General features: G+C 41.7%; 1 protein-coding gene and 1 long non-coding RNA gene across 9 annotated transcripts; one reads left to right on the top strand and one right to left on the bottom strand.

The window, feature by feature from the left end:
- Positions 1-17,721: 17,721 nt before the first annotated feature.
- Positions 17,722-57,339, bottom strand: RNF157 (ring finger protein 157). Of its 7 annotated transcripts, XM_075177781.1 has the most exons (21): positions 56,975-57,078; positions 56,139-56,292; positions 52,168-52,286; positions 40,148-40,236; positions 38,976-39,122; positions 38,466-38,583; positions 38,250-38,316; positions 35,593-35,636; positions 34,244-34,291; positions 34,093-34,164; positions 33,824-33,983; positions 33,450-33,562; positions 32,585-32,817; positions 32,349-32,454; positions 31,673-31,784; positions 30,318-30,511; positions 30,186-30,239; positions 28,567-28,612; positions 28,109-28,207; positions 22,080-22,120; positions 21,157-21,286 (listed from the first exon to the last, which is right to left on the bottom strand). In XM_075177781.1, exons 2-20 carry the CDS (start codon positions 56,224-56,226, stop codon positions 22,080-22,082), a joined length of 1,950 nt encoding a protein of 649 aa, XP_075033882.1. In that variant the 5' UTR covers positions 56,227-56,292; positions 56,975-57,078; the 3' UTR covers positions 21,157-21,286. The 7 variants fall into 7 exon arrangements, with proteins under 7 accessions (XP_075033880.1, XP_075033878.1, XP_075033879.1 ...); XM_075177779.1 differs by lacking the exons at positions 22,080-22,120; positions 56,975-57,078 and adding an exon at positions 57,147-57,339 and having other exon boundaries at positions 17,722-21,286; XM_075177777.1 differs by lacking the exon at positions 22,080-22,120 and having other exon boundaries at positions 17,722-21,286.
- An 8,822-nt stretch (positions 57,340-66,161) lies between these two features.
- Positions 66,162-68,951, top strand: LOC142160538 (uncharacterized). Of its 2 annotated transcripts, XR_012693269.1 has the most exons (4): positions 66,162-66,590; positions 68,540-68,662; positions 68,751-68,831; positions 68,921-68,951. It is a non-coding gene; the product is annotated as an uncharacterized LOC142160538 (long non-coding RNA). The 2 variants fall into 2 exon arrangements; XR_012693268.1 differs by lacking the exon at positions 66,162-66,590 and having other exon boundaries at positions 68,255-68,662.
- Positions 68,952-72,089: the final 3,138 nt, after the last annotated feature.

Here is a 72,089-nt window from a genome sequence, read left to right as displayed (position 1 = left end):
CCAGTTCTCAGCTCCCTTCAGCAACAGTATTTAGCATTAGTGAATGGATTCCGACACTTAGGCAGAACACATATGATGCTGGTCATGTGACAACCAACATAAGAGGACAAATACCACTGTATGTTAATAGACAGGTCTGGCTTCCAGGCCCACAGCCCAGGTTCACAGCTTGGGACTTCCAGAAAGCAAACCGTACAGGACATGATTGGTCAGTGAGGATTAACCCTTGCATGGTACATGCTGGTCTGAGAACTGTGACCTAAGTGCACAGATTATTTTTAACTTTAAAACACAGTATGGTATATTAGTTACTGCACTTGACTTACATGCAAATACAATGCACTTAAACAGCTTTCACCTTCCTTGTTAAAGTATTTACGTTTCAGAAAGTAAATTATATGGGTCATGTTCATTGTGTGCAGAACATATACTTTGTTACATGCCGGACACTAATTGTATGCGTGTGACACGCTCCACACTTAGCCTGGTGTAGTCCCTGCTGGACTTCCTGCTCCATTTATAGTCCATTTGTCAATCAGCCTGTGTAAAAGACTGGATAGGCAGGTCACGCTATAAATGCGGGACTCACATGTGTCCTGATTCATTAAGGAATGCATACGGAGCGCAATGTGCGTTAGCTTTAAAACGCACGTAAATCAGGTATTTGTACTCCCGAATTCAACAAGGAGCAGATGTAAAAATACGGGTGGTGATGAATACGGGTCTAGGTAAGCTCTGCTCTAACAGACCAGACACTGTAGGATACATCCAATACATATGTGGAATATAAAGTCACAAAAGAACACACAGAAAAAAAACAATTAATGATAAAACATAAAAAAATAAAAAAGTGTTTTTTTTATTTCCCCCCCCCATAAAATACATTTATTAGGCTGCTATGTCTACCGTACATAAAATACATTTTTACAGTTGCTCCTGATTGTAAACACATGTAATAGCTTGTATACACAGCCGTCATCACTAGTAATCAGCGCCTAGACTGGACCTGTAGCTGGAGCAAGAGATACGGCTGAAAGACAAGTACCTGAGAGATGCCCAGAGCTGGAATCGAACGCTGCTGGGTGCGCTGGACTCTGGCACGCCCTTACTGACAGGGCAAACGCCCCTTCCTTGCCCTGTGCCCTTTTCAGTAAGGTCCCTTGTGTACAGATGAATTCTATGTGGCTGCGTTCTGCAGCCTATGGTCTGAACAGTGCGGATTATACACACAAGATCGACGTTTACGTCCCTTAATGAATCGTTGTAGGGCTCAGGGCCGGATTAACCATAGGGCTAACTGGGCTACAGCCCAGGGGCTTATGGCATCCAGGGGGCCCTTGAAAGTGCTCAGCAGCAGTATTGATCGGTCGGGGGTGGGTGGGCGCGATCAGTGCTGCTGAGCACTTTCACTGCGATCTTTCTCCGGCGCGCTGTAGTCTCCTTACTGAGGAGATCTCGTGAGTCTCACTCTCACGAGATCTCCTCAGTAAAGAGCGTACAGCGCGCCGGAGAAGGAGGTAAGTGACGGGGGGGGGTTGGGCAGCTCGGATCACGGGGGGGGGGGGGGCCCTCACGGGGGAATGGAACCCGCAGGAAAACTCTCAGCTTGATACATTTACCCCCTGGTATCTTCTTGGATGGATTAGGATGAAACATTTGCAGCAGGATTCACAAAGGCAGATGCACACGCTTGCAATCTGAGAGCTTACTATTCAGAGATGCAAAGACCACAATACACTAAAACCATCCATAATGCATAGTGGATAAAATTATATTGATTGTAGATATTCAAAAGACACAATAAAAGTGTTAAGCTACTGTATATAGCTTTCATGGGTTTAGCTACTATACAGTTATGGGATCTCTTACCCACAAACCAGTTATATAGTAAGTTCTGAATATCAGAACTTTAAAATAATAATTAACTGGAGCGTGCTTGGTGATCATGTAATAAATGCAGACTTAATCATTGAGGGTTTTTTTAAGCATTCAGATCTCACCGGGGCAGCGCCAGTGTAAAGTGTCTGTTCTGGCAAGTTCTGTGAGTACTCAGTATCCCTTTTCTTACAGGGTAGATGGGTACAATAAAGTAGGGGAACGGGGCTAAGATTGGGTTAGCGCCGGCACTCAGGGGAGGGGAAGAAAAAGACAATAAAAATGATAATTTTAAAAAATTAAACAAAAGTCTATAATAAATAAAATCTTAAAAATATTGCAAAACTTAAAGGGTTAAACTATCAATCTACTATAAACAATATGTTCTGTGCCATTGTTGATCTGCATTTAGACATGAATGAAAATGAGGAGCTAGGACCCTGTAGAGGAGGAACTTGGAAGAGGTAAGCAACGTCTTCACCGATTCTCCAGGACCTATCTGTCCTCTATCACAGTTTAAGTTTTGCTTTTTCCCGCTTCATAAATAAAGCATTTTTGCCGTATGGTGATGGCTATACACAGTGAAAACGGGGTTTCGCCAATAAGGCTTCCACCCTTCAGTATGCAGACCTATAAGTACATCTTTATATACTTAATGTGAGGAGCACTATTAAACTATTTAGGGACTGATTTATTAATGGTAAAAGGCCCTGTTGGTGGTGAAAATAAAAGATTTTGCCAACCATAGACTTTTTTTTCATTTCGCCCTCTACAACAAAGGGTGGGCCACAGTATTGGTGGTTAGATGGGCATATGGTAATGTGCAGTAATGCTCACACTTGCCATGGACACTGGCCAGTTCTAGATACGTGGACTCCTTCTGGACCTCTGGACTGCACCTTGGAATCCACCTGGACCTCTTGCAGCTTGTACATGATCTCTGGTAGTTTATTCTATGACCCTTCTGGGACTGGCAGCTCCCTCTGATTGTGGCAGCTTCTCTTATAGTTTGGCAGCTCTCTGTCAAACAGGCAGCCTTCTCTGTAAGACTTGATGCTCAGTCTAACGGATTCACAACCCTTCTCCTTGCCTCTCATCTCTCTATAATAGTGTTGCCTCTCCTCACAGCATTTTTCCCCACAGAAATCACTGTTCCAATGGCTTCTCCTTTCTCTAGTAGGCTCAGTGGACTCGTGCTTCTCCTCCTTCATTCTACTTTTTGGTAGAAGTCTCTTTGCGTTTCCACATTTGGCGGGTCCTGAACTCACTTCCTCCTGTCTAGCTCTTTGGGCATGCTCAGAGATATAGTCATCAATGCCAAAAGTGACGTTGGATGGCTTCTCCTCTGCGTCACTCAACTCCTAGGATCCATTCTCCCTATGAAGGTCAGGGCTTAGTCCAGAGGTTACAAATAAAGATAAAAACATGAATAAATGAGTACATTCCCAAAGCATAGTGAAATACCGACAATTAGTTTCTATTACAATTTCAATTCAAATGTAAACTTTATTGCAAATTCTTCCAATATTTATACGTTCTTGTGACAGAATCTAGTGTCCTGATAAATTGCGTTGGAAGCATAGCAATAGGACATTTTTCATTAATGTTCGTTCTGATTGGTACTTATAATTTAACTTTACTACTTTTTAAGATAACTGTTATGTCATACCACGAACAGAACTCTCTTAGATCCAGAAAGAAAAGGATTCTGGGAGCAGAAAGGACAATTCTCATATCGTAGACTTTAAACCCGTTGTGTGTCAGTTAGCAACAAATCAGGTCTAGGGCTTGGTTACCCTTAGAGAAGAGCCTCTATTAAATAGCTATTAAATAGCTGTACCAAGATCCCACATCCCAAATCCTGTAAGCCTCAGAAATAAGGGATTACTATTAGTCTAGTAATTACACCGTTTAAATGGGAAATTACCAATAAAACATTAACAGACAAATGTGGCCTAGATTTTTATAACTAGTAAATAAATATAATGGATTTTAATATAAAAAAACAAATATATAATATTCAGAAATTTGGCTTAGGACTGCGTGCTCAGGAATTGTGGTAGTTGTTTATTTCTTTATAGGTAATATACACAGGACAGACTCACAACAGTGGGGATTCATACAGTAAATAAATGTATTGGACATATCTATATATGGCATATTGCACTCCCACTGTTTTTACACAGGTCCAACTAACGAACATTGAAATGATCAGACCGTAGCAATTATACGTGAAGACATGAGAACTTGCTGTGTATACCGATATTATTTACAGAAGTTTATACATATATTAACATAATTGATGTATTATAAGGTTATTGTGAGGAATTATTATTGTCATTATAGTCTGCCAACAAAAAACAAACAAACAAAAAGCACACACATGCAAGAACAACATTAAAAAAAAAAGATTCAAACAAAAAATAAGAACAAAATAGTTACTGAAATGGACAAACGGTTCTTTCCTGCCCTGATATTTCATGCCTATGTTGTCAAATAATGTTTATTAAAAAGTAGTAACACCTGTATGTTGCTGATGGTCCAGAGATAGTAACTCTTTATGGACAGACTTTCCCTCTAGTGACAGAGAAACTGTCACTTCCTCTTTAGAATGGGGCTGTCATATGAGTATCAAATACACAGTGGAGGTGTAAATGGGATGTTTACACATATGTATGTAAAACATTCTAGAATGTCCTAGAAAACCTAATATTAATCATCATCACCATTTATTTATATAGCGCCACTAATTCAGCAGCCCCTGCCCCATTGGAGCTTACAGTCGAAATTCCTTAACATACACACACACACACAGACACAGAGAGAGAGAGAGAGAGAGACTAGGGTCAATTTAATAGCAGCCAATTAACCTACTAGTATGTTTTTGGAGTGTGGGAGGAAACCGGAGCACCCGGAGGAAACCCACGCAAACACGGGGAGAACATACAAACTCCTCACAGATAAGGCCATGGTCGGGAATTGAACTCTAATAATGTCATACTTACCAACTTTTTACTCTTTCCCTATGGGAGACCTGGGAGGGGAGGTGACAGGGTCGGACTGGCCCGCCGGGGGACCGGTCTATCCCCCGGTAGGCCCCGACCCTGATCGCTCCCCTCTTCGTTGGTGGGGGAGCGAGTAACTGAAGACAAAAAAAAACAAAAAAAACCTTGCGTGTCTGCGGCGCTGGCTCCGTGCGCACTGAATGCCGGGCGTGACGTCATCACGCCCGACATTCAGTGAGGAGCGCCGCAGACAGAAGACAGAAGACAGAAGAGAATAAAGAATCAGATAGAAAAGGTAAGTGAGGGAATGGAAGAAAGAAGAGAGCATGAAGGGGGAGCATGAAGGGGGAGCATGAAGGGGGAGCATGATGGCAGAGCATGAAGGGGGAGCATGAAGGCAGAGTGGAGGGGGAGCATGATGGCAGAGTATGAAGGCAGAATGAAGGGGGAGCATGAAGACAGAGTGGAGGGGTAGCATGAAGGGGGAGCATGAAGGCAGAGTATGATGGCAGAGTGGAGGGGGAGCATGAAGGCAGAGCATGAAGGCAGAGTGGAGGGGGAGCATGATGGCAGAGCATGAAGGGGGAGCATGATGGGAGAGCATGATGGCAGAGTGAAGGGGGAGCATGATGGCAGAGTGGAGGGGGAGCATGATGGCAGAGCATGAAGGGGGAGCATGATGGGAGAGCATGAAGGCAGAGTGAAGGGGGAGCATGATGGCAGAGTGGAGGGGGAGCGTGAAGGGGGAGCATGAAGGGGGAGCATGATGGCAGAGTGGAGGGGGAGCATGATGGCAGAGTGGAGGGGGAGCATGATGGCAGAGTGGAGGGGGAGCATGATGGCAGCGTGGAGGGGGAGCATGAAGGCAGAGTGGAGGGGGAGCATGAAGGCAGAGTGGAGGGGGAGCATGAAGGCAGAGTGGAGGGGGAGCATGAAGGCAGAGTGGAGGGGGAGCATGAAGGCAGAGTGAAGGGGGAGCATGATGGCAGAGTTAAGGGGGGCCAGGAGAAGGGGGAAACAAAAGCAGCATGACACAGGGTGATGAAGGGGGGGCAAAAACAGCATGGAGGGCGCAGTCTGATCATAAGGAGGCCCAGCATGGTGATTAAGGGGCACAGTAATGTGTGTGTGATGGCACAGCGGGCTTGTGGCAATGTAATGTGTGTGTGGTAGGTGGTAGCTAAATAATGGGTGCTATTTTCTTTGTAGGGTGAAGGTGGGACAATTTAATTTAAGATGGGGTGGTTTGGGGGCTTTTAATTAAATGTGAATATGAATTATTTAATGGCAGTGACGGTTGCGGGAAATAGGTATATTTATTATACGTATTATACATAAATGCGATTTATTGCAGGGGCTGTCTGGGGGGAGGGAAATAGGTTTATTAAATGGGAATACTATAACTTTAATGTTGTGGCTGGAGGAAGGCCTAAGTATTAATTGTTGGTCCTATTGATTTAATGCCAGGGCTGGTTGGAATCTTCTAAATGTACCCATTATTTTTTCCAAATAGGGCCCTCAACATTCCAAGATCCAGACAAGCAGCAACTAAAGAAACCAGCAGCTGCAGGTGGTAAAAGTGACAACAACAGGTAGGACAGTCTGTCAAAAATTCTGAGTCTAGTGCAGGCTTGGCTAACCTGTGGCACTCCAGGTGTTGTGAAACTACAAGTCTCAGCACACCCTTCCAGCAATAAGCTGCTATATATTGGCAAAGCATGCTGGGGCTTGTAGTTTCACAACACCTGGAGTGCCACAGGTTAGCCAAGCCTGGTCTAGTGGGACAATACCGATTTATGGTGACTGTTCTGCCCAATCTAAGGGGCAGGTCAGACTGTGTACTCTTTATACACACACTGCATTCTTTATATACTACACTATGGTGCTAGCTGTCCTTCGTGGGCTGACCACTCCCCCTCTAGCGTCTAGTCTCGCCTCTATGATGACTGGCCACACCCCCTCTGGTGGGCCCCTAGCATTGCAGTTCCCCGGTGGGCCCTTCATGCCCCAGTCCGACACTGGGAGGTGAAGTGTGAGGATGGAGGAGGTGGGGCAAGGCGAAACGCGTCATTTTGGCCCCACGACGCAATGACACTAAAGCAAATTGCGTCATGGCGGCTCCCATCCTGAAAACTTCACTAGGAAGTGAACAGGATGCTGCAGAATGGCCTATTTTTTTCCCTCTTCTAGAAATTCTAGGATCTGAGGGCATGATCAAAGTGTTAGAAGAATTTCTTGAAAATTTCGTCACCCACATTTTCATTATATTAAGATTTGTGTATTATAAGTCAGAGAGGAATATACCCATACTTGACAACTCTCCCGGAATGTCCGGGAGACTCCCGCATTTCGCGAGAGTCTCCCGGACTCCCGGGAGAGTATGGCAATCTACCTGTTCTGCCCAGAATTCGGTTCAAACGCCGCGATTCACCGGGAATCGCGGCGTTTGGCTAAAATGACGCGTTTACCAAAGCCCCGCCCCCTACACGCCCATCTCCACCATGCAGCTCCCAGATGAAAATTATTGAATGTCGGCAAATATGACTATACCTATGTAGGGAATTTCCCTATAAACGGTCAGCTTGTCAAGAGATCTGTTGCTATATGGCAGTATTTCAAATTGGAGACTTTGCATTTATACTCACAACAGTGCAATTTGCTATGCTACGTAAATACAAAATAATAAACTGTTATTTCAATAAATATTGACATATATAGGATAATAGGACCACATACCGAGAATTACAGCCAGCTCACACAAGAAAAGATCTTGCCTGTACCAGTAATGAGATAAATCTTTGAAACCTGGAAACATTTTTTCAGAAACCACCTAGTGTGGACATCAGAACAAAAAGGCAGACTTAAACTAATGTAGTTTCACTACATAAAGAAGCAGCAGCAGTAGTACGCCATCTAGTGGAAAACACCATACACAACAGATAAGCTTTGTATGAAGTTGAGACAAGAAACATTTGCCGGCTATGTTGTTACCATGTTTAAAATGTATTCACTTTAAAATGTGTTGTCATTTAATTTAATATCAACCATTTATGGATAGAAAAGTCCATCCAGAAAACATTATATGATATATGTGTGTAGCAAATATTTTAAAATAATACAAGATATCTGTCTATGGAAATGTGCTGCAAGAAGGGTTGACTGTACTTTTATATACAGTACATACCAGCCAACAACTGAAGTTGGGGACTTAGGACAGTGATGACGCGTGATAAAGGGGTGTGGATGGAGACCGACAAAAGGGGAGGAGAATAAAAACTTACTTGACGCACCACGTGGGTAACTGATTGTCTTCGGGAGCACCTCCACTCCACTCCAATGGAACAGGGGAGGGAGACCCTTGTCTTGTAAGCCGGGCATTCGTTTTGCTGGGGGGGAATACACTGAGGACAGTTCAGCAGGGGGTGAGCGCACCACTGTAAACAGAGTACAGTTTCCTTACCTAAGTTATCCCTACCCTAACTGCAGTGACGCTCCAATAAGCGAGTGCGCACCAAGGGCTAGATTTACTAAGCTGCGGGTTTGAAAAAGTGGGGATGTTGCCTATAGCAACCAATCAGATTCTAACTATCATTTTGTAGAATGTACTAAATAAATGAAAGCTAGAATCTGATTGGTTGCTATAGGCAACATCCCCACTTTTTCAAACCCGCAGCTTAGTAAATCTAGCCCCAAGCCTGTGTGGGGGGGAGACACGTAAATTATATTTTTTTATATTTGTCTTTTTTTACATGTATTGTTGTTTTTTTGTTCACATCTATTTATTTATTTATGCTGACATTTTGAATGTCGACATTACAACCCTGTGGACATTTTGACTTTGTAGACATTATGACTATGGACATTAGAACATTGTAGACATTTCATATACAACCAGTACCACCGACCTAAAGATTGTTGCAGACCACGTACACCCCTTCATGGCAATGGTATTCCCTGATGGCAGTGGCCTCTTTCAGTGCCCTGCCACACTGCAAAAATTGTTCAGGAATGGCTTGAGGAACATTACAGAGTTCAAGGTGTTGACTTGGCTCCAAATTCCTGAGATCTCAATCCGATCGAGCACCGGTGGGATGGCCTGGAAAAACAAGACCGAGCCATGGAGGCACCACACCGCAACTTACAGGACTTAAAGGATCTACTGCTAACGTCTTGGTACCAGATACCACAGGACACCTTCAGATGTTTTGTGGAGTCCATGTCTCGATGGGTCAGAGCTGTTTTGGTGGCACAAGGGGGACCTAAACAATATTATGCAGGTGGTTTTAATGCTGTGGGTGATTGGTGTGCCTTTACTGACAAAATTATTGACACCCTTGACTTAATATTTGGAAGTACAGCCTTTGGTCTAAACAACTGCAATTAACTGCTTCCTATAGCCCTGGATGAGCTTCATGCACCTCTCTACAGACAGTTTAGTCCTCACTTCTTGTGCAAACTGCTCCAGGTCTCCCAGAATGGAAGGTTCCTTCTCCCGACTGCTGTTTTTAGATCTCTCTACAGGTGATCTATGGGATTTAGATCTGGTCTCATTGCTGCCCACTTCAGAACAGTCCAGTGTCTAGTTCTGAATCATTCCTGGGTGCTTTGGGGTCATTATCCTGCTGGAAGATCCATGACCTTTGTCGGAGATTCAGCTTTCTGACACTGGGTTCAAAATTGCGCCACAAAATGGCCTGGTAATCTTCAGACGTGCAGCACAGCAACCCAAGAACATAATTGAATGTCCCATACGGTTGACTGTAGGAAAAATGTTCTTTTCTTTGAAAGCTTCATTTTGCTTTCAATAAACATAGGGATGATGTGCTTTACCAAAAAGCTATACTTTCCACAGGACATTCTCCCAGAATGTGGCTTGTTTAGGTTTGTTTTCACAATCTCCAGTCGGGCTTTGTTATGTCTATCTCTCAGCAGTTGGGCCCTCTTGGTCCTCCTACTAAATAACCCCGTCATTGAGTTGGTGACGGACAGTGCCAGTTGAAGTCATACCTTGGAAGGGCAGCTTGAATCTGTTTGGCATTTGATCAAAGGTGCTTTCTTCACCCTTTGAACAATACTGCATTGCACGTGTCGATCACATTGACTCTTGCAGCCATCTGAATGAATGTATATTGCAGGCACCAGCAACCATTGGGGAAGTTCAGATCCAAAAATGATGGATAATCACCAGCTTGAAATCTTATTACGTGTAAAAGTTGCCAATAATTTTGTCTGGCCCATTTAAAGGATTTCTGTGTGGCATAAGTTAAGACTTCGTAAAGGTTTCAACTTTTTGTGTTGTACTCGACTGCAAACCAAAGAAATACATACGTGGATACCAAAATGTTTTTAATTTCAACAATTTTCGGAAAGAAATGGAAAGGTGCATTATTAGAAAAAAGTGCAAGAGCAGCAATATTATAATACAAGTTAACCCGTGCATGATACTCATGCATTCTAGTCAAATCAAGCTACTTAAGGTCTTAAAAAGGTTCTTGTCATGCATTTGGGCCTAGCCCAGGCCTCCTCAGGGGAAGAGCGTTACTTCCCGACGCAAGCGCCCTTTTTAATGTGTGTTCATGAGGTAAAATTACCTCACGAAAATGAGTTTGACCCCTCAACTTGTAAATTTAGCCTTTACTACCCCTCCCACGGGGGGAAGGGGGGATGATGGAAGTTAACTGACTTCACTATTCTAATTTTTTTGTCAAATAATGTCAGTATACCAAATTTCAGGTCAATTGGATGAGCCCTTGCTGAGAAAATAGTTTTTTCCCCACACACACACACACACTAACACACGCCGCTAGGCTTTTACTTTTATATATTAGATAATGCTAAAAATTTAGTAGGTCAGTATATAACTTCGCCCAGCAGGTCGCGCTGCAGCTTGTTTTTTTTTTTTTTCACACACAAACTAACACACTCCGCTAAGCTTTTATATTATAGATTATTCAAATGAGTAATCGGTGCTTTTTCTCTGAAGCTACATAGTACAGACACCTTTTTGTGGTATCATTTTTAATTTGCACAAGCAAAGCCAGATAAAGGGAGCGGGGCACGTGCCTCTAGTTCCCCCCTTTCGAGAGGCCCCCTAGATTCAGGATCGGACATGTTTGTGATCTAGGGTTGCCTGGTGGGTGATTAGCTACACTTACATCCACGTTAGACAGCTCAATGGTACAGAAGGTGGCAGCACCACAGCGCATCTATCACATTATTGAGCGAGGACCAATTTTAGGCGAGGACCGGTACTTGTTTTCATAGTTGGTAATACAGTCTTTTATTTATGTTGATGTCAAATAGTGGCTTTACTTGCTCTTCAAAACGTAGGAGTGACTAAGGTTTCCACCCTAAACATTAATAATGTACATACAATGTCATGCCTTTCATTTAGGAAGTATAGTCCAGATTTAAGGGAACTATCCTGCCATCCCCTGCTCCAGTACTTTTGTCCCAATTCCAAAACATTTGGGAGATGTGTGCCACTAGCAGGTGCCCATTCAAAACTGTGCGTACCAGCGGCAAGTGTGCACGGCCATAAAGGGGTGTTTGGCACACTCCAATGTGACTCGGCCACTCTCTGAATATGGAGAACTCCCCCCTTCTTGTGCATGCACAAACACTCTCCAAACTAGTAAAATGTCAAAGCTGGGGCGTCTGCAATGTTTGGTAACGTTATGCAGATATCTAATAAAGCTATTGTGATGTTTGACATTACAGCATGATGTCTCTGTATATCATAGTAATGTCAGTGGGATTCTAGTGTTGCCTCTTGCTTCATGGCCATGAACTGCACATAGTGCTTACAGTGAATTATAGAATAAATACAAAAATGCACCTGATCAGCTGAAAAAGCGCAATCTTCACACCTGATCCTCAATGCAAAGGTGAGAACTGCACCACATCGCTCATTGAGGGACAACGCAGAAAAATACTGTGCACAAATCTATGCCATGTTCATGCCAGACCGCTTCTACAACTTTATTGGCACTTGCGTCTAAGCAACAAAAAAAACAAAAGATGATCCCTTGAGCTATATTTGTATTGTACAAATCAGTGACTTTTGATAGTTGAAGGGCGGAATGACTTGACTGAGGAGAGATTCCCGTAAGACTCCTGGATTCATGTGTCACCTGAAGAGCTTGCAGAACAAGTCAGACCGTGCTGGGCTGGCGGGAGAGAACGGTGTCCAGTGTTCAGTGGAGAACCACTATAGTACAGCTGAAAAGTCAGCTGCTTGTGTTAGTCATACTTACCCATTGCAGGTATTGTATAATAATTCACAGCTAATGTTCCTCCAAGATCTACTCCTGATTACTTCTTTTACCCATTGCAGAAGGCACAGAATTTGCAAATACACTTTTGTATGAGGCCACAAATACAGCAAAGCACTGCATAAACTGCCCTCATTACTGACATATAGCGACTCAGTGGAGCCATATGTAATATAGAGCTAAAAAAAAAATAAAAAAAATCAGCAGAGGCAACAAAGGATTTCAGCACAGGAGAGGGAGGACAAACACAATCACTTCAGTCTGCTATAAGGTGTTGTTGGGAGACAGGAAACACTTAAAGCCAAACTCCACCATCAATGTGTGGGAAATTTCAGGGCCTAGGGTAGATTTGCCTTCTAAAAAGGAAAAGTGAAGGTGCTGCCCATAGCAACCAATTGCAGCCATCATTTTTTAGCACATACTAGAATCTGATTGGTTGCTATGGGCCACCTTTCCTGTTTAGAAAGTTTTATAAATCTACCCTCACATGTGTAATGAGGCACACATTTTGCGAATTTTTTTTTGGAGCCTTCACCTGTGGCCCCGGGCAGCTGTTGTAAAGCAAAAGAAAATGGAACTTGCTTCTGCGGCTTTCTCAATTCGGAATGGTACCAAACAGGGATGCCCCCTCTCTCCCCTCCTCTTTGCTCTAATGATGGAACCTCTGGCCTCCAGGATTCGCCTCAACCCTAATATATCTGGTATTTCCACAGGTTTAAGATCGGCGAAACTAGCCCTGTACGCAGACGACGTCCTTCTAACCCTCATGTCTCTGTCTCGTCTGTTTTTACTGAAATTAACGAGTACGGTCTCCTTTCAAACTTTAAAATCAACTCCGATAAGACTGAAGCCCAAGCCCTTAATCTCCATCCGAACACCCAATCTCACCTACAAGACACCTTCAAATTTCACTGGCAACCCCATCACATTAAATACCTAGGTGTCAATCTCACCAAAACATATGATCATCTATTTTTGGCCAACTTTCCCCCACTAGTAGCTGCCCTGAAGCCCGATCTTAAGTCCTGGTCCCCAAGGTATATTTCTTGGATTGGTAGAGTGGCTTCCGTTAAGATGAATATTCTACCAAGGATTCTTTACCTTTTCCAGACTCTCCCTGTACGCGTCCCATCACTCTTTCTGAAAGATCTCCAGGCAAGCATCTCACAATTTATATGGTCTGGTCGTCGTCCTAGAGTTCGTCTCAAAGTTCTCTTTCGTCATGCCCGGAATGGTGGTTTGGGGCTACCGTGCCTCCATAAATACTACCTGGCGTCACACCTCACCCAAGCCGTTCTTTCTCATTCTCCCCCCCAAACTAGGCTTTGGGTCGACACAGAGGCTGACCTCCTCCAGATGCTATCTCCCAGTATTTTGTTCTGGCTAGACCCTAAGGACCTTCCTCCCCTGCTCTCCCTCCCCCCTACAGTTCGTTTCTCTATTGAAATATGGAGATATAGCACACGCACTTTTAAACTCTTGTCCAACCCCAAGCGGATGTTCCCTCTATGGCATAACCCCTCTTTCCCTCCAGGGGTCAACCCGAAATCTTTCTCCCAATGGACAAAACAGAATATTTTGTTTCTTTCCGATATTGTCCCAATGGGTTTTTTTCCAACCTTTGCTGATCTTCGTAAGCGTTTCCATCTCTCGTCCTCCGTGTTTTACCAATATCTTCAAATTCGTCACATTTTCTCCTCCTTAATAGACCCTCATGCTCCTCACAATCGCTCCCCCCTAGAAACCTTCTGTAAAAACAAAACGTCTTCTAAAGGCTTGATATCTACTTTCTATTCTCTACTATTGAATCATAATCTGCCTGACAAGGAGACTCATGAGCTCCGCTGGGAGGAGATGGCCGAGTCTCTGGATCCTGAGGAATGGACTGAGATACGCGAGGCAGTCGCCAAATCCTCCATCTGTACAAATATAAAAGAAAACTCCTACAAACTATTGTTCCAGTGATATTTAGTCCCATCCAGACTGAAAACAATCTACCCGGCATCTTCGGACCTCTGCTGGCGCTTCTGTGGCCAGCGTGGCTCCCTGTCCCACATCTGGTGGAGCTGCCCGAAAATCATCCCCTTCTGGAAAGAGGTAGCTGACCTTATTTATAAAGTGTCTAATCTAAGATCTCCATTCCATCTTTCATACTTTCTCCTCCCTCGACTACCCCCTGACACCCATAAAATTATGTGGTTACTTCCAGGCCATATCCTAACCGCAGCCAGATGCTTAATAGCCAAGAAATGGAAACAATCAGAGAGCCCTTCCGTTTCGGAACTAATTCAAAGTGTTTGGCAAATACACAACCTAGAGCACATGACTAGTGTAGTTAATGATCGCCCTTACAAATTTCTCTCCACATGGCACAGGTGGCAAGATTACTTCTCTGCTACACATTCCCCTTCTTAAAGAATGAAAACAATGTACCTTAGTAATTGTTGGCGCTAAGTCTTGCTAGGTTCTGCTTCCCCTTCCTCCTTCTTCTTTGCTCTTCCCCTTACTAACATTCCCTCCTCCCCCCCCCCAAACTGCCTCCCCTCTATTTTCCATTTCCACTATTTCCTCTCCCTTTCCCCCTCTCCTGTTTCCCCTCATGGTACCCAGGATATTTCATAACCATATCTCTTTTGACTCTCGTTTACCTGCACATTACTAATCCTACGGACCACTACGTTTGTGGTGGCTCCGAGTTCTATGCCTCACCTGTGTTGCAAACTCTTGTTGTTAATATCGTTATGAATTGTTTGACCATAACAAATGCTGTACCGTTTATTTTTGACAAAAATCTGAATAAACTATATTTCAAAAAAAAATAAAATAAATGGAACTTTTGCATCATGTGACTTCCTCTGAACAACACCAGGTCACACAGCACATCAGAGGAGAGTGCAGTGACCTCTCTCTTCTTCCTCTGTAAAAGTGTGGGACATGTGGCAGGCATGTAGGGGCAGTCCAATGTGCATGTCGGGAGGTCTGAGTAGCATGGGGATTGTTTGTGGAATCTGAGGTCTTGTTGGGTTCTGAGTGCATGTGAGGATTTTTTTTATCTCTATTCTTCAAATTAAGGGCAATGTGCAGCCCTTTTAAAGATTGATGGACCACACATGCAGCTCTCGAAGTATATTGGTTTGACCATCACGAACACCATGTAACATAATCATTGTGTAATGTGCATGATAAAGCATTGCAATTTTCAGTAGGGGATCCATCAGCAAGATGGATACACCAACTCAGAATTTTGCAGTAGGAATATTAGGATTTATTAATATTGATTACCTACATTCTGCTGCTCTGAAAACCTGATCCATGACCACTGCAGTCAGGACGGCTGCTGCACCCAAGATGCTGGGTCATGGACTGGTTAACATGCAGGAAGACAATCCAGCCTTTACTGCCGCCTACAGGCCCAACCTTAGGCAGTGGTAACAGATTATATGGACAGTAAACAATAGTTTCTTTTTGTTAACTTCCGTAATTAAGCAAAGATTTGCCTACCAATTTTTTCTCTATTATATTGTCTTTGAAACCAATTTTTTATTTTTTTTTACCCAATTCTAGCTCAATACATCAAACTGCAGTCACGTTTGTTTTGCCTATATACAAAACGAAAGCCATACTTCACTGTTTCATTCACACATAACAAGACCATTGCTTTAGTCTAAATTTTATTTACACCATTATGTGAACAAAGTACATCTAGAGTTTGCCTCTGTACCAGACTGCCCCCTGGTGTTCCGGTAACATTATGCAATGTTTTAAGAGACCACACACATTAATGTGGGAGGAGCTTCAAGGTTTATTCATCTGTGTAATCAATCATGCAGTGTTGTAAATAGACTTACATATTGCATTGATACAAAAAGTTAGGAGGGGGTCACATTGGAATTATTTCAATCTTCTCTTTTAGATGTCAGGTAAAATGTCAGCGAGGTGATCTCTGTAGTATGTTGATCTTATTATAACATATGCATAGAAAGGTAGGACATAAGACCGGCTCTTAATAGTGCACAAATGTGCAATGTCCTGCATGTTACATACATGGATTATGATTGTATTGCTCTGTTTCACATATTTATGTACAGCTTTAGAATGGTCACGGTGTTCACATATATGGGTATAAACAATGTGTGATTAGCATTTTTATCTCCATGTAGGCGCTACACAATGTTATATTAAAAGCCATCATTTGTATATGTATAGAGTGATATACACAAAGGCATGTCTTACATGTTTTCAATGCTGTATGCTTAGAACACACTGTACATACATTTACCAAGACAGCTGGTAACAGAGAAAGTACAGTATTTACACATTACCTTAGAAGTGTGTGTGTGTATAATATATATATATATATATATATATATATATATATATATATATATATATATATATATATTATATTATTTCACAGGCTGCAAACAATTGCTAACATATGTCCTAAAATATGTATACTTGTTTGTAGTGTGTTAACTAAGGTTAGCAGATAATATTTTCTGTCAGAATATAGAGATTCATACATATGTATAGGAGAGGATTTATTTTTTTCCCCCAAGTTGCTTTCCCAATGGAATGAGACACAAGATAACATCTTAAAAAAATACTGCAGGTACGGAGATCATAGAACTCAAGCCCTGGTGTTCACACCTAAAACAGAAAATAGGTCAGATAATTGTGTAGCGCAATGAATGATCCCTGTGCTTGCAGTATTTTCTGAGTACTCACCTGACTGAGCCCTAACTAAAGGTATTTATGAATCTTCCCTGTTGCCAATGGCTTGTTGTTTTGTTTTTGTAACTTAAACTGCCAGAGTACAGATTCAACGGAGAATGTTCTAAATAGGAAATATATATCAATAACCCAAGGTTTGTGCAAGAAGTGAAGCGCGCAACATTTTCTAAGATTAATTAGGGAAGGATGTTCCCTTTCACAGCAGTTTACCTGGATAAAGTGTCACCATGATTGCACACTGCTGAACGCTAGCTACACTTTGCAGGCTGCAAAAATGCCTGTGTGACACCAACCTAAGAGTGTATTATGCCATGACAGAAACTTTGAGTCCTTAATAGTTATCTGTATTCCTTCATTACTTTGACTAAAATGTGATCTGGTCTTTATTTAATTCCTCATAATAGATAAAAAAGGAATCTATAAACCTGCTTTATCAACCACCCAATTAATATTATTATTATTTTTGTAAATGAGTTGCTCATGAGCTGCTCCATGCAGCAGCTTGTGATTGGTCCCCCACAGCTATTTAAAGATGGTTAGCTTAATTAATTACAGAACCGGCAGAGGCCTAGGAATAACAGCGGGGTGTAGAAGCGCCCATGGCCCCAGGTAGGGTGAGGGGCACGTTAGTAAAATAATTTACCAGGGTGATAGTACTGCTTTAAAAAAACAAACAAAAAAAGTATTTATGGAGCACATTGATGCAGTATTCACTTAGAAAAGTATGTAAACCTTTAGAATAATCAGCTCTTTCACAAGGTAACTTAAATGTTCCAATCAATAAGATGAAAGATACGAGTTTAAGAGGTCCTTCCAATATTTTTTTTTTTAAAAAAAATAAATATATTGTTTCAAGCCAAAAGGTCTTGGATGGGGTCACACATTTTACAATGTTAAATGAATCAACCAAAAACTTTGCTCGTCATTGTGTCAGTGAGGTGGGATGTGCAAGCAGATTCTCCAGGGGAACATTGGGGGGGCATCTGTTCAGACGGAACGAATCTACAACAGAAAGGCTGTAGAAAGTTTGCATTTTGATATGAGCAAGTTAAAGTCCTGACCTGAAATGTTGTATTACCCATAAACAAGCAGAAGGAAAGGCTAGAAGAGTTTTTTAAAGAACAGGCCCTCCAAAATGAGGAGTGGGAAATGCTTGTTTGATGTAACTATTGCTAAAGTGTCACAAGTACTTAAGTCTACACAGCGTGGATGGTGGATCAATTTGCTCAATAAAGACATGACAAAAAGAGGATGCAAGAGAGAGATATTTACATGCTAGCAATGTAAACATTGCCTCTTTATGTATTATTCATAGAGCTTTTTGGAGTTTGGGAAGTGATTAAGATATATGCAGGCACAGCAGCCAATTCTAGTACACCCACATCATGTAGGTAGGTGTACAATGATCCAAACTGATGGAAGAATCTTGTTGCTGATTTATAGTTAAAGCCATAACACAAAAAATGTCTATATTAAAATAAATATTCAATGGGGCATTTAAAAGCAGCAATTGGAATATTTCTGGTACCAAGCTGAATTTAAGTATTATTGCATGCTGAATGGGGGCAGCCATAGATGGATAGATCATAAAGGGGACATAATTGTTTACATTTTCTAATGTGAAGTGCTTGTAAGCTGCAAGAGCATGACCCGATTAGACTGTGCTGGTACAACAGTCACAAAGGCTTAGTGGTTAGCAGTTCTGCCTTACAGCACTGGGGTCATGAGCTCAATTCCTGACCATGGCCTTATCTGTGTGGAGTTTGTATGTTCTCCCCATGTTTACATGGGTTTCCTCCGGGTGCTCCGGTTTCCTCCCATATTCCAAAAACATACTAGTAGGTTAATTGGCTGCTACTAAATTGCTGTGTGTGTGTGTACTGTAAGCTCCAATGGGGCAGGGACTGATGTGAGCGAGTTCTCCGTACAGTGCTGTGGAATTAGTGGCGCTATATAAACAGATGATGATGATGATAAAATACGCAGTCCTCTGTAGCTATACAACTGCATGAATATGCACAATACGGATTTCTATGCACAGTTTTAGCATATAAGATTGCCAATTGGGAGGGGAATTTCATCACTGAGTTTTAGTGAAAATGTTAATGATCTGATGATCAGTATAGGAAGTACAACTCACTATATTACTACTTAACATTATGCAGAAATTTAAGCATTGCCATACTTCAGTAGGACATTTAACTTTGGGTTCTGCTCTAAAGCTAACAAACATAGGTCTTAATAAAATCTTCAGTAGGTCATATGTTCAGCTTAATGTTACATAGAGTTAATTTGAATTATTTCCTTTATCCAAGAGAAGCGATACACTTCAGTGGCCACGTGGGTGGCCCTTTAACCTTCAAAAAGGGCCGCACAATACTCTAAATGCATTGTTCTATCTGTACCAACATATCCGCTGACATTTTTAAACAAGTTTTACAAACAAATCTAAAAAAAAAACAGGAAGGAGCCAGTGGCAGCAGGTGAAGACTCAGTGAGCCACCTTTGCCCATCGCTGCCTAGAGCCTGTGTTTATTTTGCATTGCTGAGGTTCACCTTCACCATGTGAGGATTGACTGTACCAAAAAAAGGTAAGCCCAATACAAATATATGTACAAGTACCAAAACTAGCAATTCACCGCCATGCCCTGTTGGATACAATACCCCTATTTCTCCACAAATGAAGCCAATTGTAAAGAGAGTGAGAGGTGAATAGGATTTTCTGGCCAACATGGCAGGGCCTCCAAACCTAGAGATTTGTTCCGACAGGAGAATCTGGGCAAATGGAGTATGTTCATTGCAGAATTGTGCAAGGAACTCTCTTAATCACCAACATGCACAAGTTAGTTGGATTAGGTTACATAAAATTGAGATTCATGGTAAAGAAGGCACATTGGGGACGAAGGTGGGCATTCCCTACATCTCTAAAATAGAAATGTTTTGCGTATCCACATATATTTGATAACGGTGCCCCAAATGGAACATGAATAAAACCTTCTCTGGTGCCTGCACTGTACTGCTGTTCATATCAGCCCCATTACCAGAAACGGGGACTTCGATGGTCATTAGAACAGCCATGTGCCGACACCATCAACAAGCACCAATAGTGTTGAATACTGGTTAAGTCCACATCAACTTATGTTTAAGCTTAGCTGTCAGGGGAACCAGGATATAGGCCGAACACCAGAATAATGAAGGAAGGAAGCTGTGACCCACATTTAACCCTTCAGCTAACAAACCAGCTTACAACTCTGGGGTCACAGAATGGTCCGTAGTTAGATCTGTGTGAATGTGGTAGTTAGACAGGAATGCGAAAAATGAAAATAGATGTGACCAAAACTAGAAGTACTTCTGTCAAGATCAATGCTGAAAAAAAATATATATTTGATCCTAATCACATTCAGCCAAATGGCTAGTAAAATGGGTGGGTTGTGGGGTGTACATGTTTGTCAATAGGCATAATAATTAGCTCTGTCAATGTCGGAAAAAGTGCAGCTTTCTGGTTTGTATGTTAAACTAGTAGGAAGAGCCTCTGAGGACTGTGGTGCAGAAGACAACCCTAAACAAAAATGAAGTTCCGTCACACACTGGAAGTACTATGACAAGTAGGCCTCCTTACTGGCACTACTTGACCATCACCGGGTATTACCACTCACAGTGCCTGCCTACCTAGCATGAAGCAGCAGGGTTGTGTGATCTCTCCCCTATTACAATACATATTAAAAGTACCCCATCTCTCTTTATCCAGCAGAGCAGAACACACAGTACTAATCCCCCTCCTGTTCACTAGCAAGAAATAGAAAATCCTGCTTTTAGCACTACAAAATTAGTAGTAGAGGGGGATAGCACCGGGCCTCCTCAACAGCATTCAAACAAGATGGCTACTGATCGGTCATTACTTATACAGCAGATGGCTCCAAAAATCAAATCCAAAACCACATTAGTATTGCTGTAGCAGATACACAGAAGAGATATATGGTGGTATCACAAATGAAGACAGCTTAGTGCATGTTTCAGTGCGGCCTGTGTTAGAAACCTGCCCAGGATTTATACAGAGAATATATACAACATGGGTAGATATACAACGAAAGTACCAGAACCCCCTCCTTGCAGAGGCAGTGAGCGAGTGAACACTTCAGCCTGCTTGCAGGTGGAGTGTGAATACTGTGATTGAGGGGGGTGGGGGTGTCCTGAGTGACTTTATGGAGGTGGGAACCTCTCTCAGTGACTGGTAAGAAGTGTCCATGGAGTAAGCAGCAAATCCGTGTAGGAGTCATCACACGTCCTGAGCGCCCAGTCGTCCTGGTCTGTCTCCCACCTCCTGCAAAGAGATGCAAGTGTCTGAGGTGTGGTATGGGTGTCTTCTCTTCTGTCCAGGAGCATCAGGATAACAGGCATCTGAAAACCATAGAGGCAAAGGGAGAGATGAGTTGCAGAAGGAATGAAGGGAGGAGGGGGAATCTGCTTATTGAAGAGGTAGCAGCACATTGTGGGAGAGGGCAGTACATATTAGAAGGCTATATAAGAGCTCTCATAACACAAGCCTATAGAGTGAACACAACTGGAGTCTAGGGCAGTGTTGGCTAAGCTGTGACACTCCAGGTGTTGTGAAACTACAAGTCCCAGCATGCTTTGCCAATATATAGCAGCTTATTGCTGGAAGGTTATGCTGAGACTTGTAGTTTCACAACACCTGGAGTGTCACAGGTTAGCCAACACTGGTCTAGGGGGCAACATTTACTAAACTGCGGATTTGAATAAGTGGAGATGTTGCCTATAGCAACCAGACTGTAGCTGTCATTATGTAGAATGTACTAAATAAATGATAACTAGAATCTGATTGGTTGCTATAGGCAACAACTCCACTTTTTAAAACCTGCAGTTTAGTAAATATGAGGGTTAGGTCCTGGCGGTATAAGAGCAGAATAAAAGGAATTTAAGCAATTAGGACTGAGGCAGAAAGGGCTCATTTATAAATAGCAGCTAAGTTTGAAAAACAAAATGTTTATATTTTCTTCTAGAACTGGGCAAATATAAAGAAAACTGACCATATGGTGGTATAGGGAAAACAAAAAAAGGCAATACAAAAAGGAAGACAAAAGATGAGTATAGTGCATGTGTGCGGACTCTGCTAATGGTAATGGCGGGTGGCATATGCATAAATTTCCAGTGGTGTCAGACTTTGTCATACCTAATCTCCAATCGGTATGGGTTGTGGGTCCGGAACAGCCACTGCGGATGGGCAATAGAGAAAGAGAAACAACAAGACAGTGGTAGAAAAGAGGAGATTGAAGCAGAAGTAGACAGAAAGAGAAATGGGTAACGGGTGAAGAAAACATCATCAGACAAGAACTGGGTGGGGGGTAAACAGGGAGTGGGATGAAACAAGTCATACCTAACGTCACAGAAATGTTAGATTGTATAGCCATTTTTCTGCCCTGCAATTTGGAGAAGCCTATCTGTACGCAATTCATAAAAATCAGGTTAACTCAAAAAATAAAATCAATTTTACATAATGATCACCCTTCCCAATAATACTACTTTGTAAGTAGTAGGATTCCAGGTGAGCGATCTCTATTTAGCAGGACCTCCGTCACTGCTGCTTGGCTCTGGCTGTAATGGGAGATCGGACGCGGCAGCTCTCAATTAAGAGATGTTGTATCTGATCTCCCGTTCTACAAAGAAATCGAGCAGTGTATGGACCCCAATGTACTATTATTGAGAGGGGATTTAATATAATTCACATTTTAAAGTGGAAATCTGCTATTCCTGTCAAGTTAATCCTCCTTCATCCCAAGTAACAGAACCACAGGAGCCTGGCCATTAAGGAGACACTCAACCGTAACCATTACTTCCAACTCACATTACTATTAATGGTTGTAGCAGGTTGGACAGCTACCACCGTCAACCAGTCTTCCACTAATTTACATTCCAAATTCTCCAGGCTGTTACACCTGGATAATCCAGCTTTTGAGGTGCCTGTAAGGGAGTAAAGTACCTCCTATACAGCAGCAGCCTCGGGGAAGTGACACCATGGTTCCACCAGGTAGAAGAGAAGGTTTGTTGGATCACTCCGTTAAACAACTGTAGTAGTAGTTTAAAACGCAGGAGAAAAACTAGTATTATAGCGAGTATTTTAATAAAGACATAATGAAATACTCCTAATTTGGGGTTTACAAAGCAAATACGCTATTAAAGTTAAACTGAAAACGACCTTTGTAGTAGGTAGAAATGAACTTGCCACTCATCACGTATGTGAAGGTAACATCTGAAGCATTGTGCTTCTGGTACAACAATGCAACTACTTTTGCTATGCTAATAAAGAGCCCTCATCCCATAAGATTATATACTGTAATTGCTGTTTAGAAGCGACAGACATTCACAATGACTACACAGGGACATGTGCTATATACTGTATCCTTACAAAACAACGCTGTAAAGTGAAGACAAACATTAAAGAAAGAACAAAGGATCAGTACATGTTGTTTGTATGGACTTGCACAAAACTCAGCACGGCTGTTTCTGTAGATATGATCACATCACATTCCTTACCCAAATTTGTGTAATGTATGGTCTCCTATCATGGTACTAACAGTGGTGTACAAATACAGTAATGTTAATGACAAATTGGAATTACTGCCCTAATGCCGATACAGAAGCTTTGGGATGGGATGGCATGTAATGGGGTGGAAGATGAGCTTAGAGGTCCCTGAATCCCAGTGCTATATCCAAACTGGTGAGCCTACTCACCCTATCACTACCAGGACAGAAGCACCGGGGAAGTTGTTAAAGGCAGATATATATGTCCCAGGTTTCTGTCTTGTGTGTTTAAAACTCCAGGGAGATTGGGAAGCACCCTCCCAAACACAAACAAAGAGTTGTAGGAAAAGGCAGTCTAAGGGTCCTTGGGATTAAGAATGGAGAGAGAAGGGCAGGCTCCATTCATCAGGCCCATTCCAGGGCTTCCAAACTACCAGAAACTCTGCTGGTAATCCGGAGTGGCACCTGTGTGTTGCTGGTAAAAATCTGTCTGACCTGTCCCCCAGGTATTGAGAGACTGAGGGAACTGTCCAACACCTGGCTGATGCATGTGAAGTGCAACTGTTTACCCCCAGGAAACAGCACCCCCAACCCTATCTTGCAACACTACCCATAATCATATTATACAGTGTACATCTCCCACTGCCCAAATTATGATAGAACTCTACTTGTCTAGAGCTACCCTATTCATCCCCCATAATGCATCACCACTCATTCGGACATTCAGTAGAGTCTGTCCTGGTGTAACTGTAAATTCAAGCAACCAGTATGCTAATGAATGCTACAGGTGCTTCCCACTCTGTGGGCTCGGACTGTTCATACAAGAAGCACAATGAGCAGGTTGCTTCTACCTACAAATACACCTGGACACAGCCTCTCCAAAATTAGAGTGAGATAACATAAGAGGCACAGAAACATAATGGGTGAGGGGGCAATTTAGGGCCTCGCTGATGCATAAGGGGGTGGTGGCTCCTGTCCAACAATTTGACAGCACCATAGACAACAAGTGTTTGTAAAATGACAGTCATTTCTCATTAAATGTACCTTTAGTACTTAAATGTAATAGTTGTCTATCATCACCATCAGGGAAACATGTCACACATCACTCAATGACCTTAACGTGAATAATTCAATGCCATAAATGAAGTTGGATGCAATATCATTATTGAAGAATTCTTCTTAGCAGAGTGTACAATGCCTTGCAGTTTGCAACCTATATTATATATAGACACCTTTATGAGGGAGTTTTCCACAGCAGACAATACCAACCCATAAGCTTGGCTCAGGGTAAGCAAAAAACTTTCAAGAATTTATTTTGATCAATATTGCATTGGTGCTATATCGATACCATAATACACCCAGGCTAACGGTGAAATAAAAATATCAGTATATCTCCAGTTATACAGGCAAATTAAAGATCTGCGCTTTTTTTTGGCTAACCGTAGTAAACTGCACCTGTAAATGGTGGCAGCTATACTCCTATGCAGTGAAATACAAAGGACAGCTGTAGCTACAGTACCCTAATGGGAAGCGCTACATAAAAGTATCACCCACCTTAAATCATAAGTAAATGTTTGCGGAAGACAATTTATGTGATAAGCATAGTCTCTCTCTGCCAGGAATAAGCATTGCCATCATACTGCCTCATGGTTATGTCTGTACTAGTCATTGTTACTCTATATCAGCCGACAGACAATGGGTTTAGGCTATTAAGGTTTAGCAGCTGGGAGTAATCTCCGTGTCCACACTGCATTCCGGATGTTCAGCAGATGAAGAGTTTAATGTTTTATGTCACCCAGTTACTGCACATACAGGGCTGGGCAATCAGGCACTGTTATATACCCCCCAAACTAATAACAACCAGGCAAGATCAGATTTCTATTTACAGGGATTGAAACAAATCAAAACCAAGCATTATTTTCTAATTAAACAAACTGCAAAGTTAAGGTTCACTTCATACATTTAAAAAGAATACTTTCATAATTCCATCCTATTAGATTGTGTGTGCATCAGTGACTGCAGTGAGAGAACGTTTTGCTTGTCCTGGAAACAAATAATGGAGGGAGATGGTTGGACTTCACCTCATCGATATTATGCAATAGCAGCCGACCTCTAATGTTTCCGCTCCTAGCAGCCAATAAAATACCCGCCTACTTTTTAGACCACACCTCCGGGTAGGGCCATGGTGATGCGATTTGCAGCAAATTGCCTCATCAAGGCCCCGCCCACTTCTGAAGAAACTGAAGCGGGATGGTGACCTACTGAAGCAGGTATGCACCAACGTGGTACAATACTTAGGGGGAGATTATCAAAAAGTTATTTTGTTCAGAAGTTCAAAATTGCACAATATTGCATAAATAAATGGTATCTTAAATCTCTAAACGCTCCAATCTATTAAAATCTATTTATTTTAAATTCAGGTGTTTTGGGGTGATTTTCCTCTGCTGAGAAATATGTCCACTTATCCCCATTTATTTGAATAGGCAATGCACTTCAATGTGCACAGAAAAGCCTATTTAAATTAATAGATAACCAACAGGAATAAATGGGAAATGCTCAGCCAATCACAAGCAATGTTTACACGCTGGCTTTTTTTTAAATACACTGACCTCAAGCCCAATTAAAAACAACGGCTATAGCGGCAAAGCAATTTATGACTATTGTGGAACTATTCCAGCACGCCCTGACTGACAGGGCGTAAATGTGACTAGTAGTTCCACAATCCCCGTCAGGGACCTCTAGTTTCACAATAATTTTTAAATTGTATTTAAATGGAGCACTTCCCATTCATTATAATGGGCAATGCATTTCTATGAGCTTCCGGCACCAATTGAAATCGGTCCATTGAAATAAAACAGGAGGCAATTTCGACTGTCTAAAACCAGCAAGATCAGTTTTGCCGATTACCACAGCAATTGTAAAAATTGTCCTTGTTCTTTGTCCCTCTGACCTAATCTTTTTGAGGTTTGAAAAGGAGATGACCTGGTTATATGTCCTGTGGCTTAATTGTGGGGCGTGGCCTTATCTTGTCCAGTCCTGAATTAGAGGGCAGTATCTTATGCTACAGATAACGTTACCCACATAGGTCTCTAGTAAATAGACAGATTTTCTCCCACACATCTTATTTATAAAATGTCCAACCAGTATTCCTTACACAAAGGAAGAGAATGCCCTGCCGTTGCTAGTCTCATGCAGCCAAAGCCTACCAGGTCAGGTACTTTCAAGCCCCATAGCACACAAAGCCCCAGAGTGATGCTACTGCCTTACGTTTGGGGGCATGCTTATGGGCAAGTGGGCTGCAGCAGGGGTGGGGGGGAGCAGGGGCAGGCAGAGCACAAAGCAGTGAGCAGAGCTGACACATAGTGAACATGAACTTTTACAGTAATTAAGTGAGAAACAAGGAGGGAAAGCAAGAAAGAGGACACAGGGTACATAATATGGCTATGAGAGAGAAAGAGGATGGGATAATAGAAATAGGGTATGAACAAAAGAAAAGAAAGAGCAAGATGAAATACTATGACTGAAGAGATGGAACTGGGTGCAGACAGAGAATACATAGAAAAAGGCAGAGATAGGAGTAAGCATAGACTGGGAGAGACTGAGGAGGAGGTAAAGAAAGTGACGGAGATACTAAGTAGAGCTTATGGTTTAAAGAGCGCCCGTCACCGATACACAGCGGAGGCAGCTATTTGGGCTGATCCACACTTTAGGAGAATGCAATTGGTCCAAGGTTCCAAGTGAAAGGACAGGCTGATCTCTCCTGAACAATGGCTGCCCCCACCGGGTTTAGGCAACTTATGAAAGATGGCGTCAGGGAGACTGTCCGAGAACAGACGGAGTTAGGTAGACAAAATAAAGCTATGAAAAAGCCTTTCCACTGCCCCTTATATCTCTAACCTCCTGTCCATCCACATTCCCACCCATTCCCTGTGTTCGGCCAATGACCGTCGCCTTTCCTCTGCACTGATCACCTCATCCCATGCCAGAATTCAAGACTTCTCCCGTGCTGCCCCCTTCACTGGAACAACCTCCCTCCCTCCATCCGCCAGTCGCCTAATCTTGGCTCCTTCAAACGGGCTCTCAAAACCCATCTGTTCCTTAAGGCCTACCAACCATCCACATAACCTTATCGTTCTCATCACCTCCCACTTTCCTGTCTCCTCTTGTATTGGAACCCCTCTACTGACTCCCCTTGTGCCTGCTGCTGTTTCCCCTCCCCTTAGAAGGGAAGAAGGCCCTGTTCATAAGAGCTTACATACTGTCTCAATACCATTTCTTCTGCTCCTACACCACTCTACTTGCTATGCTTGGAGATATTGAAGTCTTGGTTATACTTGTTTTTCTCTGTACTGACGTACCCTTGTATACTGTCTTTACTGTATTTTTGTATTTTGTACGGCGCTGCGGACACCTTGTGGCTCCATATAAAGAATAATAATATTAATTATTATATATTTTGTGTAGACAAATAAACATGAGTGACAAGACACACCGAGCAGAGTAAATGGGATAGAGACATTGGAGAAGGACAGAGAAGGCTGTTGATGCAGAGACAGAATAGGAGTGCCCCCCCCCCCATCACACTTATTAGAGGGTGTTCAGGTTTGAGCAGTCAGTGACAGCCATCACTACGGATGGAAGGGTAGCGGGAGAGTTCATGTTCAGGAGGCAGCCACTCACCGGCCAGGCAGCCCTCAGAGCCCCGCGCATTGTCCAGAGCGTCCCGCAGCGTGGCGCGAGTATCATTGTTATTGTCACACTCTCTGCCAGTCCTCTGCCCTGCAACAGAGTTAAGGAAGTTAGAGGTGGGCAGGGTTAGGGCACCAGACAGACTGACCAATACAGACTGGCCCAGGTATCTAGTGTGCACAGTAAGAAGAGGAAGAGAGCTGTGGACAGCAATATCTATGCCATGCAGGAGGGGGGAGGGGGGCATGCAGTGTACCAGCGGGATGATAAACTGGTTTTCTAGTGGCTGTATGGGATAGTGGCGTTCCTTAGCCAAGTGTCTAAATTGTTATGCTAATTGTGTGTTTGTGAGGCACTTGGCGACACCTAATTAGTGAGCCCATGCAAAGCCCAGAGTGTACAACATGTACATGAGCCACATTCAACAGGGTAAATGTTGGGAGCGTTACCATCGTCCTCCTCAGGGGACGCAAATTCCTCCTCTGTGACGTTTCCCTAAAAGAGAAACCAGATAACAGTATTAATAAAAATTATTGATTATAATTCTATACCAACTGTGACCTCTCTGTGTACACACACTATTGGGTCTATTTAAAGAGGAGTCAATGAGGCAAATTTATCATGCTGCGGATTTGAAAAGTGGAGACATTGCCTATAGCAACCAATCAGATTCTAGCTGTCAAATATTTAGTACATTCTACAAAACGACAGCTAGAATCCGATTGGTTGCTCTAGGCAACATCTCCACTTTTTCAAACCTGCGGCTTGATAAATTTACCCGCAGTTTTCTTTTTCACACCTTAATATCTCAATCCCGGACAGTTTTTCCCTCCTTACTTCTGAATGTAAACCCTTTGTTCTCTCATACCTGTTTCAATATTATACTGGCCTAGGCACATGTGAATGAAGACACCCTATTGTGCTACCCTATTAGCTCAACCAAAACAAAATGATTTTTGCAGCTGAAAATGGCACTTTTCCGCCCACACTGAACTTGCTATCAATAGGCTAATAAAAGACATGGGGGTATATTTACTAAACTGCGGGATTGAAAAAGTGGAGATGCTGCCTATAGCAACCAATCAGAGTCTAGCTGTCAATTTGTAGAATGTACTAAATAAAAGAAAACTAGAACCCGATTGGTTGCTATAGGCAACATCTCCACTTTTTCAATCCCGCAGTTTAGTAAATATACCCCATGTTCTGTCCTCACTTGCCTCCCTAAAAACACAAAATAAGGGATGATATCTTCAATACTACATGCATAATGAGAAACCCAGAGGGATGGACATAAACCGATCTCTGACTGGGCTGAACATACCAACTCTCACTTCCATACACAGGACAGAGGTAATTTAAAAAAAAAAAAAAAAAAAAAAAAAAAAAAAAAGGTGTCTGCACGACAGATCTCGTTGTCACAGTGGCGGTCCGTAAAGAGACCCTGTCCGTTTATGGTAAAATTATTCTTTACCTATATCTGCTATATAAACTGCTGATGTTTTCTACGTCTCCTCTGGCTAAGGAGAGATCATAGAAAAACTAGCAATCTCTGCATACACATGATCCGAAACAGCTCGGGGCCGAGACACTCAGACCTATGCACAGTTGCAACCATCGATATATGACAGTATGATGACTTTCTCGCATGTGGCCCTTAACCCTTTAGTCAGCTGCAAACTATCTTTTGCACAGAAGTATCAGAACACAAAATCTATATGACCAAGACATGGATGTGTGCAATATGCCCAACATAGAATCACTTGGCATGAAGTGTTGACACTGCCTATGCACCAGGCCAGCCCATTGGTTGGTTGGTAAAAAAAGACAGCGATATTAAACAGATTGAGACTCTTGCAAAATAGCGGCTTGGATAGAACTTGGTTGATGACAATTTATAGAAACCAAAGAGATTGCATCATGATGATCTGTGTGAGTTAGGAATAACTGAATAAAAAGCCATCAGCTGTCTGTGCAAAAAGGTTTCCTCCGTCAACAAAAATACTCTAAGTGGGCTTAAATAAAGCTCTGTACCACTATTTCCTCCTATATTTATACCATAGTTCAGTACCTCAGCATCCATTTCATCTGCAGACACAGTCACAAAGTGCCCCTCTGGCGATAGCTGTAAGAAATACAGAACAGATGGTTAGTGGATGGGATGACGGATCAGCGTTCGGTGGTCAACGTCCTCACGTCTCACCTCTCCTGCTTCAGAAGGGGATCCGCTGGGCATCACGGGTGGCGACGGCGTGATCCCCCCTTCCTCTTCCTCCATTATGCCTGCTGTGTAGGACCCAGACATGGAGGACACGGTGTCTGTGCTGATCTGGGACTGCTGGCTGTGGGACGAGGCCATGGACATTACGGACTGCGCCAGGCTACTGCTCAAGGGGTCTGCGCAAGAGATGAGGGTGGATGGGGCAAGGGAGAAAGTATTGAAAATGACAGGGGATAAAAGAGGGAGAAAAATACAGCGAGTAGGACAGAAGTGCGGGTGGAGTAGAGTGACAGAAATGTAGAGACCAGAGATCGGTGTGTGGGTGGGGGGAGATAGGGGGTGTGGGCACAGAAGAGAGGGTATGGAGTGGGTGATGATTACAGATAGTGGTTATAGAAGGATAAAGAAATAGTGCCATCTTGTGGTCACAACTGAAATATTATGTATGTCAAGGTAACAAAAAAAAAAAAATGAAAACACAAATCAGGACCATGCATTTTGGCCCAGATGACAATCCGATATTCACATTTTCTCTATAAATCACTGTATGTATGTCTGAGTTTTATTTATTAATGTTAATAGAATCAGCATGTGTTCTACCTGAAAAACATACGCTCCGATAAGCAGGTTGACACATGCTCTTACAATAGCCAAGAGCGTATTTCTAGGCCTTACTAAATCCAGGGACTCTCCTTCCTCTACCATAATCTTTCTAAAGTTTCCAAAGTGATAGAAGGATGAACATAGATCTCTCCTGCAATATTTACTGTAAGAAACTAACTTGTAGGCATCACAATGATGTATATTTTTAGTTTCACAAAGTCGCTGCCTCAATTGTGCATAAACAATGGGAGTACTTTTTTTGGGCTTGTTAATAAGGTGTAATTGTCCGTTTTACCACTTGGACAAATTGGTGGCAAATCAAGTTTCTTTAAACCGCTCTACAAATTTGTAGTATATGAATATATAACCAACATGTATTGGTCAGCTGAAAATAGCTGCCAATATGAATTGCCATTTAACGCTTTCTGTAGTAGTTCTGTTCATGTTTTTTTGGGCTACTGCAGAAAGTGTCGCTCAGAGAGAAGAGTTTGTTTGTGAACAACGCTGAAACTTAACACATAAGCTATAGGTCAGTGAGTTCACATAGAACATCACTACATATCAGGTGGGGCCGGTGTCTACTGGAGATGTGAGGGTGCAAGGTCCAGAAGAGCATGGTTATGTTTTGTGTGTGTCTCCAAATATAAGGGGTTCAGGTTTTTCACAGTCTGGTTTTTGTGAGAATTTCATTGTACCTGTGCGAGGTGAAAGTAGCATGGAAACAGGGTACTGACCTTCAGGTGATGTGATGGTGGAGGAAAGAGGGGTTCCTGTGCAGGAAGACTGGTCGATGGCTCCGGATGAAGACAGGGTCAGATTCTCACTTTCTGGAGTCGCTCCACATTCCTGGGACAATATTATTATTACCATTTATTTATATAGCGCCACTGATTCTGCAGCACTGTACAGAGAACTCACATCAGTTCCTGCCCCATTGGAGCTTACAGTCTAAATTCCCTAATACACACACACAGATGACAGAGAGAGACTAGGGTCAATTTGTTAGCAGCCACTTAACCTACCAGTATGTTTTTGGAGTGTGGGAGGAAACCGGAGCACCTGGAGGAAACCCACACAAACACATTCAGCACATTCAGATAGAAGACTTTTGCTCCTCTTTCCAATAGCTGGACCCACACTTACCTTTTCCTAATCCTTCCAACATCACTGCCGCATTCTACGCTTCCCTCACTCACGCGTGGTCTCCTGCCCACCACTATCATTCTTTATTTACACAGCTCTAGACTACTCATTTGCATCATACGTACCCCCCTACACACAACGTATTATTGCCACATGACATTTATATGCATTACATCCTCTACATATTATCTGTATGAACCATACTGATCCTGACTATCCTTATAACATGCACAAGGCAGAATATTGTAACAAACACCCTTTGCTCACCTCTGCTAGTTGGGGCGTTTTTTTCCTGGGCGTTCGGATCTCTGCTTCACTGAATGATTTCTCCATTTCATCTTCTTGCAGCACTGAGGAATTCTGGGAAATCGACCTGCAAGAGAAACACATTCCCTCTGATGAAGAAATACTGCATTCACATTTCATTTCAAGCCTAAAACCAGCAGTAGCTCATACCTGCCACAAGGTGGCACACAACACAACCCAGGCATTCTCAGACTAACCTGGAGATGCTCTTCTTCAGCTTCAGAGCCTGGCTCCCACAGAGATGCTGCAGGGGAGAGTGCATGCGTAGGTGGGGCAGCTGAATGTCGCTGCCGTAGGAGGGGAGTACTCCAGGCCGCCGAGAATCCCCTAGAGCCCTTAATGGAGGGGCCGATGGTGATGGGGCCAGGGGTCCGTTCAAAGCCTCCAAGAGAGATACAACTTCGTAACCGGGTGGAACGTGTTCAGCGGACTAAAACGGGAAATAGCAGATGCAATAGTTGTGTTGGGAGAACTAAGGGGGGAGAAGTACAAGTTGCCTGATGTAGAAAAGGGACAGACGGGGAGAATGAAGAGGGTTTAAGGAAGAAGGGACAGACTGATACATGGAAGAGTGCAGAAGAAAGATGTAAGTTGTGGGGGCAGCACAGTGGCCTAGTGGTTAGCACTTCTGCCTTACAGCACTGGGGTCATGAGTTCAATTCCCGACCATGGCCTTATCTGTGTGGAGTTCGTATGTTCTCCCCGTGTTTGTGTGGGTTTCCTCCGGGTGCTCCGTTTTCCTCCCACACTCCAAACACATACTGGTAGGCTAACCAATTTGTTAGCAGTCAATTAACCTAATTGGCTGCTAACAAATTGACCCGTGTGTGTGTGTGTGTGCGTGTGCATGTGTTCTAAGGAATTTAGACTGTAAGCTCCAATGGGGCAGGGACTGATGTGATTGAGTTCTCTGTACATCACTGCGGAATTAGTGGCGCTATATAAATAAATGGTGATCATGATGATGATAATGAAGATCCTAGCCAAAAGCACTTTAATTGTACAGAAGTGCATAGTATGATTGGCGTTATTACTGAGAGACTGTACAGAGCGTGCACTCACCGTGTGCTCTTCAGAGTCGGAGGTTGGAGCTGCAATGATCGGGCTGAATCCAGCGGGTGAGTGAGGGCCTGGGAGCTTCCTCATTGCTCGGATTTGAAGGAGAGCACGAAAAGCTGAAGGAGTTAATGGAAGATCATTAAGATCAGATACACCTGACTGCAACTGTGACTCAACAAAAAGGGGGTCAACAATATTAACTTTCTGTTGGTTATGGGGTGGGAAGAGAGCGTGAAGTGTAAACTAATCACACACACGTTTAATGCTTGGAATAAACGAAGACACAGGGAATGACCACGACTGGCTTGAAGAATTATAAAGGAAGTGTCACTTTACCGGTCAGAAGACCTGGACCTGTATGTAGCTCTAGTACTCACGTAGTCTGCAGATGGGGCAGTTGCTGGCCTGGTAACGTAAAGTGTCAGCACACGTGCTGCACAAGCACAGATGTCGGCAGGGCAGAATGAGCGTGTCACGGACGTCAGACAGACAAACCACGCACTCTGCACTATTGTCACTGACTTCATCTTCTGTCACCTGGAATAGGAAATAAACTACATGACGGAACACCGGAGAGACGGTCACTGTGGGAGCGTACGGATACAGACCCAGATACATACTCAAATATAGAAACACGCGCACTTACTTTAGAGTCGTGTGAATTGTATTTATTTTCAATCCCATAGATTTCCTGCAAAAGGTAACTGACCCCATCCACCTAAAGAGATGAGACAGTAGAGAATCAGTGGCAGCTAATCTATGGGGTGCAATATTATCTGCCATTAACCCTCTCTCACCACTTGTTTCTGCTTCAGGGGCTTCACACAATAGCTGCCATCAGCATGCTGCAAGAAGAGAGTATGGGGATTAGGAAGGAACGAGAGAACACCATCCATGTCCACGGCAAGGAGGCAGATACAAGCAAATTATAGGAAGAAAGAAGATCTGTTTCTATACTCTGTCTACTATAACCGATGAAGTTGTAAAATAAGGATCTGCAGTGAAGAAAGCTTTGCAAGATCATCAAGCCTCTATTTTCACCACGGGACGGTGTTCAGAATAGAACGCAGCGCAATTAAATTGTGGGTGATACGGTGCAAAATGGAGATCAAAGACATACCAATATTGTTGGCCAAATAGGCCCAAAATTGCAGGGTGCGAGGGATCCAACAATCAAAGATGCCCCAGGTCTACTGAAATCTACAGAAGAGTTCCAGTTGTTCTGCGTGGTGGCCAAAATGATTAAACATCTGGCTATCTGGTAATCAGACTAAATAGCCAGATCATAATGCATGCAGCCACTTTTAGTCTGGATCATGGAGTCCAGAGTATAGATAATACTATCAACCTATTAGTACCCGCACAGGTAAAAGTCATGGAGACCAAGGGAGGGCCTATATACAACGCAGGGCTAGCTACACTAGAAGGGACATTTATGGAACATTGTAGCCCAAAGGGTAGATCTTGGGATTATGTTGTAACTAGCCCCTGGACATGGAGCAAAATGGGGCAAATTACTTCTGCTCAGCAACTTACAAAATGGATAGAACAGTATTGGGAAGTGAAAAGCGGATTTTTCAAATGAATTGTATGTGCCAAGCAAACCTGTAAGCTGGGCACATACAGACGTCCTTGTTCAGTCCAACTAGTTTCGAACAAATATCTATTCACGAGTATGCAAAGCCAATCGGTACAGTGGACATTTTCCAGTGTTCACTGTTTAACTATTAGTTTTAGGCAAAAATCCGATAAAAAAAAACAAACCAAAACAACAGAGCATACCCCCTGTCTAAAAATGTGATACGAGTGAGGATTGTTGCATCTGAACAAAAAGGAGCACAATTTGATTGTAGTGTGAATGGTGAAACAGATGAAAGGTCCGATCTATTTTAGATTAGAACTTGCATTCAAAAATAACACAATTTCAACTTGTTTGGATAGCTTTAGTTTTTGGGACAAAAAAAAATGATTTTTCTACCAGCTTCTACACCGTGGCATTACTACAGGGCCCCACATAAAGCCAAATATACCATTGGCACAAATCTTCACACTCCTAAGTTAATGTCTTATATAACCCAAGCTGGCAATAATTGTAACTGTCAACCCAGATGGAGGATTGTCACCAAGGCTGTAAACAAATACTCACCTTTTCAAATGTTGCCATCAGCACATGGCAGTGCCCAAGATGTTCTGTAAAAGAATAAATGAAAGTAAGAACTCCCAAGTCTCTGGTGGTAAACCAGCACCATTATGAACACACAGCCCTCTGCACACGACCATATAAGGGTCCTTTTTATGCCACCCCCACAATGCCATATATTCATGCTACCACTACCATGTATCAGATGGTCTGATGGTACCAGAACTCAGCAAGTCTTCATCCTTTTTACCCTGCCTGCTTATCTTTTGCTCTGTATAATTATCTATATAATAGATCAGTAACTTGCGGGTTAGGTCCTGCGGCTGCAAAACAACGCCAAATCCCAAACTCCCCCAGACAGTTGGTATGAGGTTCTTGTTGTGTTTGGTGTTCACCAAACATGGTGCTGTGCACTAAGCCTAAACAACGAGAGAGCAGACACAGTCTGTGAGCTCCTGAGTGACAGGAGTCAAATCTACTTTTATTAGCTAGATTCTCAAGTGCCTTGGGCTGCACAATCCATAACACCTTCATCCTGCCTCTTCCAGTACCCTGGGCAACAACTCTGGGGATCCAGAAGGTCTTCCATGTGTCTACCCAGGGCTTCACCCTAGAGTCTGCAAAAACTATTCTGGGCCCGTGCTACATCTTGGAGAAAACTGGACTGCATCCTAAGCCTCAAGGATTCAGGGTCCTCTGAAATCAATTTAACTGTTGTACTAAGGACACTCAGTGATGGAACAATTCAGAGGCTTAAGCATGTCCCACCTCTACACCACCCACGGACACCAGGGCTTCCCCCAGGCTGGGGCCTTTACTAGCCACCTACATCATCAGTGGCTGTCTGGGACTCTTAACTGTTGTCACTGTCCTCGGATGAGTGTGCCCTGTTCTTACCACTCTCACAGCACTGACTTGGTGCTCCATTGCGCCCCTGGCCACAGAGGAGACTAACGGTATGCCTCTCTGCTGCCTACCCTCAATGGCTAATTTGGCTCCGTAGGCCCTCCTCATCAATTACACCAACAGCAGCCGCTGGATCTGCGGCCAATGAGCAGCACAATACTCCCTTCAGAGTAAGCCTCCTATTAGACTGCAGGCAGCAGGAGAGTTTTACTAGCCTTGGAGATCCTATATGCCAGCTCTGTGCCCAGGAAAGTGATCCCAGCACATACCCCCATCATAGAGGGATCCCAAACAATGAATAACTAATTTAGGAGCATTGAGGAGCAGCTCATTTCAGATCCCTCACCTCTTCAGCATACAAGCAAGCCTTGTATACGGCTTACCTTCTATTTCGCACAATCTCTCCTATGCAATTTTAAATTCAGGGCCAACTCCTGTCATTGAGCCCAAGGCACATAGCTGCTATCACTACTGTTTATCCAGAACTCTAAAGCCACTAGAGGGTGCCAAAAGAATACTATCAAACAACTCCAATGCCTTCTCTCAGCTAGGAAGTACTTGTAACTCCTAACTGCAGCTGACAGTCCTTTGTTTGGAACTCTAATTTAAAAATAGCAACAGTTCTCAGGGTGAAGCACCTGCAGACCTGGTTCAGCCCACTAGAACCTCTGTATAGTAGGTCAACTGGGAGCAAAAGATTCCAGTCTTCTATTGTGCATAGAATTATGCACGCCAACCTGATGCTCCACCCCAACTAACCCTTTGCACACTATTGAGCAGCAACACAATCTTCTCTGAGATTATAGCATTGCAGAGGTATTTTATCCATTACCTTTTTTGATATAGTCAGTAAGATTGTACCTAATGTTTCACATATGGCATCTTCATGTCAGGTATATTTTTTGTTGAATAAAACATGTTGAAGTAAAACCTGGTATGCTTTGCCTGTCCCATTAGATTCAGCAAATTTTAGGACTTGGTGAGCAATATAGAATTGTTAATTATGGCCCAATATGTAAATACAGTTTAAAGAGGATGTACTCTGACAGTCACCAATCAGGACATAAGCACGAGCAGGAATGGGTAGTTGAACAATTTATTATCGAGGAGAAGCAAAGTGCTCCTATCCACTAACTATGGCTCGCTCACAGAGTTACTACTTCCCTATAGAGCAAAGCCTGCCAGTTAACTACTATTCTGAGAGGGAGAGACTGCACATTCACTTCACTGTCATCACTGAACCCTCTCTCTTAGAGGGTCTGTGTTTCCTAAAGAATAAAACTTTTCTCTTCTTTACACTCATGCCTTAGTTGAAATGTTTCATCATTCCAGCTGCTGTTCCTTATCTTTTTGACATCCTTTGGTACATTAACTGAACTTATAGGTTATATATAAAGAAATGAAAGTTTACATAATGCAGTATGGTTTGCAATTTTATTTAATTATTAAATCTTGTTATGTCTGACCTTATCTTTTTTAAACTATATTAATATGATATTAGTAAAATGTCTCAACAATATTTTTTTATGGCATTTTCAGAGTTCCAAATATGCATGGCCTATCAGACAAGAGATGTGACCTTGCAGGGTGGTTTGGCAGAATTGGGGGGCGTGGCCTAATTTATTCTGATTTTTCAATTGGGAATTTTGTGAGATAGTATTACTGCAATTGTAGTCAATACATCATTCTGAATATTAACTGGATTAGAAAAGAGGACAAGTGAAAGAGTCAGGCTAATGGAGAGGTCTATGTCTTACCTTCTCCTTCCTCCACCACTGCTTGGACAACCATTGGATATATTTCTCGATCCAGGTCAAATGTCAACTGAAATACAGAATTATACCTTGACTGTGAGTCAAACAGAGTGAATACAGACATTTAGAACGATCTCCACGACAACGGAATGTCTGTATGTAATAAATATATACGTAGAGACATATCAACTAGACTTTGCAATGAAACATCTATCTTACCTCCTCTTCCCTCCACTCGGAGGGGTCCACGGTGTGTGATGGAAGACAGAACTGCTGGCTGACCCCTTTCTTGAAGTGAACAGTCTCTGACTGCAGGTTGCTGGACTTAGGAAGGTAACTGAAGAGAATGTAAAAAATTAGGGAAGGTGCCAGGACGCAGGATCCAAGCAATATGGCTTATACGTAACTTGACTGGTTCAACTGTTCACATAAGCTGACCAACATACAAGTATCTGACAGACTATATGTCTGAGGCTAGATATGCAATGTTCCACAAATATCTAAAATAAATTAACGATTAGACAAGGTATAAACTACGTAAACAAAATGACCAGTTTATCTGTGCAGATAAGACGACCTGTCCATTTTTTGTTAAATAATGTTTCACCTCCATATAGACATTTTGGCATAAAGCAGGACCCTTCAGCCTAAACAAGGACCCCTCACAATTCACAATTGGAACTTCCCAAAAACAATCGTAACATTTCCTTTGTCATCTATTGTATTCACCTGGCAATACCCCCTTGGAACTCTTCAGTTGCTTGGTAATAGATGGTGATTGCCCCTCGGGCATCCGTGTCAAAGGTAAACTCCACGTTATAATGTACCTTGGGCCGGCTGCCTTCCACCGCATTGGGCTTCACCTCCTCTGTACACCTGACAAAGAGGATACTTTACAACTAAACAGACTTTGGAGATGACAGGATACAATTTACCCACCAACCAGGTACATCCTTAGTCACAATATTACACCAGTGGGAAAAAAAGAGAGGAAAGTCTGATTATGAAAAAAAGACAGACACAAAGTATTATGTGATGGACTGAGGGGCAAACGCAGGACTTGTAGAGGGGGGTTTCCACACCACGCCACCAGTGGGCGTGACCAGCATGCATGGGGGCGTAGCTATAAAAGTAGCCAGGGCTTGGCTGCTCTCCAACTCTTCCTATCCCCATAATATACATGGGCAATGCTGCGTGGACTACTGTTAGGTGTACATAGCTCTCCCTTTTCAAGAAGAGCCGTGTGAAGCGGGGGCAGGGTCCAGCCACCTCAAATATACAGTGCCCCAGGCTTTGAGGGGGTTTCCGGGCACTAAGAACCCCCCCATTGGTTTGCCTATGGGACTATACACTCTGACAGAGAACAGTAAGAGTAACAGCTAAAAGGCAGGCCAGGCCCTATAGAGAAGTGATCACCCTGGAAGTTCCTTTTCAGAAGACAGAAACTTCATAGGGAAACGTAGTTAGTGGAAAATAACAATCCTTCTGATAACAAGGAAAGTCTAAGCATAAGGCAACCATTGGCTGTGTGGTGGGGAGGATGTCGCAGTATGAGCACCCTACAATAGGTCCTGGATTCAATCTTTAGCAGAGGGATCGGTTTTGTATAAAAATTACTAAAACAATGTCTTAGTAGGCAGGGGCATGATTTTGACTCCCAACTTTGCCTTTTACCAAAATTATGCATATTCTAACATACATGCTCGAAACAGATGCTACATACAGTATATATCAACATTATAACGTGGTCACTCTTTAAAACATGGGTCAAAACTGGTGTCTTAATGCACAGCTGTGTAGGAACTATACCCGTGATAAATGAGGGTGTTATACGGACAGAGAACAGTCCATAAGTCCCTGCCCCCTTATCTATGGTGGGGAACAAGTCATATATTAGTCACCTGACAAGACGCAACGTGTCTTTACGGATGTTGATCAGACTGCGCAGCGTTTTCACGGGCTCCTGAGGGGAAGGTGCGGCATACGGGAACTAGGAGAGAACACACAAAAATGCCTGGGAGACCTCAACAGCCAACATATCACATACACCCACAAGTTTGACATCAAACTATTAAGAAAAGACACTGGTTCAAATTAACTTTGTTCAATGTATCTAGCTATTTCCGGAAGAACAGCAAAAATGACCTTTGTCCTTAAGCATTAAAAAAAAAAAAAAAATGGAAATGTTAAAGTTATTATACCTGGATGCAACATGTTTTGTGCATTTAGAATCGTTATGTTTAAAATGTTATTATGTCAAACTGTTTGCAATTATTTTATTCACAAGTGAAACGTCTTGGTACAAAAGAAACATAAATAAAAAGAAAAGAAAGAACATTATATTGAAAAAGTACCCATTCGGGGGTAGGAGGGTCACCACTGCTATTGTGTTAAACATAACAAGGTAATGATTGCTTGAACACAAGTAAATTGAGCATGCAGTTTCCAAACAGAGCTGCATCGTAAAACCTTACTGCAAAAGCAAATGCTAGCAGGTGTAGGGTTACTGGAATCAACAGGGTTCTGTTCCCATACTATTTACATGCTTTTACTAGCGTCAACAATCTACAGAGGGTCCGGAGGTCACTGCTACTGACTATAATGCTTGGCGAACTATGTCTAGTGCTACATTTATTGTGGCCTGCAGATTAAAAATAAATAAATTCATCCGCAAAATGTACACAGCAGCTGATATAAGAACTCATATTGAATGTAAAATACGCATTTCCATACTGCCATGTGCACCATGAACGCGTACACCTATGGCCGTATGCAGATCCTGTTGCACTTACAACTGGAGGGGCGGAATAGGGGAAGAAACCTCAGTTAAGACTACAGCATAGATGTGTTCATGTAATTGAGACTAAGGTAGACCTGGGCGCATACGCATGTACACCTGACATTAAGCGCATCTCTTCAAGGTTCGTGGGGGGCTGATTCATCTAGATGGAATGATGACGACAATCGGCTGCATTAGCTAGCCACTTCCGATTGGCCGACGCCTCACACTGCTGCTTAATTCATCAGAGTGGCCCCTATATTATATGAATTCACGGCTATCTATTTGTAACACTCAACTGATATTTCCACTTAGACTGAGGTAGAAAAGAAGATTCCCATTTCATTTAGGGGAAAACAGATTAGCATTTAGTTTGTATTTAATTATATTTTATATGGTAAATGTGCCTTTTGCATTCATTATTAACACTGTCCAGGCACTCTTCTCTCTTATGTGCATGACACTTCACCACAATTATATTATTATTCATCACATTATTATATTGTGTACAAATAGGGTATTGAGAGTGTCATACTGTTCAGCCGTATCTCTATGTATATACACTTGTTACTCCTGACATAAAGCTCTCACACATGCTAGTGTTGTAGTGGTGGATGGTTCGGGAGATGTGGCCGACTGAACATAAACGCGACTTTTCATACGTACGTCTTTTCCTTCAAACTCTACATGAGCCCACCCAACATAGCCAGGAAACAAGCTCGGATACTGGCAAATGCTGAAATCCAAGCCTGGAGATTTACAAGCATCACCTGCTGCCTGTGACCCGTGCAATATAATTACAGTAATGGGCAATTCACATTTGCACCGGGAAATGGGTAATCCGGATGAAATCATGTGCTTTACATTTATTTCAATGCTGCATTTTTACCACTTTTCCCATGTACATGTGTCATTTGCACTTTTATCAACACAACCTGTAGGGTGGGTTAATACATGAGATAAAGGCCAAGCTACATTCTAAAATTTTAAGACGCAACGTTAATACTTTAGAATGCAACGGTGGGATCAAGCCCATAAGAAACCATTTGTCTTATTTTTAAGAGACAGACCACCGATTGGTGCACCGCACTTATAATCCAAAATCTTTTATTTGACATTATATAAGCTATCTGTGCACCACTGTGTGCAGCGATTATCAATGAAAGGTTTCTAAAGGTAACACAGTACATTGTGACTGAGAAAATAGTAGCTACAAACAGAGATCCCCAGGTACTTTCCACTCACTACTTGAACAGGACGTTTGCATTGCATTCGCATGACTGTAAATATTTAACCTAAAGAAAAATGCAGAAAACAGACTGTTACTGAATGATGTACAACAGAACCTTATCTAGACACCAAATTATTCTTAAAACTGAGGGATGGTTGAAGCGTTAATGATTGGACGGGCCTTGGCATTTGCTTATGTTAACCACATATCTGCCAGGCACTGTGTCTTGTGAGTAAGCAGTTTTCTACTTGTGAGAGGGAGATAGAACATAGTGAAGAGAGGCCCTTGGACTAAGCTATATTTATCCTCCTCCTGTCTTACTTGCTGCATGATCCCCCACCACCCCCCCCCCCCCCATCCCCCCATCTAGTGGTCACCAGTATTGGCATCTTACCCTTGGTAATACGTGTTTAACCTTGTCACTGCCAAAGGCCTGGGACCTGCGGCTTTTTTCTCTCTGGAATGTTTACACACATCACCTTACTCATGACTGATTACTGCTCAGACAAGCAGAAAACCTCCCATATACAGTGTACATGCCCAAACTTAATTACATTGAAAATAAATCAAGTGGAATGTTATTTTTGGAGAACTTTAGTGGGGAACTTAGAATGTTTTGAGGGCAATAAAGGCTGATTGGTCACCCTACCAGGTACTGCAGTGCCTGTTCATGATTCTTATTACACGCAGATATACACAGCACAAGCTCTGAGGGGAAAGCAAACTACTAGAGCGCACAGTTTCACGGATTATGTGATGTGTCGCCCTAAATCAGCGCCCTGTGTGGTTACATGTACTGCCCTGAAGGTTACTGCAGTCTGAGGAGGGGCCTGGTGAAAAAAACATGAAGACAGACCTGTTCTCACACAACACAGAAACAGGGACGCACTAGAGACTCAAACCTACAATATATAAACAAAATTATAATAGAGACAAGGTCTGGACAAATAAGCTGTGAAGATCCACATGGGTACCAGTGACACAAGCAAAAGGAGACACAATAGTTTAGTAAGTATAGTAAGGGGTGGTGTAGTGAAGATCTGTTCCCAAACTTTTTCTTCCCCTCTCTCAAGTAAGGGATGAGTGTAAGACGTGGAGGGGGGGGGGGGGGGGGGGGGGGAAGGATTAAGTTATCAGGGGATGGAAACCACCTCAACATTCACCACTTATCTTCCGCTCAGAGAGCAACAGATATGCCGCGTATGCTCCCAACACAGTAGATCTGGGTATACACTAATGCAATTATCTAACGGATCACACAATAAACATTTGTTTGGTGCGATATTGCAAGAGTGTGTATGCACCCATGGTTTGGTTTTCTATACAAATCATGCTCAACGCTGGGACGATGTCAGGTAAATGTGGAAGTGTGTACACACTCACAACCAGAAAATCTCCATAGAGTGTGCAGTGTCACGATCTTAACAGCAGGTGGTCATGAGAGGTGAAGAGCACAGATCTGAAGGTAAATCATGTAGGTGTGTACCCAGGAATCAGCATACTCATCAGGACTTACAGTCGCTGGTAAAATAGTTACAGACATGTCAATAGAAGTAAGATTGGATAGGTGTATACCCAGAATAACTTTAACACAAGTCAATGACTCCATGCTAGACCGAAGCATAAAATAGCAAAATAATCTGGCAGTAAGTGCAGCATGTTTACCACCAGGAAGTCCCAGGAGGCTATAATAGACAAGTAAAATATACAGTAAAATGCAAACAGAACTAGAGGGTGTACACAGTCACATGACCGGCAAAACACTATGGTCCTCATGTACCCCAACAGGTCATGAATTAAGGGTTTCCCTCTCGGAGCACAGGAATGATAATTACTGACCCAGACAAATCTCTTAATACACTTGTGCGTGATTAAGATAACCAAAACAAGATTTCTATAAATCGGTCTTTGTAACATATATATTTAATATGATGGTAGTCTGAACAGGAGGATTTGTTCCACAACATCATTTAATTTGTGGGTGATGCAAAGGTATCATTAAAGTAAACATGTAGTCCATGGCCCAAAATATGACGTAACTAACTATGTTATATGAAAGGTCATGTTTTTTCCATTGTACTATATCTCTAAGGTATTCGAAAACAATCCCCTAGTGATTCACAGACCTTGACCAGAACACAGACATCTAACTAGAAGCCACAGACCACACTGCAGACATACACAAAGCAGTAGACACATACCACCATGCACACAGGAAAACAGAATATACATAAACACACTGACGGAAAGAAGAGTTGTAAGAGAAAGTGCTGCCCGTATGAAAACACCAATTCAAATTTGTAAATACCATTAAAAAAAAAGCAAACAGACCTTTGTTGTGCGTTACCAAGCGCACAACTAACAATACAATGTAATTTGGCCGCAAAACAATTTCAACAATAAATGCTTTAGTTAATCACATGTTAAAACAACATAAAATGCATTAGTTTATCCACTGGTAAGCACATATGTAAACAAGCATTTGTGATAAAGTTATGTTGTTCGCCAGAAATGCATATACAAGAGCTTCTTAACTGTATCACATTGTGTTCCCTTCCCACAGAGATCATCCTCATCATTTATTTATATAGCACCACTAATACAGCAGCGCTGTACAGAGAACTCACTCACATCAGTCCCTGCCCCATTGGAGCTAAATTCCCTAACATACACAGACACAGGCAGAGACAAACTAGGGTCAATTTTGATAGCAGCCAATTAACCTACCAGTATGTTTTTGGAGTGTGGGAGGAAACCGGAGCACCCGGAGGAAACCCACGCAGACAAAGGGAGAACATACAAACTCCACACAGATAAGGCCATGGTCGGGAATTGAACTCATGATCCCAGCGCTGTAAGGCAGAAGTGCTAACCACTTAGCTACAGTGGTGCCCTATGTCAAATTGCACCCAAGTTGACATGCATCAGACCCACCGATATGGAACAAGAAGCGTTCAAATCATGTAAAAAATGCAAATATTATTAATGCCAGTGTGTAAATAGTCTAACCTATCCACTTGTAAACTGAAGATTTCAACTCCAGTATCAATGACGTTTGAGAAAGACAGTAGCCAGAGCAGACAGCCAAGAATACTGTGAGAGCCATTACATACTGTCATGTAGACTACAGGAACTACGGTTTTAACGCAAATGCGGAGCAGAAACACATGTAAAAGTAAAACATTCTAACATATGTACTTATCCCTATTTTCAGCCACATGTGCGTCTACATTACACTTTTTTGGACACACTGATCCGATTCAGTGCGCTCAAAGCATGTAAATGGCCCAGTCATTACTATGGTCCCATAGGATTATGTCCTACATGTAGAAACCACACTAATGATTAGGCCATATAAATGAATTGGCTATCGACATGAATGGAGCACTATCAATTGTTTATTACATCAACAGATTCAATTAATCTTTTGATGTGTGATAAAGGCAGGGATTACCTGGTACACTCCTCCCACGCTGCCAGCCAATCACATCACAGCTAGTGTGGAGAACCGCTGTGACCGACACTCTCCGTCAATTCATTCACCTCATTCTGTGGCAGGTCTGTACTTATTGCTTTTTATTTCCAGTGGATTACAAGAGGATTTTTTCCTTTGGAATTCAAATAGGAATGAGCTGATGTACAAGGATTTGGGGAGTTTTTATTTCAATAAAAGTTTGTTAACTACTTTTTTAGTATAATGGAGCAGGATCTTATGAATGCTTATCATTATTATGGTATCCCCTCATTCCCCAATACCCCCAACCCAGGGATGCCAAGAAGAGCAATAGCACTTTTCAGGACTGGTAGTCTTTGTAAGGGGGACATACTGATTTTTTTTTTTTACAACATTCTCTGTTAATAGTGTAGCCAGCCCAGGCTGTCTAACACTGGGGCATTGTTATTACAGGTTATAATATGTATGTTAAAAAGGTTGCTACACTATGCAGCAAATTACTTTATCCCAACTTGTAAACTCTATGGAAATCGTGGTCGTGAGTGCATACACACTACATGATCGGAAGGCGATTGGAACGGGATGATTAGCCAGTACGACCATTTAAATGAAACGACAATCGGCACTTTGGAATGACTGTCGCTCATTGTGCAAGTATACACACTAACGCGATATGTTACAGAGCGGTCGTCTATTGGGTGATTGGCCCGATAATAGACTGAAAAACCTTAAGTGTGTACCGAACCTAACACTAGGCAAATTCAATTTATTAAAAGGAGTAAACAGAGAGTAAGAAACCTAGTTACCCTAGGAGACTTCAGCTTAATACTCAAACCCTAGATAGATAAATCACACACACACACAAAAAAAAAAAAAAAATGAGGACAAGACAGGCCAGCCTTTGACATTCAGGAAAATATTATCTAAACAAGGTATGGAAAAGTAACTTGTCTGAAGTGAGAGAATACATAAATTCACAGTCCACAACTCCTATTCATGCATAGACATTATTAACACATAAGTGGACACTTCAACAAACTACAGCCATAACAATAATGCTAATCGCATATTCGGAACAAGTGCCTTTACGGACTTCAGCTGACGTCAATCTAGCACTCCAGAAAGCATTAACACTATACATTCAAACAAACTAACCCAAAAGATACATGAGCGTGTGTCTATATTGGGGAATTTAGATTATAAGCTCCAATGGGGCAGAGACTGATGTGAATGAGTTCTCTGTACAGCGCTGCGGAATTAGTGGCGCTATATAAATAAATGATGATGTATCATCAACATTTATACAATACTTATACACTGGTGCCCCCTGAAGGATATATTAAGAGGGATAGCTATGCAAGCAGGAACCAGAATGAGAAGGATGGTAAGCCAGACACAAAAAGACTTAAGAGGATATTTACTAAACACTTTCTAAAAAGGAAATGTCAAGATGCTGCCCACAGCAACCAATCAGATTCTAGCTATCATTTAAGCAGTGCATGCTAGAAAATGATAACTAGAATCCGATTGGCTGCTATGGGCATCACCTCTAGCCTTTTTGTTTCTGGCTTCTCATTCTTCTTATTCTAGCTCCGGTTTGAAAACCACCACCTTAGATCAAGACGATAGAGAATGACAAAACATGAAGTAAAAAGGTGTGACAAAATGACTGCTGAAACCCCATTCTGTTGTTTATACTTTCATGTGCGTATTACTTGAAGGCTTACGTAACCAAGTGATTTCACAATGCTTATATAATGAAGGCCGTTCTAGAGATTTCTTCACATATTTTCTTAGGGAGTAGTCTTTGGGCCTACTGCACATGCTCAAGCATCTTATCAGTATTAAACCAATAGAAAGCCAGAAATCATGTTTATACATTTATACGCAAATGATTTTAGGGTCCTCGTCTATAAAAGCAAGGTAACTGCGACATAACGCCACCTCAGCAGGGATGCCAAGCAGTTGTTATTCCTAGCTTTCGAGTTTACCTGCAATCAGCTGCACGGAAAAAGACGCTGTCCTAGGACAACCTATGATTAAACATATCTACTGGACAATCTATTCTCTAAGTATTTTCTTATATTTATTTTTTATATTATATACTAACCTTTTGTATTTTATTAATTCTTTACATTAAATAAACTATATAACTGTTAAGACTACCTGAGTGTCATGTGTTATTAATCCATTGTCCTGAGAACCCACAATTCCCAAGCGGGAACAAAAGGTGATTAGAAAAACTACCTAAAGATAAAGCCCCGGGCTAAGATGGCTAAATTATATAATTAATACACAATGGGACAGCAGACGTCAGTTAACGCCAGAAGAACATTAAACGTTCTGAAATCCGTAACCCAAAAAGCAGAGAAACTATGAATTCTGTCTCCGGATGCAAAGAAAGCATTTGATAGGCTACACTGGGGTAACTTGAAAGAAACACTGGCTGAATTTGGCTTCCAAGACAAAATTTTCCATGCAATCCTGACACTATACAACTAGAGTGTTTACCAATGGATTCCTATTGGACACAATAAAAGTCTCTAAAAGGTACAAGATAAGGTTGTACCCTTTCCCAATTAATTATCATATTAGCAAAAGAACTTTCAGCAGAGAAAATCAGAACCACAGTCAAAATTAAAGGAATAGACAAAGGGAATCTTATTTGTCACAAATCCAGAGACTTCATAGTTATCCGTCCACTAAACTCTAGACCAATATAGTAATGACTACTTATACAAACTAAATTATTCTAAACCCGAGGCCCTCATGGTTAACATTAGAAGAAAAATAATCAACTAGACTTTCTAAAGAGAAAACATAACTACATATGAAAACAGGATAACCTATCATACATGGGAATATTCATCCCTTCAAAGACGGAAGAGATATTTAACCACACAACTTACAAATTTAATAAAAGCCTACTCTGAGGTCACGTTGGGACAGGACCGTAGGTGCCAGGAAAAAGATTATTAAAACTCTCAAGCAAAAGGTTTACCCAAACTGATCCCAGACCTAAAACGATAACATTACCTCCTTTCTTTACATAGTTACAGACACAATGTTGACTCCCATCAAGAGAGTTCTTCAAATACCTAGAAAATAAGGCATTGGATGAAAGGAACAACAAGGAAACATTCTGAAAATACCCCGGAACCGATTATTAGCTAAACTTACAAAAGGGAGATGGCAGAAGTAGTATATCCCACCCCCCTCAAATCTACACTGAGGCTGGGTACACACTACAGAAAATTTCTCCCAGTGCGATATCCAATGATTGTATCAATGGCTGAAAGTCCCGTTCAGAATGCCGGTTCATGTGTACACACTAAAACGTTTTACCTTCAGATCTGTGCTCTTCACCTGACATAACCATTGACCAAAATTATTCTGTCTCTGCCCACTCCATAGAGATCTATGGACGCTGCCGGCCGTGAGTGCATACACACTGCAGAATTGAAATGACATAGTACCATCGCTAAACGAGATTTTTAGTTTGGTTTAAAAAAAAAAAAAAAAATCAAAATCAAAATCATAAATGATACAATGTACTTTGGAACAATAATTGTTCATAGTTGGAGCGTACACACTAATGCACTATTGGGCCGAATGGTCGTTTATAGTGCGATTGGCCCAATAATTGGTTAAAAACCCTGTACTGTGTACCCAGATCTAAACAAACTGTTTTCACCAGAACAATGGGAATCTATATTTTTAAACTCTCCTTTAATGTCAAAATATGTAAATCATACTGAAATGTCTGACAAACTATTAAACAAATAACCCGTCAGACTCTACAGGATCTGTACAAACCAAACAAATTACTGCTGGTGCAACTGTACGAAAAGGGGGAATAACAAACGTTTTCTGGAGCTGTTTGGTTCATGGACATCTGTGGAATGAATTCTTCAAATCTGCAGTAAGGTCATAGGAACAACAATAAAGCCTAACCCAGAATTAGCCCTACTACACCTCATGGAAACACGATATACGTCTTAGAACATATATTAATAGCCACAAGGCTGACAATAAACTAGACACTGGAAACAACTCTCTCCCCCCAAACATAAGCAAAATAATTGCAAAAACCCAATATAGCTTTGAAATGAAAAACAACCGGCATGCCACACGTGTTTACACAACAGGAGACATCTCTCCAACCCGCCTCATCATCACCCGCACCAGCCCCACACTAAACACACCAAGCTAAACATAACTTGTGCTATAAACACACTACACTTGAAAACAAATAAAGTGAACCATTAACACCGAGACCACACATCCCAAACACTAAGCCAGACGAAAACCAAGTAAACTCAAACTTAACCATCCTGGGTGCACACAGGGTGTATAAAAAAAAAATATATATATTATATATATATATATATATATATATATATGTGTAAACATTGCTAAAAAGGTTTGTTCAACAACATGTGGATGTGTCTGTTCCTTATTCTTCTACCCTGTAACTTGTTGCACATTTTCTTTTCTATACCTTTCCTGTCCCTAATAACTGAAAATCCTAAGTTGGTTTAAAAAGAATAAATAAAAAAACAAATAAAAAAACAATATACATAAACCATTCCACTAATTTTGACAGGCACTTATGTCTGAAAAGCGCATGAACAGTAGATAGGGTGTGAGCATACATGATCTCAAAAAATAATAATAAACAAGCCAAGTAATTTTAGCAATTGGAATATATAAACAAACAAAGAAAACAAACAAGACTTAAAGGATGTCAGAGGTCCTCAGGCCCGGCGCTCCCATTAGGCAAGGTTAGGCACTTGCCTAGGGCGCCGTGCTCTGGAGGGCGCCACAGAATGGTAAATGACTTTAAAACTGTGCGGCGACCGCTGACCATACCTGTCATGGCCGCCGCACAGCATTCAGATGCACGGGGAGGGGGGGGGGGGGGGGGGGGGAGAGGCTATTGCTCACCACCGCCGCCTCTCTGCTCCATCTCCTCCCCTCCACGCCACTCACAGTGAGTGGAGGGTAGGAGACGGAGCAGAGAGGCGGCGGTGGTGAGACAAGGTAAGGAAAGGAAAGACGGGGGGAGGAGGGAGCGCTGATTTTGTAAAAATGTCTAGGGCGCCATGGACCCTAGCACCGGCCCTGGAGGTCCTGAGACAGCAAAGTAGTGGGAAGATTGTAAGCTTGCGAGCGGGGCCTTCTCACCTCTTTGTCCATTTTACCCAGTTTGTTTATTGGTTTACTATGTTTGTCCCCAATTGTAAAGCGCTACGGAATATGTTGGCGCTATATAAATAAATGATGATGATGATGAAGTACAAGCACTTCACAGAAAAGAGAGAGGGGTTTTAATTCTGGGTATATGTAAAAAGCCATGCCATAAAAAGGGGGTTAATTAAGGGTCGGTGTGAGGAACTATCATGGCAGCTTGGGTATAACTCTGCATTAAAGAAAAGCTAACAGAAAGAGTGAGAATGACAATAGGCAACCATGACAGGGAGGAATTATCAGGAAGTTATATGGAGCACATAAGAGATTAGTGCTGCATAGGAAAAAGACAGATCACAAATATCAACTTAAAGTTAATACACAGTTCAGTTTCTATTAAGAACCCTAAAAGTAAAAGCCTTGCAAAAAAAAAAAATACAAATTTCATTAGGTCTCACAATGGCCACCTGGGCATGCCATGAATGGGTTAACACCGTGCACCAATGACTTATCAGTCGGCATGGGCTAAGCATTGTAACAAAGAAAGTAGGGGTTAAGCGTCTATGAAGATAAGGAGATTGCCTTTTACATATAATCCTTGAAACGCACACATAAAACGGCACGCTGCAGTCACGGTGAATTAATGAAGAACTGGCGGGTAACAAGTCACCTCTGAGCCTGCAGCAATGAGAGTTAATGCTACATGTGTGTAGGATTAACCATACACGTGTGAGCACTGTGATCCATCTTTCCACAGAGAAGACGCTGGTATGTTGGTGTGCCCCCCGACACACAGGCTGGCATAGGAAGGAGGGAGGGCGCAGCCAGTGGAGGTGTAAACAGGATGACTTGCTGGCGTATGGATAGAGAGCAACTAGAGAAATATTGTGCAGACACAAACTGAGGTGGAAATTTATAAGTTATATCGGATGGCACTTACTTGTAATCAGCACTCATGAGGTACAGAGTGCCCTCAATGCCAATTTTATGCCCATTTCTGAAAAAAAGACCAGGGAACGACAGGAGTCCAGAGATATCTCCCTGCTCGTTTTTCCCCCAAACAGGCAGAGATTCCACTCAGTTTTGGGTGGAACGAACCTTAAAATACGGAGCAGTCATGTGTCTCCAGACCTATTACACTGATATTCACATGAAACAGAGTCTTAAGAGCATTTAATCAACAGGTAATGTAATAACCAAGCCTCATTTTAACAGGATCAAGGCTAGGAAAGTATTTAGATGACACAAGCAATAGTAATGTACATACCGTGACAGGGCGGCTTCCCAGAAAGTTCAGGTCACTGTTCTCCCCAAACAGGTAACCTTCGGGGTGGCTGGACTCAAATTTCTCCCCACCCATGATAAAATGGCTGGCAAAGTAGCTACCTGGGAGAGAGGGGAAAGTTGTGGAAATTAAAGTGACAGGCAACAGACTGAGGATCACTGCGCTTGAAAATAAAGTGAAATCACTGTAGATAAGGAGGGAAGGAGTGACACACATTGCATGATAGATCAACCCTACCTGCATATAAGCTGGTAAACATGCAGAAAAGAGAAGTATAATATGAAAGACAGTAAAAAAAAAAAAAAAAAAAAGAATTGTCAGAAAAATTAATTGGGTCACAAAAGTACAAGACTACACAGAAAGATGTTGGAAAATCTTGTGAATAAGCAATGAAAAGTCATTAAGAAGAATATTTATTCTGGAAACTGAAGAGCTGACAGATATTTCTTATGAATAACCCAAGCTGCATGGCCTGTCAGGTGCCTAACGTCTAAAATATTAGCTATCTTTGAAACATTTCCCCTAATAACCACGTAAATTAGACAGAACACATTATTGTTCTAGACAAATGTCCACGTGCAGAAAACACACAACTTGCACCACACCAACGTTGTGCCAGAAATGACATGAAAAGGGTTAATCGCAGGCACAAAACAATTTAACTCATAAAGCGTGAGGCCTTCCTCCGCACAATGCATTATTCATGCAGACTGCTTCCTGAATCACCTGCATTATTTAACAGCAGAGGTAGAGGTGCATTGAAGGATGAGGCCTAGTAGAAGTAGTAGGGGGGACCAACAACATTGAGGTAAAATGATCTATAGCGGCTGTAGTGTTTACACAGAAATACTTGAATAATTATCCAAGGAGTTCTAAAATCACCAAAGCACTGTGCAGAATTTATAAGCAGTCTGTCAGGAGGTCACACTTGACAGAACCCTTCACAATCCCAGGCTGCTCTCTTTATTTTCTATCATGTCCTCTATATTACATAGCTCAGAGCGGTCTGAGTATTAGTATACTGCACAGCCTGGGTATTTTGAGGTTATTATATGAAGCACATATAAATAAGATTAGTCTGATAACAGACATATAAAAAGGGTCACCCTAAAACCAGATGATCCTAGAACGCCTGTCCTGTAAATGGCTGTATATTCCACAACCAACGACCTGGCTGTGTGATCATCTGGAATGACATGCTTTGCACACTAGACAATGACTAAATGACAACAGTGCGGCAGAGACTCCTGTGCGAGACTCTGCAGGGTTGATGCAGTGAGCTATGCAGACACTAGCTGCTGCGATTTCCCTGTCTTCTCTCCCTTCCCCACACCAGCAAGCATTGCTACGTCTACAGCACATGCACGGTTGTAAAGACAAGGACAGACACCGTGAAGCTGAGCAAATCCCTGTATGATTTAATAAATATCAAAGTTTTCTACATAAGAGATTAGCAGAGTACAAAACAGTGTGTGTCCAACCCTGCCCTTTAATACTGATATACAGCTAGGGAAGACACAAATTCAAATATATTGGCGATGACTCCCGTGGCCTGCGCTTGCGCTACTTTTAATGAACAAAAAGGTGCATTGATCTAGCAGAGATTGCAGCCAAGAGATAGGAAAAGGCTTCTAACACAGGGACGGCTCAGCATTTCACTATCAGGCTAGGTTTTCTGCTGACATTTTCACAACCAGAAATGGTGGCATTGCATTTCTTGTCAGCCACCTGATGTTAGTAGTTTAATAATACCCCATTCATACTGCACCAAAATTCCGGGTTTTTTGCCAGGGCGAGCTCAAACGACCCGGGTCTTGGTGCAGTACGAATGGTACAAGTCAAAAATCCCGGGTCTAAAAACCCGGGATTTATCGAGGGGTAATTCCCAGGTCAACCCGGGTTGCACAGAAAACAAGCTGATTGGCTGTCTGACCTGTAATGCTCACAATATTTACATTAACTGCATACATAAAACCAGGGGGAAAAAACTCGAGAGGAAAACAACAGTATGGACTGAAACAACTACTTCTATCATCCACACTATAAGAAACAAATGAAAGAGAAAGGTCGCACATACTTTACATAGGTGACTAAAGTAAAGTACGGAGCGGTGAGCAGTACAGAACGGAATTGGTGGAAACACTGAAGAAATGTCTGATTGTTTACAAATGATACAATGGAACAATAAAAATTTAAATATCTTATAAGATACACTCACACATCTTTATGGACAAAACAGCAGAAAAGCAGACTATTACAAAAAAAAAAAATGTTTTCAGCCAATGAAAACTGCTCTGGTGATGACTCCCACAAATTGCCAGGGCACAGACTTGTGCAGTATGAATGGGGTCAACCCGGGAAATTCCCGGGTCCGAGGTGCAGTATGAATGGTGTTTCTGAGCTGGGATGCTCCGAGCCCCGGCAAAAACCCGGCTTGAAAAACCCGGGATATTGCCGGGGCGGCAGTATGAAAGCGGTATAAGGAGTTAGCTGCATGAGTAGAGTACGTGCCATCTGGGCTGGGGATACACAGCAATTTGGAATATAAGAAGGCCTGAGTGTGTACACAGATTACTGCATAAGGAATGACATTAATTTACAGAGTAATAAGTAGCGTGGCATGTCATGATCACATAAACTAAAAATACCTGACATTGTATTCAAAACAGACACCAATGACATTTCAGGAGCTTATCAGAAACTAAGTTATATGAGGTGAACTTGTGATCATGGGGATGGGGAGGCAAGGTCAGCTGCATAGCAAATGTACATACATGTGAAATGTCTCAAGGTATGGAAACTTTTACATATAAGTTTAAGGATTAGTTCAGGCTTGTTGACACCTACCCAATTATTTTTGCGCTTTTCACTAGTTAATTAATGCATGGAAAGGACTTTAATTCAGAAAAAAAATAAGAGTTCATGGTATGTTCTAAAATTTAAACGCCACCTTTAATATTTTAGAATGTAGACGTTGACAGTACAGCAGGCTGTACTGTACAAAATGCAATGAATTATAACCACAGGGAAAGCATGTTAAATATGCAGTTACACAACTGCATCTAAAGGATGTGTTAGCTTTCAGTTTTGTCATTTTTCCAAGCTGTGCGAACAAATGTATGGAATCGGATTATAAAATGCAAACCATTAGAACAAATTACCCCATACCTACTCAGGATGTTACTGACTTTCATGAGCATTGCAGTGTTCCATTCAATGCTTGATCAGGAGTAAAACCATCAGTTAACAACCAAGGGCTAGATTTACTAAACTGCAGGTTTCAAAAAGTGAGGATGTTGCCTATAGCAACCAATCAGATTCTAGCTGTCATTTTGTAGAATGTACTAAATAAATGAAAGCTAGAATCTGATTGGTTGCTATAGGCAACATCCCCACTTTTTCAAACCCGCAGTTTAGTAAATCTAGCCCCAAATGTCTAAAGCTATAGCATTTGACATGCGGTTTTACTGGAGTTTGAACTTACATTGTTCAAACTCCATCAGGTACCTGGCCTGATAAAATAAATGGTCCCAAGAGCCGGTTATGACAATAAATTAATAGAGGGAGAAACAGGAATGAGCACTTTGTAACTTCACAAACAAGGCATGATATTTAGTTTTGAGTCAGCACTACAATAATGGTAATTTTCTAAATGAGCCTTAGATCATGACATGTACAAGCAGAGGTACGCATATAGCATGACATGCATGACTTCAGTAACCCAAGTATATAAATTAGTGTGACACAGACATGCCATCAAACGCATTTGAGAACAGTAACAAGTGAGAAGTTCAGCAAAACATAGGCTTTCACAGCAGTGCCAGGAACATATTATTTCATATTACATGCAAGATTTATTTGGTACCCTTGTAAGCGATACAGGCTGCATGATAGGATAAGCATAACTACTCCCCGTCTAGCACTCAGCATCACATCTCTCCTCTGGAACTCACCGGTCTTGGGTGGGTATCTGTAGATGGAATTAGACATCATATCCACCTCTTCAACTCCTGCGTGCTGCCGGCTGGTAAGTGCCCCCATCCTCAATGGGATAACCGGGAACCTGCCAGTTACTAGTACACACCTGCCATCTCAACCTGTCAATCACTAACAGAACAAGGAAGTGTGACTGTTAAATTGTCAATATCTGTGACACCTGCCACACTTGCAGAATTACACAATACCACACCTTGGAATCTAGTACTAGACTTTGTTACGCTACCAGCTGACAGTACTGTGCCCCTGCTAGTAATAGGTTCTGTACATCTTTACATCCTGTAACCTGAACACACTGGAATCTCCCAATGTAACCCTATATACTATTAACCCACACACCCTTTCTTTAACTATATTCTGTCACTGACATGATTAATTATAGCTATAGTATTATATTATTAGTTATATTAGTTACCACTCTATATCTTACTTCTCCACAATAAACCTATTTGGGCTCCCATCATTTTCAATGGAAAAATTGGCACTCTCATGTGAACCCATAAATGTTCATGAAGATTTCCCAGGCCATACCATACACCCTATACCTGCTTCTAGGTCCCAATAGACGTTATGCAGTTACAGGGACCTTTTGCCACTGATCCTGGTCATCTGTGTGCATCAATAATCTGATTTATAGACGAAATAAGCACCGTGAGTGGCAGATTAGGGGGTGGAAAAGGAGGGGATGTATCCTGGGGAAAGCAGGGACACATGGGAGCCCTGTCTACACTAGGCCCAGGCCACTCACCCCCGGCCCCCGGCTCCCGGCCAGGCTGAGCCCGGATCGTGTTACCTGTCCCGGTCCGGTTCCTGACACCGGTTCCCTACAGCAGCTGCAGCAGCAGCAGCAGCAGCACACACCAGTGACGTCACCGAGCGCTCGAAGCCCCGCCCCATCCCTGAGCTCCGCCACTAGCGATGGAGTAGGCGGGCTTACGGTCCCCATGACAACTACCTTTACTCACCCGGGAACCACGTGTTTAAAGCCCAGGATGGGGGGGGAGAGAGGCCTGAGACCCGGCGGTGACAGGACACTGCAGCCCGCTCAGCATTCACGGGCATCTGGGCAAGGGATGGGGTGGCCTACAGTGGGCATCGGGCAGTGATGTGTGGTCACAATGACACTGAGACCTTCAGAGAGTTTCCCAACCCGTGGTGGTGACAGTGCAGCGCGGACACATCGGTGCGGAAAGGTCACCGAGAGACTGTCTGCGAGCGTGCGTCCTCTAGTGGAGGATCGCGTCAGCGCAGCCTTACAAAGAACAATAATTTGCAGTTTTTCGATTATTTTATTATATATTGAAGCAAAAGTATTGTTTAATTAATTTAAATATCATTGCAGAAGCCATAGTTATTATCTAACTACATTACTTTTTTTAAAAAAAATATATATATATTTTTAGTAATGTTCAAATGGGATACAAAACAATGAAGATGAGAGGAAAGGGATAGAAATCAATATCAATGATATGTAACAGGAATAGATGCAAATTTTCCCAGTTTTTATTTGGAAATTCAAATATCACAAAACAAACTATGCCCAGTAAATAGAATATTCTTCGTCTCTTGGTCCTGGATATACATACACATAGTGAGTTATGAGTATTGGGGTAAGGAGGGAAGAGCATAATAGGGTGAGTTAGGAAAAAGATATGCGGGACACACACAGTACCATTCTGATCACTAATTACCTATATTCCATAACTAGCATACACAAGGTGCGAATGGAACCTGATCACTACGGATAAATAGGAGCTTAGAATGACACCAAACATGATATGTCTCCTGTAACCTGAACCTTAGATCTCAATAAAGTGCTTTTTAACATTATCATATATAACTACAATAACATTTGTTCATAAACGACTGTGGGTTAAAACTACTATAAAAATTAACTATATACAAGTGAATGTGTAAGTGTATGTGTGTGTTGTTTATCGCGCGATTGCGTCACAACACGTGCATACTGATCGCAATTGCACGTAAAACAATATAGTTTCTTTCATCCAATTGTTTGACTTTGACAATAGAGACATTAAAAGTGCTATGAGCATCTGAGAGAGAGGGCCATAAGAGGATTTTATATAGAGGTAATTACATGGACGCTCATATCTCTGCCACATGCAGATACCAGGCTGTGCAGGCTTCAAAAGTAAGTGATTAATGAAATAGAGGGATACTGTGCAATAGTGGAAGTGGGGTAGTGAGGAGGGGGAGGGGGGTTTGTCATATAATAACTGGGCTGAGCTACTATAATACCACATTATAGCACAGTCTGAGGCTGCTGCTGGCAACATAGGGGGTGCAGGCAGTTTATGAGGGATTATGGGTCACATTTGTGCCAGGTGCCTTTAGGTATTTATCAGCAGAATTTAATCCTTATTAACCCAAGTTCCTGGCCTGCTTAAACATCATCATCATCAACATTTATTTATATAGCGCCAGCAAATTCCGTAGCGCTTTACAATTGGGAACAAGCATTAATAAAACAATCCTGGGTAATACATACAGACAGAGAGGTAAGAGGACCCTGCTCGCAAGCTTACAATCTATAGGACAATGGGAGTTAGAAACACAAGGGCATGTGCTACATCTTATTGCACAATGGACCAGCTAGAACGCAAAGGTAAAAGTATTGAGTGGGCTGTGTGTGTTGCAATGTTGGTCAGAGGGTTGTTGTCTTGTGTTAGCTGTGTAGAGGATGGTAATAGGGTAATCTACGGAAATTAAGATGGTGGTTGAGGAATATTATAACCTTGTCTGAAAAAGGTGGGTTTCCGGAGAACGCTTGAAGGTTTGAAGACTAGAGGAAAGTCTTGCTGTGCGAGGGAGGGAATTCCACAACGTGGGTGCAGCCCGAAAAAAGTCCTGTAACCGAGAATGGGAGGATGTGATGAGAGTGGAAGTGAGACGCGAATCTTATGCAGAACAGAGGTGTCGAGCTGGGAGATATTTTGTGACAAGTGAAGAAATGTATGTCGGTGCAATTTTGTTGACGGCCTTGTATGTTAGTAGAATAATTTTATATTGGAATTCGTTGGAATATAGAGACTGACAGAATGGCTCAGCAGAGGAAGAACGGTTTGCAAGAAAAATCAATCTAGCCGCTGCATGCATAATAGATTGTAGGGGTTCATGTAAGGAGGGAATTGCAATAGTCGATGCGAGAGATCATGAGTGCATGAATTAAGGTTTTTGCGGTGTCTTGTGTCAGATATGTGCGTATTCTGGAAATGTTCTTTAGATGTATGTAACATGATTTAGATATGGAGTCGATGTGGGGAATAAATGATAGTTGTGAGTCAAGGATAACACCTAGGCAGCGAGCTTGCTGGGTGGGATTTATGGTCATGTTATCAACAGAAATAGAAGTGTCAGGCAGGAAGCTTCTGTTTTTGGGTGGGAATATTATTCAGTTTTTGAAAGATTGAGTGTGCGAGAAGACATCCAAGATGAAATGGCAGAAAGACATTCAGTAACGCGAGACAACACAGATGGTGAAAGATCAGGAGAGGATAGATATGTGTATCATCTGCATAGAGATGATACTGAAATCCAAAGGAGCTTATTAGTTTTCCAAGAGAAGTGGTGTAGATAGAGAATAGCAGAGGACCTAGGACTGAGCCTTGTGGTACTCCAACTGATAAAGGAAGCGGAGCAGAGGTGGATCCAGAGAAATTAACACTAAAAGAGCGATTAGATAGGTAGGATGAGAACCAGAATAGGACAGTGCCTTCAAGACCTAGGTATTATAGCGTTTGTATGAGGAGAGTGGGGTCAACAGTGTCAAATGCAGCAGAGAGATCCAGGAGAAGTAGAAGAGAGTAATGGTTTTTACTTTTTGCTGTGATCAAATCACTGCCTGCTCTTCATTGTTTCTCATGATTTCTGTTAACTGAAGGAGTTTGTTTCTGATTCTGATCTGCTGGTCCCTGACACAGTTTGTCTTTGAATCCTAGTTCCTGATTCTCCATACACTAATCTTGAGTGTCCTAACCTTGATGTCTGGTTGTCAATTTGGCTTATCTTTGTCTACTAATGTTGCTTCCTGATTGAGATCTGAATCTGATCACGTTATCTTTGATCATATTCATGCTCTGCAAAGCTATTTCTTGGTTCCTGTGTTCACTACTTGTTCTGACCCTGGTCTGTGTGTAAATTTCTACTTCTGTGCCACAAGCTTTGATTTTGGACTACATGGAGCTCCTGGCACATTACTTTTCCCTATAGGCGCAGAGGTATTTTTATGCAGTAACAAAAGGAGGGCTGTCATCTTTGTAACATATTTTACAGCTCAACTATCCTCTCACTTTGCTGTCCTCTTGCTACACACATGCTACACACATGTACAATACGAAGAGAACAATAATTGGTATTATCACCTGGTACATCAGCTACTCTGTATGAGCCATTTATGATACAATATAGTGGAATCGTCCAAAAAGGGAAGACAATTCTTTTTTTTTGTTTTATTTTTGCCAAGTCACATATACAAAATTTCGGATGACAGAGTGAATACATGTATTAAGAGGAGGGAAAATATCGTTCTACCCTCTGATACGATATTTTCCCTCCTCGTTGTACATACTTTGGATTTGTTTATATGGTTATTTTGAATTTTCTTTTTTTTCATCCATTTTGACCTTATACATATTTTTATTTTTATTTTTATTTATGTTTTCATTTTTCAACCCTTTATTTTTTATTTTTTATTTTACTTTTTTTATTTTATAGCTTCATCCCAACATTATCGTTGAGGTATAGGATATTCAATAAACCCTTCTGGTTATTTTTAAAGTGCCTCCTGTTGTTGTTATTATATCTATTAGCATTCATCCTTGCCATATAGCCCTACTGTATTTCCGTTATTATACATTTTTATTCATAGCGCCGTGGGTCAATATTATGTTTACATTGACCTATATTGGGGAGTTTGGAATTCGTCCCACACAGACCCACTCTGGCAGCTTTACACATCTTTAGAGCAGCGCTGTTATCCCTACACTTTTTCTAAACCAGATATTAAGATTTGGGAGACCTGGGACTCACCTGACACAACAGTACTTGATATAGCATTAATTATGTGTTTGGAGAGTGCAGAGTATCCCTGTTTTCTTGTCTATACAATGTGGGCAACCCCCTCTTGCACCCCAGTCTGTACATGATGAGTGCAGAGGACCTATGTCTGTTTTTGTTTATACAATGTAAGTCCCATCACTCTTGCACCCCATTCTTTACATTAATTAATTCCAACTTGTGTCAGGTGAGTCCCAGGTCTCCCATGGCTGCTAGTGCTAGGGAAACACTTGCCTTTAAAAGCTGTGCGCAGGTAAGCCTTAAGCCCAGATAAAATAGCATAGCATTTGATCATGTTAGGACTGACCAGAATGGGAAGACTTTGGCGTGAGTTGGTCAGCTTAAACATATATTGCAATATGTGGAACTAACATTCCCTGTTTTTAATATAGAACAGTACTTGATATAGCATTAATTATGTGTTTGGAGAGTGCAGAGTATCCCTGTTTTCTTATATATATATATATATATATATATACATATATATATATATATATATATATATATTACCCCCGTTTCTTGAGACTGTCCCATGGAAACAGGAACCAGAGACAACTAATCAGGCAATTATAAGTGAAATTGTGTAAGACATTTGCTGGTTAAACAGATAAATAAGGGTCTTAAAAGACCATATGCCCATTATTATATTAGACGTATCACTGATGGTCCATTTTATAGTGATTCATGTTGGTGAAGTTTTAAAACTACACAGGGATCTCCCAGAATGCACAGGAGCTGCCTGAATTTAATGCTCCCTTTGACTTTTTAGTTCTGATATTAGAGACTGAGGAAAAGCACCCATTGTACAGTCAGTAGTCCCTGGCAGGCTCGGTGTCTTCTTCACGTTCTTGTATCTCTACAAGCTCTAGTTCTAAATCCAGCAAACAATCATCATCATCACCATTTATTTATATAGAGCCACTTATTCTGCAGCGCTGTACAGAGAACTCACTCACATCAGTCCCTTCCCCATTGGAGCTTACAGTCTAAATTCCCTAACAAACAATATTGGAAGTGTACTTGGTTTCCTGTAGCTTGTGATCAAAGTTGATGGCTAAAGGCGTTGATTAAGCCAGTCTAAAGAAACATGGCTACCATTTCCACTAACAAGTGATTGACCTGACCACCAGGTGAGTCATACCAACCTTTGAATCTTTTTGAAATTAGTAGCAGACGTGAAATACCGTAATGTCAACAACAAACTGTATACAGTACTAAAATACAGTCTTCTGTAAACCATCATCCGCCCCAGAATCTTCAGGCCACTAAGCCTAGTTTGCATATCTCTGCGTCATACAGTGATTCATGGGATAGTACAAGTTGACTGGTATTCTCTGCCATCGCAATCAGTTGTGTGACCATTGTCATCTCAGCCACCATGGTGCTTATTACTATGAAGACATTCTCTTTCTTAAATGATAATTATAATAATTTCAAAAGGAATTGTGGTCCATTTCACTAACTGATTTTGTTCACCCAAAATGTTTTGGCAGGTATCGGCTGTAGAGATTGGGTGATGGTTGGACTCAAGCACCAATCCTTTGTTAATCTTCACCAACATGCATAGTTACGTAGATGTTTAGATTCATGGATGTAAAATTCGACCTTTCACCTTTTGAAAACCCAGTTAAAACAGATGGGGCAAAATCCCAAAAGTATTAAAGCAATGTCCATTTTGCCTTAAGAAGGTACAGACTCAAAGGCAAGAGGACAACACATTGGATGTCCTTTATGAAGCATAATACATCACATGTACAGGGCAGAATCAACTTGAGCTCCGCCATACACCTCAATTTGGACAAATGCACCTAGATTTCCAGCAAAAGTGCATAGGAAAGCAAGATGGCTGTGTTTGCAGAGGAGTGAAATTTGTACAGGTCAAAAGAATGGTTTCCCTGGCAAAGTAGCGAGTAGTTGCACCGGTTCCCAAAGTTTCACAGACAAGGACCGAAACAAGATTTCCCTTTGTGAACAGAGATTATCATTAATATAGATGAGTAGAGATAGTGACAATTTTGTGAAGATCTTTGCTGTGCGGGAACAGCCAATCTTTGGGTCTTCTCATATATTTCCAATGGGACCTATTTTGCGCCTCCACTTTGGTGAAGGAACAAATTTCTATGCACAAAACACGTGACAGATAATAAAAATAGTCCTGGGGGTAAATATATCAAGCTGCGGGTTTGAAAAAGTGGAGATGTTGCCTATAGCAACCAATCAGATTCTAGCTGTCATTTTGTAGAATGTACTAAATGAATGATAACTAGAATCTGACTGATTACTATAGGCAACATCTCCACTTTTCCAAACCCACAGCTTGATAAATCTAACCCCTGATGTTGCCTCACTTACATAATTAATTTAAGTCCTAAATAAGGCTTAACCCTGCAGTATTTTAATCAAAGGGATCTAAAGTTGTAGGAGGCTGTACGTTGATGTGATGTTTACTCTCTTGCACCTCTGGCGATTTTTCCTTGTCTCTGAACATTTATGCACATTTCTATTATGTGGGAATGTCTCCGGAGAGCAGAAAGCAGACGTGCACGTTGATATGCACTATGCGGACCATCAGAGGCGTTCTGCTCTGTGCATTGAGTGCACTTCATAAATAATGCCCGCTTTGTTTAATAATACCTGTAGCCCTGAATTTTCTGTTTTGTTAGGAAGATGTTCATCTCTTTCTTGAAAACACAGTGTGGAACTTATACTGAATATCAGAGAATTTTTGAGCACTTTGTATACAGTGTTTGTTCACAGTGTTCCGATCATCTCTTAAAGTCTCTTCTAAGTAAAAATAAATCAAGCTTAGACAGTCTTTCCTCACAACTGTGAACTTTCATAATCCTTTAGTTGCCCTTCTCTGCACTCTCTCCAGCTCCAGAACATCCTGGAAAACCAGACTCTCCTCATATCTTTCATAGGCAAACCGAGGATGGTTTCCTAGTGCCTGGAAACCCCCCTTCAAGCCTGGGGCGCTGTATAATTGAGGTGGCTGGACCCTTCCCCCGCTTCACACGGCTCTGCTTGAAAAGGGAGAGCTGCGTGCACCTAACAGTAGTGCACGCAGCATTGCCCATGTATATTATGGGGATAGGAAGAGTTGGAGAGCAGCCATGCCATGTCTAATATTATAACCATGCCCCCATGCATGCTGGTCACGCCCACTGGCGGCGTGGTGTGGAAACCCCCCTCTACAAATCCTGCATTTGTCCCTGTCTTTATATCTAAATCATAAGTTTTGACCAATATTTTGTCCATATAGGTAAACATTTCAGTTCCCTTGAGCCATAATGTGACAAAAAATAGAACCAGGACGGTGAGATGTTGCAACATATTGGACATGACAAATCTATCATTGCTCACCAGCCTCTTTTCCTTAGCTCTTGTGATATTGATGATAAAGTTGCAATTTGAATTATTGCTTGTGTTTTGCACATTTAAATACAAGTTGAGCCTCATGAAATCAAGAGCAACACAACATCCTCTGTATGTTTTTTTTTACAGAAGATGTAGATTAATTTGACTTGCTGATGAGTGATGGTTAGATTCCGGGCAGTACCCATCGATAACTATGCCATCCCTCTTTTTACACTGAAGGTTCATTGAATGGTTAGCACAAAACTCTGAGTGCCAAGAGCAATAGATTGGCAGTTTCAAAACACTGATGGAAAAGATGGAAAACACCATCTGATGGTAAAGATGGAAAGCACCATCTGATGGTAAAGATGGAAAGCACCATCTTTTCTGAAATTGTTCAGAGTTTTGGAATGAGACCTTATTATCTAGGAGTGGATCAGATAAAACATTTGACATTTTATTTAAGTAACTGGAGATACTTCTCAGCCTAAACAAACAGAATCAAATGTGTTGCTATAATAAACACATTCTATTGGCTCCTGATATGCCATAGGCAAGACAGCTTTCAACTTCAATTCAAGAAACACCATCCCATCTTCAGTTACCACCGGTGGTAGTCAATATAGCGACGATCTGAACACCAACACGATATACACCGACATGATGACACTGAAGCTACTGGAGGCGCTGGCACTTTAATAAGATATCTCATCAAAATCAATCCAGTCACAGTGGAGCTTACAATCTATATCCTACAACAAGGACACATACACTAGGGTTAATTTCGTCAGAAGCCAATTAATCTATCAGTGTCTCTTTGGAGTGTGTGAGGAAAGCAGAGCACCCGGAAGAACCCCATGCAAACATGGAAAGAACAGATAGGGGTCCTGGTCGGACAACTCTGAGCTAGTTGTAGATCAGAGCTTGTAACAGCTCAGATTATGTGCAAGTCTCACTTGGCTTGGAATAAGGTTCCGAAGTCCGGTCATGACTGAGGATGATGAATTTCCTGGGTGTTATTAGCCAGATAAGTAGGTTTTTATGGCACTGGAACTCTTTTAATTTCAATGTGCAAAAGGGACAGATACAATGTTACAGCCTTATAAAAACAAACATAGCATAGTCATCTCTACAGAATTTTTACTTGGAAAATAATACCATACAAAAAGGAAAACAGGGAAGAAATAATGGCAGGTAGGGAAGGACAGTAAAGGAGCAGGGGGGGTGTGGGCACCTCATCCTACTCCCACTCCTCGCCCAAAAACTTTGGTCTTTCACATGCAGGTGTAACAAAAAATAGAGCTCTATCTTGAGTAGACATATAGATCCTCAAGGTACGTTTCTGCTGATTTAGAGCGTATAGTATGCACAAAAACTCTACGCATGCTCAGAACTGGGAGATATGTCCGTGAACATAGCCCTGCCCGCTGCATCGTCAAACGCAAAGTACACTTACTACAGCATACGATTTTGGGAATGAAAGGGGCGGGGAAGGCGCAATCTACAGTAGGGGCGTGCCAAACTCAAGCGGATGCAGCCACTTCTTGCCCTTAGATTTGCCCTCATTCAAGATGGCCGTGATTGCCGCATGAAGTTTCCATCTTGGATCTCTGATATAAACTTGCCCTTACAATAGCCCTTATCCAAGATGGCCAGAACTGTCTCAGGAAGATTCCATCTTGGATCTCATTTCCTGTTTGGGCCTAGAAAAGGCACTTCCTGTTATGCAGCCTTTGCTCGAGTATTGTGTTTGTGTCTGAACCAGATGCTTCCACAGAACCTTGTTCCCTTGTGATTTGGAATATAATTCCTTGATACCTCTACAAGATATTTATCTTGTTGATACTTCGGACTTGCTTGCTGGATATTTAAGATTTATTTCTATATCCAAAATAAATCCTGTTTACTACAGAACTACCTGGCTATTGGGTTCCGTTCATAATACCAGAAGTGTGACAGGCGGATTGGTCAAGGAAGTATAGAGAAGAAAGGTGAATCAGGCATTTGTATATGTGTAATAGAGAATATTAACCCATGAACCTGTTGCTGCCTATGTACTTAACTTTAGACTACAAGGGGGAAATTAAATTGTCGACGATGTGGCGCGCGAACATCGAGCCGCGCACATTGCTGGTAATTACAATAGAAATCTCTGCTCATTTTTCCTCTCACTCCATATAGGAGCAAGGAAAAATGAGCGGGGATTTCTATGAAATCTTCATCTCGAAGTGTCTCTGGAATGTTTGTGAAACATTTTGCGGCTAATAGAATTCCCCCCCAAAAGTCCAGAATATTGCATGTCATGTGCAAGTAAGAATATACTTGTATTCCTATGGTGATTCCCTTTATATCCATGTGCACAGTATGAAAGAGGGGAGACAGATAAAGGAGAGAAAAAGCAGGATGAAGTTGATTATTTTTAAGTGGATAATTTTGTATGGCCCTCAAATGATTTTATAAATATCCAAAAGGCCCTTGGCAGAAAAAAGGTTCCCCACCCCTGCTCTGAACAATCTTATTCATATTGTATAAACTGGGGAAGTAATGAGTGAAGTGTTGAGCCAATAATGACTTCCAAATCCACAATGATAGGTGAGCTCTCATTGTACACATTCACTCATAGGGATAAGAGATTTGCATATTTGGACAATCTGGACATTTATAGGGACAGGCTATAGGGAAGTAAACTTTATTGGTGAAATGAGAGTGAAAAACTTTATTCTCAGGTAAAAATGTAAACCAGAGTGTAGAATGTTGCTATCCTAGATTACTAACAGATCGCGCAGAATAAAAGGGTATACAGACAATCAAAGCATCCCGACATTTTGCTTAATACTTGCAAGAGAAAAACATCCATTCTTTAATGTAATTTGGTAAGTGCAACAGAAATTATAAAGAGTAGAAATTCCGCAATCTTTATAGAAAGACAATCATAAGTCACAAGAACTTGTTCTAAAATCATAAAACAGCAAATGTTAAATAATAAGGTAAGGTTCAAAAGTCTTTTTACCAATTAGTTACAAGTGAGCCCTAGAGGTATTATGAAAGACTTTAATTACTGGCTAGACCATGGGTGTACAGTTCACATCTCCAGGAGTTGGTTGATGTTGAAGCTATCGAAGTGGGCATAGGAATGCCTAGTTTGCATAGGAGGCCCAGAGGTTTGTCTTGAGATCCGGTATTATATAACTTATCCTGAGCATACCAAAAAGACTGAAGGAGAAGCCCCAGTGATCTCTAATCTCCTGGTCCCCAAGTTGTTGATTCTCTGTGACAAGTCAAGTTATGTCCTGATAACATTGCATTGTTGATCCCTCGAATTCCACAGTCGTGACTTTTCTCGCAGAGAAACGAACGCCCATGTCTGAGTGTATAAAATGACAGGTGCCTGTCTGGCGCCGAGGAGTGTGAGAAGATGGCAAGTGAGGAGGTGTCAGTGGGGGTTGCGGGTGAGGAGAAGGTGTCAGTGGGGGTTGCGGGTGAGGAGAAGGTGTCAGTGGGGGTTGCGGGTGAGGAGAAGGTGTCAGTGGGGGTTGCGGGTGAGGAGAAGGTGTCAGTGGGGGTTGCGGGTGAGGAGAAGGTGTCAGTGGGGGTTGCGGGTGAGGAGAAGGTGTCAGTGGGGTTTGCGGGTGAGGAGAAGGTGTCAGTGGGGGTTGCAGCTATGGAGTCAGAGATGGTGCTGGAAGGGCCAAAAATGTTGTTAAAGTTAAGGTGGGGGTTGGAGATGCTCAAGAAGAGCAAAGAGCAAAGCTAATGAGCCCAAGAGAGGTGGAGATTATGGTAAAATTACTGGACCAGTACGAATACAACATTAAAAAAGATGAGTAGCACGTGTAGTGTACCTGTTTGAAGGACTTTATTTCATTCTAGTTTCACACAAAGAAATGTAAACGCCTAATTTGTAACATAGATTTTTTTTAGTCAGAATGAAGAATTAACGGTGAGAAGGCCTGTTTATATACCACTGATACCACTAATGTAACACCTGTTATCAAACAAGAAAAAATTGATGTTGAATACCAAGATATGAGAGAAGTTATACACGAAGGTATTTCAGTGAACATGTATAGAAAACTAAATGCTTTGGGCACATATCTGCACCATTATAATTAACCAAAATGGCGCCTGTTTTCCAGAATATATGGAGGTTAAGTCCGCTATTATTGCGATAGCGCCACAGGGACCACAACATAAACTGATCTCGAGCAGTGTGCAAGGTGAGCAAATGAGAGTATTTCTGGTGTTGGATATAAATTACAGATATAGAAGTTTAATGGTAAACATTTTTTATTTCCTTGTTTCGTAGGTAAAGAAAGGGAATAGAAACCCAAGCGACATCAAGAAAAAAATGAAAAACCTTGAGAAAAATTTTGTTGAAATGTGTATGCTGTTTGCAACTGTTCTACCACAAACCACTAGCACCTTTAAAGTGTAATACTATTTTTTTCACTTGTCATATTCTGTAATAAAAATTTTTTTTTACTTTTTCCTGCAATAAAACTGTTGCATGAACACTGTGTGGTTTATTCTTGGTATTTTACAAATATTAGTTAATAAAGGTTAATATGTCTTTATAAGTTTAATAATTTATAAAGGTATAAGTTTATAAAGGGTAAATATGAATAGGTTCCCAACATAGATGCAAAGGGTAATAACACACGTGCTTTATACAAGTGTAATGGTCTGCAGCCAGACAGGTGCAATACACATCTATACAAAACACAGTGATGTGCGGATACCGCACCACGTGGGACTGGTACAGGCATCACAAATTTACATACACACACCCCCCATGTCGAGGAAGTATCGGAGGATTGTCGTGGATTGGTCGGAAATTTATACACACTACACAACGGAAAGGAGATTGGAACGAAAAAATTAAACGGTACGACCAACCAAATGAGGCGACAATCGTCCATTTGGGCAGACTTTCGACCATCGTGTCACTACACACACTGACCCGACTTTCGAACGAGCGGTCGTATGTCGGCTGGTTGAGCCGATTATTGGATAAAAACCCTGTAGTGTGTACCCAGGTTTAGTCTATGGATACTCATCCATATAACATGTCTGTCTATTTGCCCTCCCTTTTGTTCCCGTGTTCTCTCACCCTTAACGCAGCTTCTTTTGGCCTCCTCAACAAAATCTTCCCTTTCATGTAACATTTTACTTTCTTCTGTCATTTGTACATCAATCAGATCACACTTTCTAATAAAAAAAATCTATTACACTATACAGCTTCATGCCACCAAAACTCATTGGGCCTGAGTCATTAAGGCAAAAAATGGGTAAATGTTCTCTGGGACAAACCATGTTACAATTTAAGGGGTGCAAAGTAGTTTATTATTTTGCGCATAAGTTAAATAATGACTGTTTTTTCATCTAGCACACAAATACTTAATAGCTTTATTACTACACTGAAATGTAAAGTTGATCTAGGATATGCCCTATCCCAACTATAAATCTGTCCCCACATTTTAAATTTACCTCCCCCTCAAATGCAACATGGTTTTGCCCAGGTGCAAATGTTACTCCTTTTTTATGCTTTGCTCTCCTTAATGACTCAGGCCCATTGTCTCAAATCTCAAGCTATACAACATTGACCTATTAGCAAATTATACCATGCATACTGCCTTACTGCTTTCCATTTAACCTCAACACTTGTGCAATATAGTTCATATTCAAATATACTCCAACAACTGGAATCCCCAGTGTTTCTTTCACTTTCTCTTTTCATAGAATTCATTTTACACCCCCACAAAAACAAAATTCAGTTTATTTTCTTCACACATACAAGTACCACAGTTCCTATTACCACTGGCTTCAATTCATCCTCAGTGACTACCAACATCAGCAACTCATCTTTCTAAATATTATACTCTGTAAGTGTGCCCTGAATCTCCACAAATATCACACTTGTTGGGATCTGGGCATCTCCCTATTTTATGTACTGGCTTTTAACAATTTCTGCCATTCCTACCTTTCGGACAGTATTCCTTCACATGGCCATATTCACAACAAACCCTGCAGATAGTTATCTGTCTGAGGTAAAAATGCAAACCCCTAAATCCTGCAACTAAAATAATAGCTGGGGGGTGCATTATTCCCCAAATCCATTCAGGTCAGGTTTTAGCTTGACCCAGTACTTAACCTTACAATTAAAAATGTCAAATGCATTATAATCCTCCCCACACTACCAAGTAGTACCTTAACAAGGTAAAGGTACTGTGTGCATGATAAAAAAAAAGGTACTGTGTGCTGGTGAAAACTGTGTGCATAGTATTGTGCTGCATTACAGGGTCACACATTTTTGACCCCAACCACCCTGAATTAATAATTCATAAACACATGGCGGACCAAGATTGAGTGATACTTTTTACACAGTGTGGGGACAAGGAATGGTTTAGCAAGCATGGATCCACTGGAATGGATTATTATTATTAGTAGTAGTAGTTGTAGTAGTAGTATTAATTCATACCATGTTTTTGTTCTGCTTGCTATGTAAATATGTGTTAACTTCAGTGACATCAATGAAAGAGGTGTGCTGGTATGTTAATTTGTTTTACAACTGTTTCATTGCCTTTGGTCCCCAGAAATGCTTAGTAATGGGTTCAATAAAATATATTATAACTCTCTTCTGGAAAGGATTTTTCACATATATACATATGAAACATGATTATGTTATATTGATTCCTTGGGGAGTTACATTATTCTCATAGGTTCCTTAAAGGGCATGTATATACCGTTGACTCACGTTATATGTTGTTACTTTCAGCGGTTACAAATTAATACAGACGCCTTCTCAGTTTGTATTATGAAAAATATTGCTTTCATCCATTTTGTTTCCCATAAGGATTATACACTACGACTGTAGTGACCCAATTATGCTCCTTATTAGCCTAAATAATTTTTAGTCAAGCATTTATTGTCCTTGGAACTCTTTACTGGACATTAAAAAGGGCTGATTGTTCTTCTGTGAGAACATGGCATTGGTGAGTAAAAACCAAAGTACTAACAGAAAACTCAACCCTGAAACATGTCTGTCTCCTTCGTCAAAATACATTAATACCTTGTTTACTTACACACAGTGACCTGCTGGTAACCATTTTATCTAAAGTATATTCAGATTTTAGGATATCCTTATTAGGTTATAAGCATGACAATTTTCCAACATGGTACTAAACAGTGTTACCAAGTGTGGCAGGGTGAGAACCTGCCACATCTGAGGAAAGGATTGACTACCGGAGAATCAAGAGGAAGTCCCACCCATTCTTCAGAGGGTAGGAGTTTGAGCCTATTTAAGATACATACTTTTCACAAGTGCATCTGATTATTGTTTTTGTATCAAATCCCATAAGGGCACTGTCTTAATTATGTAGAAAGAACTGCAACTGCCTATAACGGACTGGGGAGGTAATACGTTCATATTATGTTACCGCCTTTTTAATTATGGGATTCGGTAGTTTTTAAAATAC

This window comes from Mixophyes fleayi, chromosome 6 (genome assembly GCF_038048845.1).
Source record: "Mixophyes fleayi isolate aMixFle1 chromosome 6, aMixFle1.hap1, whole genome shotgun sequence".
NCBI lineage: Eukaryota > Metazoa > Chordata > Amphibia > Anura > Limnodynastidae > Mixophyes > Mixophyes fleayi.
Note: the sequence above shows the minus strand (reverse complement) of the source record. Positions and strands in the feature narration are given on the sequence as shown.

What these genes read in the sequence shown, in the direction of transcription:
- RNF157 (XM_075177779.1), bottom strand. Translation starts at nt 56,226, where the DNA reads ATGGGGGCACTTACCAGCCGGCAGCACGCAGGAGTTGAAGAGGTGGAT. An exon ending in TGATGGCAACATTTGAAAAG is followed by an intron (nt 34,292 to 35,592) that starts GTGAGTATTTGT and finishes CTCTTCTTGCAG; the next exon opens with CATGCTGATGGCAGCTATTG. An exon ending in GTCCCCTGAGGAGGACGATG is followed by an intron (nt 28,208 to 28,566) that starts GTAACGCTCCCA and finishes ACTCTGTTGCAG; the next exon opens with GGCAGAGGACTGGCAGAGAG.